General features: G+C 38.4%; 1 protein-coding gene and 1 long non-coding RNA gene across 2 annotated transcripts; one reads left to right on the top strand and one right to left on the bottom strand.

Moving 5' to 3' along the window:
• Positions 1–830: 830 nt before the first annotated feature.
• On the top strand, positions 831–46,940 carry LOC123640217 (ankyrin repeat domain-containing protein 26-like). Its single transcript, XM_045554698.1, has 14 exons — positions 831–999; positions 8,489–8,522; positions 8,798–8,870; positions 11,384–11,597; positions 12,941–13,124; positions 13,789–13,926; positions 15,334–16,293; positions 17,919–18,136; positions 21,154–21,376; positions 23,748–23,790; positions 41,002–41,077; positions 42,016–42,211; positions 43,132–43,360; positions 46,666–46,940. The coding sequence occupies exons 1-12, from the start codon at positions 869–871 to the stop codon at positions 42,053–42,055; spliced, it is 2,334 nt and encodes a 777-aa protein (XP_045410654.1). The 5' UTR covers positions 831–868; the 3' UTR covers positions 42,056–42,211; positions 43,132–43,360; positions 46,666–46,940.
• On the bottom strand, positions 37,059–40,256 carry LOC123640218. Its single transcript, XR_006735912.1, has 2 exons — positions 39,905–40,256; positions 37,059–38,145 (listed from the first exon to the last, which is right to left on the bottom strand). It is a non-coding gene; the product is annotated as an uncharacterized LOC123640218 (long non-coding RNA).
• Positions 46,941–60,948: the final 14,008 nt, after the last annotated feature.

Genomic DNA, 60,948 nt, shown 5'->3' with positions numbered 1-60,948 from the left:
CCACTATCTCTTTTTCTTTTTTTGTCAGAAATTGCTAGGTAATGCCACTTTAGGAGCTTTGAATGAATCATTTAATCTTTCTCGGTTTTACTCCAGTTATCAGTAGGTGAAGGAGCTAAAATAGATAATTACTTTATACTGTACATCCTCCAACTGTAAAATTGTATGGCTACTGAATGTGAAATTTGGGAAGCATCTCATTTTTCAGGACTCCACACCAGCAACTGAGCACTTGCACTCTGCTCCTTGTGTGGTGACAAACTTGGTTCATATACATTTGTGTGTATCTTCGTCTTTTGATATTTCTCTATCCAAATGAAAAAAGAATGATAAACGGCAGCGTCAAAAGATTAACTTGGTGCAGAAAAGGGAAAGCTTTCTCTCTGTTCCTGAAGCCTTACAATATTGCATCCTCTAAATCTGGCCATTTAACGTAAAATCCAGGTGATAAGACAGAAGAAGACGTGATTTATGTCTTTGTCTTTTTCTTTCTGTCTCTGCCAGTCAAATGGGGGTGGAAATTCCTATTATCCAGAGAAGAGTGGATGTGAATAACAGCAAAAAATTAAGAAGGGCCCTTTTAGAAATTTGGGAAAATTCTGTTTCATTCACTCAAACAGAAATGAAGTAGACTTTATAAAAATTTCAATAATACCATAATAATTATAATTATATGGTAATTATGTACAATAATATTCAAGTAAGCACACAATATTTAATGATTAAAAATATGACAGTTAAGGTGAGTCAAGGGATAAAATCAATGAAAAGAGAAAAAGTTATTTTTATTGATAAGGTAATAACAATTATTCGTACTATCAAGCTTTCATTAAAGGTTGAAGAAAAGGAGAAGCACAAAAGCAATAAAATGGCAGCATCAGAAAACCTATGTGATGGTGCTGGTGATGACAGTGACAATGACGCATTACTTCAAGAAAGAAAGAGTAGAAAAACTGACAGTTGGCAATTTCCTAGGATGGAGAATGAAGTGTGTGATAGGTAAGCCTGTAGCAATATTTAACAGTAGATAATTTTATTGTGCTATACAATTAATTCTAATTGGACTAATATTCATGATTAACAAATTTTATGCTTTCTGTAGGTATATTCAGCCTTGCTCGGTGATCAGAAAAATGTGCATTAATGATGTAACATATTTTCCAATGATACTGGCATTTTATTAAAAGATTAGCAGTGTTGGCAAATGTGAGGAAAATGCATTTTGATACACTGTTGGTAAATAAAATTGACAAATCCTTTTTGAAGTGTAATTTAGTAGCATGTATCAACACTTCAAATATGTCACTCCTTTGGCCTACCAGGAACTTAGGATCTGGGACTAGATGCTGCAGGAAAACATGACTTGTAGAAACACATGTAAACACATACGAGTTAAGGACATTTATTCTATATTGTATATAACATACAAGAAGCCAATATATTCATAAAATAGATAGCCTATGTATGTCAAAGATCTATAATATATGTGTGTTCAGAATATTTATACAAGTGTGTTACGTGCATACATGTATATGCATGTTAAAGATAGTTACTGTAACATCATCATCTCAAAAACTTCGAGGTAGTCTACATACCAATCAAGAAGGAAATAGTTACATTGTCATGTCCATATAATAATGTCATATGCAACCATTTAAACAACAAAGTTAGATCTGTAGTGTACTGATTACTTCACAATTGATGGATATTTAAAGCATATAGTTTGATGACACATCTTAAGCAAATTATGTTAGAATTCTTGTAATATCTGCTGAGGTTCAAAAGGATGCTGCATGCTACACTGCAGCTCTACCTTGTTCCCAACAGAATTGCTAATTATTGATTTGTTGGGGTTTTGTTCTCAATGCATGAGTGCTCACCTGCTGGATCCTCACATTAATCCAGATATTGCCAAGGGATTGCATATCCATATCCCATATAAACATTTTCATATTTTGGGTAAAACTTACTAAAATACATCAAAGGATCTTTAATCTACTAACCAGGTATTGGCCACCTCATTCTGTAGAAAGCCAGATAGTAAATGATTTAGGCTTTTTGAACCACAGGGCCTCTGTTCATTGTAGTCCACAAACTGTGATAGACAGTAAATAAATAGACATGGTGGTGTCCCAATTAAACTTTACTTATGAAAACAGGCAGCGGGCTTGACTTGGCCCCAAGACACTAATTTGCTGACCCCCGTGCCAACACCAAGGTGCTGCTAATGTGGTGAATCTTCTTTGTAAAGATAGCCTGAATTCATGGCATTAACCTTCCTTTTAAATATATGTCAATATGCATCATACCGTATTTTCTACAGTGACTTTATATGTTACAAACATTCAGTTTAAAAATGAGATTATTTTGTGCATTTACCCCTTTTATTCCTGTCCTTGAATCAGTATTTTAGTATGAGTGATTGCTTTCTATATTTGATGAGTATAAAATATCCTGCAATTGGATGATGTTTCTAAAGGCAAAAATACTACTTTTGAATGTTTTGGTGTTTCTATGGTCTTTTTTATAAGTATGGGCAAAAGTATAAGCAAAAATCAGCTTATATGATCTAGAAATGTTCATAGGATCTTGTAATTCTATAATTTTTGTGAATTTATTCTTTAATACCTTGGTCTGGCGTTTTTTAAAATGCCATATGTATACAATTTGGAAACATTTAAAGTGTGAAAATATACTATATAATTATTTTATAGTGATTGAAATATATAGCTAAACAAGAAGAACATTAGAGTGTCCATGATCATGCCACTTAGGTATGATGGCCTTGAAAAAACTGCCTAGTGTCTGCACATGGACTTGAATTTCTTTGCCATTCACTCTTGAACTCATTCCAGCAATTTTCACTCCCACCTCTAGTGCAAAATTGGTTTTCTCAAAGTTCCCACTGATTTTCACTTTAATAAATCTAGATATAATTTCTGAGACCTCATTTTACTCACTCTGTCAGCAATCTTTTCTCCAGTGAAAAACTCTCTCCTCCATAATCCCTTTTACCCTTGACTTTCAGTATATCACTCACTCACCTGGTTTTTCCTCCTTCTTTTCTAGTTCATCCATCTTAGTCTGTTTTGTGTGTTCATCCTCACACCCCACCTTTCGCACATTAAAGTGTCCCAGGGCTCAGTCCTCAGGCTTCTTTCTCATGACTTTTACTACCTTGTGTGTGCTAATGATTTTCTTAATTCCAGACCTATAGACAAAACTGCCTACTTGACCTCCCTCTTTGGTTAGCTATTAGGTATCACAGCTTACGAGGTCCAAAATTGAGCTATTGATGTTCTTTCTTATACCTCACCCTCATCATGGAGTCTTTCCTACTGGAGTTAATGGGAACTCTTTCAGTTACTCTGGCAAAAACCTTGGTGTAATCCTTGACATCTCTCTCTCTCTCATTCTCTCTTTTTTTCTCCCTCTCTGTCTCTGACATCTCATACCAAATCTGTCAGCAAATCTTGTCAGGTCTTCCTTCAAAATAGATGCAGAAACCATTCACAGATTGGTGAAGCCACCACCAATGTCTAAGCCACCACCATCTGCTGTCTAGATGAGTGTAACGCACTCCTAAATGGTCTTTTTTTTCTAGTCCTCTTTCCATCAATGCTTAACCCAGTGCTCATATTAAAACAAGTCAGAGGATGTCATTCCTCTGCTCAGAACATCCCAATTGCCTCCCATTTCAGTCAGAGTATATGTCACCATTCTTCTTAATACCTAAAAGGAAGCACATGATCTGATCTTTAGTCCCTCTGCCTTAATTTTCCATTTTTTTAAATCCCTTTAGCTCTGCTACTGCGTCATTGAACTTCTCACTATTCCTTAAACTCTACAGGCACACCTCTGTACTTGGCAGTTCTGTCTATTTTAAATGGTTTTCCTCAGAAATCTTTCTGGCCTCCTTTTGTCTATTTCTTCAGTTCTTTCCTTAACAACTGTTTTCTCAGCAAGGCTTTTTCTAGACATGCTAACATTTCCACCATGCCTCTTCTCCAACACATAAACATTTCATTATCCTGCTTTACCTTTTCTCCTCTAACATATGATGCAGTTTGCCCAGCTTTTCTGTTTACTGTCATTGTGTGTTTCCTTCACTCTCATGATAGGACTTTTGCATGTTCACTGCCATACCCCTGTGTCTGGAAAACAGCCTAGCATGTAATGTCATAAGGATCTACTCCATACACTTGTATTAACTGAGTGTATGGAGTTTACCCTGTGGGTATTGTTTTAATCATTAGACTAAATCTCATTTAAAAGTGTGACATGGGTTCATTGTGACAACTTTACCTAGCGGTTATGCATTTTTGAATTCTTACGTACACTTTAATAAGCTATATTCTGTATATTTATTTGGTTTCATTTAGGGAGAAAAGCCCAATAATGTGTTTACTCAGTATTTACTCTTTTACTGTAATGATGATTGTTTTACATATGGTAAGACAGATCAAAGGAATTGCAAACTTCATTTGTGTTTATTAAGAAAAGTAAAATATAAGTGAGGTAATTTTAATGGACTTAACAATTCTTTCCAAAGAATGGTGAGCCTTCAATATCTGAAATAAGAAGATGAAGTTGGAATTTATTGCTTTCTCTAGTAAGAGAGCTATGCTGGTGAGGCAGTTTCTTCTGACAGAGCAGTTGCTGATCTTACACAGGGTTTTGGGAAGAGTGGCATTGAAGGACTGGCAGCCTTTCAGAGGAATATGTGGGTTGACATCATCTGTACTAGCATGGTTATTTGAGTGACACAGTGGTTGAGTGCTGGGCACTCCCAGGCATGTTTATTGGAATGAGTTTGTGTCTGACTGGCTGTCTCTCAGAAGCAAGTGGCTGATACTGATTGGTGAATGAGGCCAGTGGTCACTGATGGATTGACTAGATTTAAAACTACTTGGGGGTGGCTATTTGTTACCATGGCTACAGATCAGTCATTTTCTAAGTGTGAGGACCAGACATTTTGTGTTGAAATCAGCCTTCTATCAACTATGTTCAAAATGAAAACTATTTGTTATTCTAGAATCGTAAACTTATTTTGCAGTTTGAGTCAAGAGCAGTTGTTTGATAATTGCTCTCAGGAAGATTTCTCCCCAACCCCCTTTTCTTTCTGGCCTGCTTAGTCTTAAACAGAACAGTTATCTACATGATTCATTTTATAGCTGTTACTTTTGTTTTTGTTTTTGATATATTTAAAGGCTCATGCTCAACTCCTAACATAATCTCCTGTGGGAAATTTTGGTTTCTTTGTAAATTCATATACGTATATGATAGTGATTTTCTTACACATGTGTTTATTCCACAAAAAAGTAAATACACTTTTCTGTTGGTATATCTTACTATTTACATTAGAATTAGCTAGGCTAAAAGTATATAAAAGTCAAAAAATTATTTTATTTTCAAACAAAATTATAATTCATCACAATATTACCATTTATAAATCCTATATAGAATGATATATAGGTATTCTAAAAGTAAGGATTTCCCCTAAGATATTTGCCGATTTCTTACATTCATGTTATGTGTGCTTCATGCTATTTTATAACTTTTGAAGTGAAACATTGTCATATTTAAACAGAAAACCAAAAATATAGCACAAATCTAATTATTGCTCCTATGCCTAAGAATCATTTCTTGTAGGCAGTGAGCTCCCAGCTTTCAGTGTAGGATTCAAGGTCAGCGTAGCGTTCACCTCTCAGCATTTGCTTCTATGTATTTTACACTTTTCCTTTCAAGTTCCTAAGAAACACCTAGACACCCTGTGCCTCATCTTGGTACTCACATTCTTTCCTTAAGTTGGTTGGCTTTCTCCTACTTTTTGCCTGGTGAGCTTCTTTTATGTATTTTGTCTGTTCTGTGAAGCCTTCCCTGGGCTCATGTAGAACTTTTCAAAAAGATTCAGTCTTGTGTATCACATTGTATCATAACTGCATTTGACCTTTTTTTTTGAAGCAAGGAATATGTATTTCTTTGCATATTGTTGGTGCTTCATAATATTTTTTTAAATTAATAAGTGAATTGAAATGGAGAAGATGTAGAAGTTTATAAAAAATTCCCTTTTATATATTGTCAATAGAATTATTAGAAAACATTATCTCTTTTATGTGTTTGTTTTAAAGTACTGGTCCTGCATTGCATATAAGGGAAGTAAAGAAAAATGAAAATGAAAAACAGACCTCAAACAAATCTGTGATGAGCAGTGTATGCGCAGGCCAGTTTAGTACCTGGAGGTGTGAATGATGACAGCGCCTGAAGTGAAATAGAATGAAGGAACATAAAATCTATAAGTCCTTTATGTCCTTGTAAAAGAATGTCAGCAGTGATTACTTTTACTGGAAATAGAATAGTGTTGTCTGCCAAAACTAGAGAATGCTCAACTGTATCCATGCTGTGAAATGATTGATTAAGATGAGGACAAGTGAACTTGGACAAGGAGTAGAGCAGTAGTTTCTTTTTTTTTTTTTTTTGTATTTTAAGCTAAGTATTATTATTTTTCATTTCAAAATATTAAGAGAGTACAAATGTTTTCGTTACATGGGTGGGTTTTGTAAAACTTGAGTCAGGGCTGTGAGTGTGCCCGTATCCTCTGAGCAGTGTTCAGTATACCCTTCAGGGCGGTCTGTGCCCCTTTCCCTATTTCCCCCTGCTTGATTTCCAATGACTTTTAGTTCCCTGTGTGTCTGTGTGTGCCCCTTAGTTAGTTGTAATTTATTATAGAGTGGATGGAACTAGAGACCATTGTCCTAAGTGAAGTAGCTCAAGAAAGGAGCAGTTTCAATAAATGGTTACCATGGAACCCTGACTGTAGTGGACAGCATGGACAGCTCTTGAGTGACATTTTCCTGGGAAAGGCAATGGAGAAATGGGTAATAACTGAAGAAGAATGTGGGATTCAAGGGAGTTTTATTTCTTTATTTTAAATTAGAAGCTTTTAGAGAATATATTTGTATGCTGTTGGGAATGACCAAGTAGAGAAGGAAATTTAATTTTGTTTACATGTCTGAGCACTAGAAACCTTCATACATTACGTTTTAAGCATTTGTAGTAAACTAATTGTCCTTAGAAGTTCTATTCATGTATGATTTTATAGTAGGATGTTATTTCTTCAGAACTGGTTCAGAAATGAAATTTTCTAATTGAATTAGAGATGCCAATGATGACTTAAAAATTAAACTGTAATAGATAGGATTTTTAAAAAGTGTAGTAAAAACACACAGACACTTAAGGCATATTTATTACAGTTTAAACATTCCTTTTTGACCATGTATATATTACAGTACCTTTGCCAGTAGCATAATAAATACCTACGATTTGGTAAGGTGCTCTAAAGTATCAGGTATATGTGTCAACTTTATAATTATTTAGATTGTGGGGAGGGCTTTCTTCATGTACAATAAAAAAGCAAACTATTATGATCTACCACAGATTATTACTTCTGGATTATAAAGTTCTAAAGTATAAAATAAAGTTTCATTGTACCAACAATGTCATTCACATGTATTACATGCTGAATAAGTATTTGTTGAATGCATGAATGAACAGTTGAATAGATAAATGAATGCTTGCTGATGACGTTCTGTAGAAAAAATAAATGTTTAGTTTATTAAAATAGGTTTCCAAAATTGGTTGAGTATAAAACCTTTTAAGAAAACATTTGTAAGGTTTAGAAATTATTATGTATGATTTTGGAAAGAAATGGAATGATAATATTGTTTCCTCTGCTATCATCTCACTTAAAACACTTAAAAATAAATGTTACTTTCACATCACATGGGGAAACCCATGCTTTGGAGTCAGAAACCTGGGTTTGAATGCTGGGTCTGCTACGGACAAGCTTTATGGGCTTGAGCAAGTTCTGTGGCCTTTCTGTGCTTAGCTTCTTCCTTTATAAAATACCTAATGTGTCACCTACCTCACAGGATTATGGTGAGGACAAAAATGAGTTTACCACATGCACAGTGCTTAAAAATAATGCATAGTATCTGCATAATAAGTTCGGAATGAGCTAGCTAATACCATCATGAGAAAAACGTTTCCCTCATATAAGGACATAAGTATGATTTCCCAAATAGGTTTCAGTGCCAGTAAAAGCTTGTTTTTAGTGAAAAGGAGAATAATCACAATAAAAATACCCTGATAGATTTCTTTCTATCAAATAATGTAGCTAAGATGTGTTTCCTTTTGTTTTGAATGTCAGAAAGCTTGATCTAAATTTAATTCTTTGTTATGATATTATTAATATATTTTCTGTATCTCTTCATATTACTTTCTATCATTTAAACTTCCTTGTAAAAATTATTATATTTTATATTGCCTGTAAATATAATTACCTGTAACATTTTGAAGAGGAGAAATAAATTTACATATGAATTTTATCATATAAAAATTAGACATTTATATATACAAAAGTTTTAGATATTCTTTGTATTTCATATATTTATTGTTTCTCTGAAAGAAATTGTTTGTGTTTTTCCAGGCCTGCAAAGAAAACACCTAATGAAAAGAACAAGGTATTTAAAAATAAATTATCAAAAATATTGTTAGAATATGTATTATACAACATAAAATAAGAAAATAGTGGACATTTTGTTGTAAAGTCATTTGCTTTGAAAAAGTGGTAAGAAGCAGTAATCATCGATAAAGGTATCCTTCGAACAAAAATCCCTTTCTTTTAGAAGAACCTATGATTTTATTCATATAAAAGTTGGATAACTAGCACTTCTGTACATTTTTTTATGCTATGAGTATTTGGAGACATATTGAAGCAGTGTTATTTATTTTGTAGGTGAAAGAACAAATACAGTCTATGAGTGACCATGATGACTTAACTTGGTCATCTGCAACAGCCCCAGAGGATTGTGAGTTGCCTTCCTCTTACTATCAGCATTTTATCTTGCTTGTTGAACAGCTTGGAATGTATTGTAAAGGTAGAACCATTGTATAAATGTAAGACCTTCTTACGTATCCTAAGTAACATATATGTACCCATTGCTTAGCACGGCACCATACAGCACTGATGTGCTATAGTCACGAGTTCATCCCAGAAATATACTTTATGTTAATGTACAATTAGAACTAATGTATATTGTGCACTGTCAGCTGAAGAGTTATGATAATTCCACTGTGTTTTTCTCTGTGTGAATGGCATGCCCGGTCTTTTTGTTGACTCTGCTTCTCCTCCTACCTATAGCCAAGGGCAGGTTGCCATTAACTCCCACCTAGAATATTGGAATACACTTAAAACTGTTTTCCCTTCTACCCTAGCTGCCCAAACTGTGGTCTACTCTTCAACCATAATTATATATTTTGAAAACTCCAGATCTCATCATGGTCCTCCCTTGCTTAAAACGCAGCTATCACCTTTCATTGCTATAAGGTTAAAGATCTCAATTCTCCAGCATTATACTGCATAATTTTCTACCCTTCTTTCTCTCTGTGTTCCAGCCACCATCTTAGATGCTTGTCGCTCTAATCAATGGCTTTCATGAAGCATAATTAATATATGATAAAGACATAGATAAAATATACATTTTGATAATTTTGGACACATATGGAGACATTAAACCATCACCACTGTCAAGATAGTTAACATCCATCACTCACAAAAGTCTCCTCATGCCCCTTTATATTCCTTTATTAAGAAACTACTCAATTGTTTTCCAAAGTATTTGTACAGTTTTTCATTGCCATCAGCAGTATCTGACAGTTCCGGTTGCGCTGTATTGCCACAAACACCATGTTGTGCCATTTTTTAGAATTTTTAAATTTTAGGCATTCTGGTGGGTGTGTATTGTGCATATCATAATGGTTTCAATATACATTATCCTAATAACTAATAACCTTGAGCATCTTCCCATATGCTTACTTGCCATCTGTATGACTTCTTTGTGAACTATCTTTTTGGAGGTTTTTTAAAATATATTTTGGATACTTTTACTTTGTTAACAATGTTTTTGTTTTTTTTTTCTGCAAGGACTTTGTCCCAGTTTGTGGTTTAACTTTTCTTTCTGTTGGTAGTATCTTATAAAGAGAAAAAGTTTATAGTTTTAATGAAGTCCAATTTATCTATTTGTTCAATTATGGATTTTGATTTTCATAGCATGTCTAAAATGTCTTTGCCCAGCATAAGATCACAAAGACTTTCTCCTGTGCTTTCTTCTGAAAGTTTTCTAGTTTTAGGGCTTATATTAATATCTGGATCTATGGTTCCATTTTGAGTTCATTTTTGGTTATTGATATTCAATTGTTCTGGCACCAGACGGTATCTTTCCAATTATATAATGGAATTTAATTATTTCAGTGATATTGTATAGTTTTCAGTGTATAGGTTTTCTTGATTTTACCAGTTTTATCTGTATTTCATTGTTTGATGAAGTTGTAAATATTTTTAAAATTTTAATTTGCTTGTTTTTTGCTAGTATGATTTTTTTCCCAGCCTGGCTCATGGGAATGGTCACTCTTCCTGGCTCTGTGTGAACACCAGGCATGGTTTCCTCTATTTCTTTTAGCTTTTCCCCACCCCCCACCCTTGGTTTAGGTAGTTTCCTAGCACACATGCACTGTTCGTTACTCTACTAAATACCCGACAGGGGATCTCTGCAGGTCTCCAGGTTTCTTTCCCTGTGCTATTCTCTCCTATCCAGTGTTCTGTCCTGTGATCTCTCTCTGCCTTGGTTTTACCAGACTCTCAGCTTCATCACCTCAACTCGAGGAGTCTGGGAGACTCTACCTGAGGTTTTTCCTCCCTCAGTCATGGCCTGGAACGTCTGTCAAGGCAGAGAGCTGAGGCATTCATAAGGCTTAGCTCACTTGTTTCCTTTCTTTCGGGGATCATGGTCTCCATTGCTTGAAGTCCACTGTCCTGAAAATCGTTGTTTAATGTGCCTTGTCTATTTTGTTCTGGTTGTTTCAGGTAAGAAGGTCAATCAGCACCTGTTCCTCCAACTTGGCTGGAAGCAGATTGCAGTGGAGCTTCAGCCCAGGCTGTAGAGTGGCTGGAATGTTTTCCTTCTCCCTTTGCTCAACTGCTTCCTTTCATCTTCTGTTTTTCACTGTTGCCATCCCTTCCTCAGAGACAGTTCGCTGGGCTCAGTGTAGATCAGTTTTTCTTAAGTGCTCATAGAACTCTCTTTACTTATAGCATCTATCTGAATTTATAATTGTCTTTGTTCCTGACCACACTTAAAGTATTTAAATAAGAACAGAGGTCTTACCTGTTTTATCTTCAGAGCTGGGTGTAAGGTCCTCCACATTGCAGGCCCTCACTATATATTTGTTCATTGTATGAATGAGTGACTGTTAAATGTGCAGTCCTTTATATCCCAAAAGTACTCATGTATTTTATATCTTTATTGTTTTCTCCCTAATACAGATTTTGTTATCCTATTGAAAATGCAAGATGCCATTCTTTCCCAGCAAAGATTAGTAGAACTTAAAAGCAATGAGTGTGAAAGACTCACAATAAAAATTGGAAAAATGGAAAACGAGGTTAGCGTTCTGCAAGATGAGCTCTATGAAGCCAAAAAAATAATGTCACAGTTAAATTATGAAAAAGCCGTATGGGAATGTGAACTCTCTACTTTGAGGTATGACATCCTAGTTTTAAAGAAATGTTTGCATGTACTGTTTACTTCACACTAAAGATCTACAGGAGAATTTGAGTAATTGCTACTTCCATTCTGGGGTTTAACAGGGGTAAAATCTGTGATGTTGTAGAGTGTGAAATTCTTCAAAGTAAGACAGTAAGTTATAAACTGTGAATATGTCTACTAATAAACAAATGCATATTCTTTTACTTCTTAATGCTAATGGCTACATAGAAGTCTAAAATTTGGAAATCTCATTATTCCAGAAATTATGTTTTGAATTTTAAAATTTTCTGTATTATAATCAATGCTACAAGGAACAGCTTTGATATAAATATTTTCCTACATTTCTAACTATTTACTTTGAATAATTTCTTCAATGTAGAATTTTTGGTGAAAGTATAGGAACTTTTAAAGAAAGATCTTTGATCAATATTGATATTTTTTTCTCAAGAAACTTCATATTAATTTACAATTGAACAGAATGTGAAATGGCCATTTTTCTCAACCCAGAATGAATTTTAAAAATTTTATATGCTTTTATTCTGAATATGCATGGAACAAAAAGTAACATGGAACATAATTACGGATTTGTTTCTTCAACATCACTCTCTCATACAGAGATAAAGTTAATTCAGAGTTCTATGTTAAAATACATATTATCCTATGTTATTTAATTAAATATTAGATCTTCTCTTGTTCCAAAGCAGATTTTAAAATTTTTTATGAAATATAAAATAATGAGCAAGATACACTGAACATGTTACCAAACAAAGAAATGCAAAAGGTGTGGGGTAATAGATACTGGACTCCTTAGGCTGTTCCTGGATCATGGTAATCTGTAGATACATGTTCTGTGAAAGACATGGGAAGGTGCTCTCCTACACGGTAAATTATTGTTAGGGATACCTGCAATATGTCATGAAGTTGACAATTTATTTCTACTGAATGTCTAAGCTTGTTTATAAACAGCGACTTTTTAAAACTTAGTTAACTTGAAATGATCTGCCCTAATTGAGGGGTAATTATGACTGTGTGAAAACAAGGAAACTTTCAACTTGTATCTTTAGTGGATCATTGCCAGTATTCTTTTCCATAATATTTACCAGAGGTACTAGTAACACAAACTTATCAGTTAGCAGATAGTTCTTTCATCAGTACTCTTTATATCCTTTGGAAGAGACTGAAATGAGAAATTAAAAACCTGAGAAGTAGGAAAAATATTCAAGAGCATGGAAATTTTATTAGGATAATAGACCAACATATGAAGAGACAGATCATAAAGTGGACTTTGTATTTTCTACAAAAAACTAATTTTAAAAGATAAGTGTATTTAATTGCAGATGTACCTTAAAAGAAGAAGGAGAGAAGAGAAGAAATGCTGATCTGTTATATGAAAACACTCGAGAAGAGATAAGAAAAAAGGAAGAGGAATGCAGGAAAGAAGTTGAAATGAAACAACAAGCTGAAGAGTCTGTCAAAACACTGAATGCAGAAATGAATATATTAAGAAACTATTTGTCTGAGGTAAATTGATCTTCGGTAAAACTTTCTATTTTTTTTATATTTCAGCTTATTATGTGAGTATAAAAGTCCAGGTTATATATATTGCCATGTCCCGCCCATCAACCCCCCCCCCGCCCTCGAGTCAGAACTTCAACCATGTCCTTTCCCCAGATTAACTTTATGTCAACAATATTGCTTACATCAATTTGGTAAAATATATGTTATGTAGGATTAAAACACAAGAAAAATGTTATCTTAAAAATGAATTATGGCATTTTTAGCTAAAATTCCTTATTATAAATATTGGCATCTGATAAGTGTTCAGTATATGCATTCTGCATGGAGCAATGAAGGGAAAGTTGAGTTTAATCACTAATAAAAATGTTAATTTCGGCATTTTTATATTACAGTAAGGTCTATAGCTTTGAAACTCTAATGAAACTAGTTTAATGTTCTGTAAATTTTTTTTCACAGTACTATATATGAGTGTATTTAAAATTGTTGTTCTTTGATGAATTTAGCTGTCATTTATTCAATTAAAATTGGAGTAATTCTTGAGACAAAAAAGTCCTTGTCTTCCATAAGCTCTTGCTTTTCACAGCTTTGTTAAAGGTTATACTCTTAATTAACTTTTTGGACTTTTTTCCCTGATGCTATTAGACCAAAAACTTTACTATATCTCTAGCTTGCAGAAAAGTACAACGAGAGTCAGAGGCAGCTATATGGAGAGCGGAATGCCAGACAATTACAAGGTTGGATTCTGGCCAATCAACTTTACACACAAACTGAAACAGAAATGACTCTGAGGGAAATGGAATCTCAGGTATTTTCTTTAGTCATTTTCACATACGTGTTTGTGTGTGCTTGTATGTGTATATATTAATATGTAAAACACAAACTATATGCATCTTGGAAAGTATAAAGTATTTTAAGCTGCGTGTCTGTGTATTTATACATGTATGGCAGTGATGGTGGTGGCATTTTTGGCCCATTGGATAAAATATTGTTCTCAATTCAGTTACATTTCTCTGCCATAGTCCAGTAGTTATAGTCACAATGGCCTCATCCAAATCAGAGGTTTTTAATGTTTTCTGTAGGAATTGATGGTATTTTCATAATCTCAAATCCCTTGCTACTAAGAATAGATGTTCTAGTTTTGGGAAGTGATTCCATTCCCTTGATATATTAATGGAGAGGTTAGTTTATTACTTGCACTGATGGTTAAGGAGGAAAAGGACAGCCAGTTCAGAGACCATATTTGGAATGCCATGCTCCTCACTGTGGAGAGGAGTTACAATTTGCTCCAAGTAGTGTCTTATTTCAGTACAAAGAGGTTTTGCAAACAATAGTATGCCATAACATAGACTTAGTGAGAATTTTTTGATAAGTGTTTTGTTCCTAGTAAAATGATTGAGTGCATTTTCCCCTGTTCACACTGATTACGGTTTCAAACATTGTAACCAGGAGAAAATAAGAGCCATTGTGATGGCAATTCATGATTTTCTTAAGAAGAGCTCAATCAATGTTATCTTAGTTATGGCTGGTGTTTTGAAATGAAAGGCTTCCTTTGTGTTTATATGCTTACACAAGAGAAGTAACTGTGATTTGGTAGAGGTAGAATCAGAAGACCTGGGGGAAATTCCACAGCTTGCCTACATTGTTAACCTCTCCTTTTCAGAACTGTGATAACTAAATGAGTTTGTTGATGTATGTAGAAATGGTGTAGGACAAAGCCTAGATACATCATTTGTCCACCAATGTACCATACACACTGACTACAAATAGCTAGGAAGGTAGAATATCTATAAGGAAATTTTATCTGTCCAAATATATGCAAAGCTAAGTCTCTTCCTATGGGTAACGCAGAGGTTAGCTGTTACAGTGTAAACCCAATTTTTTAATGTAGTCAAATCTATAAATCTTTCTTCTTATGCCTTTGATTTTGTTGTAATTCAGGGAAAGGCTTTTCCAATTCTGAGATTCTTAAAAATTCTCTAATGGTTTCCTTTTTGCTTTCATGGATTCATTTTCCAGAAATGAATGTTTGATGTTTTGAGAATTTATGCTCTATTATACAGTGTGAGGTTTTGATCCATCTTCTATTTCCAGTTGGATATCCTCTTATTGCATCATTTTCAATGTATAAATGGATAGGTTCTCCTTTATTTTAAGAAGAAATCATATGTCATTTCATTGAGTGCTAACTAAAAGTTCCCTTTGTTGTACTTAGATTTGTCAGAGTTATGAAAAAGAACGATTTCTTATGTGTACAAATGACATGTTGCATGAAGAAATAGCCATGCTACAAATGGAAATAGCCACAATAAAATATCAGAATGAGGAAAAAGAAAATAAGTATATCAACCACATTAAAATTGTGGACGAAGTGAATGAGAACCTTCAAATGACCATGAAAAAGAATGTGGAAAAGTTAACAGACACAGTATCTCAGTATAGTGACCAGCTTAATGCTCTGGCATGTGAGAATGCCTTGCTAAATGCTCAACTACAAAATGAAAAAGAGAGCAAGGAACAACTGCAAGCAGAACTTGAATCCTGCAGTTCTAGACTGACTGCTGCAATACATGATCAATACGTTGATCAAATTCTGATGTCAGGAAGAGACGTCGAAATGTCTTTCCAGAGAGCAGGACATGAGTGGTTTTGCTTACGGAATGAAATAAATGTACCTGTGTCTGATCTCAAAGAAAACCATGAGATTTTTGGTCAAAACTGTTCTAAGGCTCAAAGTCAAATTGGTAGCCTGGAAGATGAGCTCCATAGCACAAGAAATGTTCTGAGAAATAAGACTCTGTCTTTGGAATGTGTCCAAAGACACCTCTACCAAACAGAATGTCAAATGGAAAAGATCAATCAAATGTATGAAAATGAACAATATCACGTGAAGAAATACATTGGACAACAGGAATATCTAGAGAAGAGAATATCTGAACTAGAAAGAGGAAATATGTTGCTTCGAGAGCAACTGGTGTACGCTCACAGCAGAGCAGAGCATAAAGAGGAGACACTGATGAATATGCGAGAGCAATTTCAAGATACTGTGAAAAACCTTCTAGCTGAGAACGGAAAGCAAACCCGTCTGCTAGAAGATAGAAGTAAGCAGTTAATCGGTGAATGCAATCAGTTGAAAGAAAGGCTGTATCAAAATGAAAAAGGGAAACCAGAAGAAGTAAGTATCAAGAAACATAAATCTTTTTCAAAGTTCCTGAAAGAAAATTTAAAGTAATCTTTGTTTGTGACCATATGTTGAATCTAGTTGAATATAAACATATCTAGATGATAAATGTATTTGCAATATCAGGCTAGAAACATACCTTGTTTCCAGCTAATAAAAGTTATACATAAAAAATACTTTTTTAAATTTATATTTTATTTCAGGATATTATGAGGGTACACACGTTTTGGTTACATTTTATGTCTTTGCCTCACCCAGGCAGGGTTTAGAAGCACGCTCTTCCCCTCTACCATGCTCACCATGTCCATTAGTTGTGAGTTTATGCCCTCCCCAAACCCCTAATTCCTGGAGAATATTACTACCGTGTGAGCGCCATAGTGTTGATCAGTCAGTGCCAATTTGATGGTGAGTACATGTGGAGGCTATTCCTCTGATCCTGTGATACCTTATTGTGGATAATGGGCTCAAGCTCAATCCAGGAAAAGTATAAGTGGTGCTAGACCACTGTCATTTCTTATTGTCATACACAATTGTGTAATATTCTTTGTATACATATACCAAATTTTAGTAATCCAGTCATGAATTGACGGGCACTTAGGTTGGAACAGAACATGGTAGACCGTGGTCAGGTTCAACAGTAGAAGCAGGAAATTCAAGAAACAGCCACACAGTTTATTGCAGAAAAATTAAGAGAAGTCAACCTATTTTTACAGGTTAGTTAAGTGTGAACTGCACTTGCATTCATTTCCCTGCAGATTATATTGTCATATGTACATTGTGTGTGTTTTTTCTACTACACTTTTAGCAATTGGTTTTGTAGATTTCTAGAATGAGGGTGGCGTTTGTTTCTCCCTTTAACTTTTTCAGTTTCTATCATCATTACAACTAAATCGATCTTTGAGAGTAGTGATGCACCTTAGAGAATCATTCGTATATTTAGGCCAGTTAGCATGCAGTTAGCATAAAACAATAGTCCTAGGAAAAGAAAAAAAAAATGGGATTTAGAAATTCTACCATACTCTTGAATTGTACTTGTGTTACAATGTTCAGTTTTTAAAATTGTAAATTATTTCTATTCTTTAGATTATTAGATTCCTTGAGTACTAATTTATGAATGATTCAATTTTTTAAAACCCAAATTGAATGATCGATTTAGTTGATAATTGCTGATAAATATTTTAAACCTCATCTTCTTTTGTCATGTATTTAAAATTGCTCTCTGAGGATGGGTGTGGTGGCTTATGCCTGCCAGCACTTTGGGTGGTGGAGATGGGAGTATCACTTGAGAACAGGAGTTCGACACCAACCTTGGCATCATAATGAGACCCCGTCTCTCCAAAAATAATAAAATGTGCCAGGCATGGTGGTGCACACCTGCAGTCCCAGCTAGTCGGGATGTAGAGGCAGGAGGATCGCTTGGGCCCAAGAATTGGAGGCTGCCGTGAACTGCGACTGGGCCACTGCACTCCAGCCTGTGTGACAGGGAGATACTTTCTCTAAAAACTAAGATAAAGCAAAATCAAATAAAATCACCGTCTGATTCAAAAGTGAAGGAAACAAATATGCAAGAATTGTTTAGGTTGTCACTGCTAAAAATGTATCCTTTTAATTTGTTTCAGGCACAAGCAGCATCGGAAGAATACAGACGACAGTTGAGAGAGAATCATCTGGCTGCAGTAAGCAGTCAGAGGGAATTCAGAATGAATAATCTTGAATCCCAAATCTCCAATATGACAACTGCTCCAGAAGATTTTCATTGTATTGAACTGGAAAAATATAAACACTTCTATCAATTAGAGTTAGAAGACAGAAAATACTTGCCAAAGAAACTAAAAATGTAAGTCAAAATATGGAATGGAAAATAAGTTAAGATCATTAATTTGCCTTGAAAGCACGCCTTTTACTAAGACAGGTTCATGAGATTAGTGGGAAGTGAAAGCTAGCTAGATAATATAATTTTGGAAAATTATATTAACAAATAAACTTGCCTTTAAAATGGGAGTGCAGAACAGTTTACATCTCTCCCTCTTTTCTTGTTTTATCTGGCTTTGTTTCTCCTTAATAGTCTCACGTAGTTAACCTGACCTGATAGTCCTTGAGCTAAGTATTTTGGAAGCTTTATGATTTAGAGAGGGATACTGTCATAAAACTGCTTGTCACCATCCCCCTAAATGAAAATATTAATGAGTTTGACTCCTTTTTGGAAGACTACAGCCCGAACCAAATAGCCAAGTACTGCAACTACTTTTGGTGCATTCTGGCACTCAGCAAATTATCTTGTTTATATTGGTTTACCAAAAATAATAATTTCTACATTTTCTTTTTTTTTTATTTATTCAGGATGTTATGGGGGTACAAACATTTTGGTTACTGAAAGGGTGAATGAATGACCTAAAGGACACATTTCACACACAGGTTATGTGAGAGCAATGTGGCTGGTTTATTCACCCGGGTGTGGGTGGGCTGAGTCAGAAGTGTCAACACAGAAGGGAGTTCAATCAGGTTTTTTATAAACCGGGATAGCCGACCCCCTCCCACCAGCTGTGTTCAGTTCTTTGTTTCTGGGCCACACTGGCAGGTGGAGAATTGCTTCCTGCTATGGGCAGCAGAGGACAGTGGGCACAACAGTTGTTTGTAGTACATTTTTCTTAAAATGACCAAGTCCTATGGCCCCTTTCCCCAGTCGCATCCATCCTTCTGTTCTGGCATAGTCCTCATCAGGAGACCTAGGGAGGGATAGCCTTGGTCTCCATCAGGGAGGGAGCGGGAAGGAATGCTGGCTGCAGCTGTCTGATCTACAAAGTCCGGGGTCTCCCCAGACTGCTGTGGCTATTGTTTTATGAGCCTAAGCTTTGCATTAACCACATTCTGTCCTATACATCCTTTTTGGGTTTCTACCTGTAATAAACCTAACGGTTGCATACAATGCTGTTTGCCCTGCCCAAGCTTGGGCTACAAGCATGTCCCTTTCCCATACAGTGTGCTCTGCTTCCATTAGTTGTGGGTTTACCCTCTACCCTTCCCCCGACCAGCACCCACTCAGTATTACTACCATGTGAACACCATAGTGTTGGTCAGTTAGTACCAATTTGATGGCGAGTACATGTGGTGCATGTTTTCAACCCTTGTGATACCTCACATCAAAGGACGGGCTCAATCTCTGTCCAGGATAATATAAGAGGTGCAAGGCTCTTTCAGACATCAGCCTAGGCAAAAAATTTATGAAGAGGAACCCCAAAGCAATCACAGCATCAACAAAAATAAACAAATGGGACCTGATCAAATTAAAAAAACTTTTGCACAGCCAAGGAAACTATCATTAGCGTGAATAGACAACCTGCAGAATGGGAGAAAATATTTGCTTTCTACACATCTGATAAAGGGCTGATAATAAGAATCTATATAGAACTTAAGAAAACAACAAGAAACAATCAACCCCATCAATACATGGGCAAAGGACAGGAACAGAAACTTTTCAAAAGAAGACAGAATAATGGCCAGCAAATATAAAAAAGTGCTCAATATTTCTACTCATTAGGCAAATGCAACTCAAAACTACAACGAGATATCACCTAACTCCAGTGAGAATGGCCCTTATCAAAAAGTTCCAAAACAACAAATGCTGGCCTGGATACGGAGAGATAGGAACACTTTTTACACTGCTGGTGGGACTGCCAATTAGCACAACCCCTGTGGAAAGTAATTTGGAGATACCTCAAAGAGCTAAAAGTAGAAATACCATTTGAGCCAGTAATCCCACTACTGGGCATCTAAACAAAGGAAAAAAAGATGTTCTAGGGCCAGGCATGGTGGCTTCCACCTGTAATGCTAGGACTCTGGGAGACCAGGGCAGGTGGATCATTTGAGCTCAGAAGTTCGAGACTGAGCAATAGCCTGAGCGAGAGCAAGACCCTGTCTCTACTAAAAACACAAAGAAATTATCTGGACAACTAAACATAGACAGAAAAAATTAGCCAGACATGGTGGCACATGCCTGTTGTCCCAGCTATTCAGGAGGCTGAGGCAGAAGGATTGCTTCAGCCCAAGAGTTTGAGGTTGCTGCGAGCTAGGCTGATGCCATGGCACTCTAGCCTGGGCAACAGAGTGAGACTTTGTCTCAGAAAACAAACAAACAAACAAAAAGACATTCTTTCATAAAGACATCTGCACTCCAATGTTTATAGCAGCACAATTCACAATTGCAAAGATGTGGAAATAACCCAAATGCACATCAATACATGAGTGGATTAGTAAAATTTCAGATATGTAACTATGGAATACTACTAATCTACCTTTTTATAGGGATAATCATTTTGTTGTGTGTATTTAAGGAGTATAAAATGATGTTTTGATATGTTTGTACATAGTGAAATAGCCATTATATTGCACCAAACTGATAAATTCACATTGTTCATTTTCACTTACTATTCCTTTCAATACAAGTGTTTCTTATGGCATCCACAAGAATCTTATAAATAGAGCCATTGCAGAAGGCAGCAATTATTACTTGTTAAGCCATACATTGCTGCATCATTGATAGACATTCCTCTACCCTCCTTACTTTATTTAAATTACTTCTTTTTTAGCAATTCCCCTAGGAATATATACATATATATATATATATGTATATACACACACACACACACACACACACACACACACTCACTTCTTTGGAACAATTGTGAAAGCGTAACTGCACAGAGTAGGCATGCTTTGACACATCTTCAAAGTTAAAACACTATTTACTGGGAAGTTCCATTTACTCTTATGGTCACTTTTTGAAAATTTAATCATTTAGGAATCATTTAAGAAAAAATGAAATACTAAACATTTGTCTTTTTGCAATCTTCACAGAGCTACTGAGAGGCCAGCAGCGTTCAGTAGCAGTCTTGTTGCAGAGACACAGGAGACCAGAAGTTTCTCTGGCCCTTGTACAATGAGCACAGAGTCGGCTTCTGCTGGAACTGTTGTTGATGGGTTAGGTCTTCACAGAGAATTTCCTGGAAGAGAATACTCACTGTTTTCTTCTTCCTGCCCATGGACTTTAGATACCAGCTTGAAGAATAACTTGAGTGAGGTTAGTTATATGATCTTCTTTCCTTTGGGTTTCAGATTTCTGATATAATTACTGTTTTTAGTTTGGTGAAATACTGAGTTGTTTAAATGACCTATGCATGATTAGTAATGGTTATAATTATCTGAGTTAATAAAGAGAGGAAAGAGAAAGTTTTCTATTTTCTTAAATTCCCTGCAGCTCTCATTTTCAAGAAATACCCAGATAGTAATGTTATTCAATACATGTAAGTAAAATGACACATTTTAGATTTGTTTAAAGGCTGCATTTAAGTTAGATGTTAGAGATTGAATTTTCTGTAATAACAGGAAGTATATTGAGAGGTCCTTTGGCTTCCTTCCAATTGATTTTAGTTTGGCTGTGGTTGTGGTTCATAACACTTTTGAAGTTTTCCTCTACCATCTCAAAGTTTCCACCCTTAGTCACAAGGGAATGATTGGCATCCAAACACTTAACCACATCTGGATATTTATTATTTATAGCAGTCCAAGAGAGGTAAGTTTTATGAATTAAATAAACCTGTAGTACTACAAAGATTAACTTCTCTTTTTAAATTAAAAGATTTGTCATTTCCTTACATAAAAGTACATGTTTAATTGCTAAGGTAATTACAGCCTTTTAATCTCAAGTTTTGTAAAATTTGCCTATTGGTGGGCAATTGCACAGCACTTTTTAGTTAAATGAGGCATGTACTTGAACTTTTAAAATGGCATTCACTTTTGTCTCTCTATCTTGCCATCACTTGAATGATTGATGACTAAGATGGAAAATCTATCAAGACATTTTGCTGTCTTTTTTCCTTCTATAATCTGTGCCAGGCACTGAATTGCCCTTCAACTGGCGACAACAATTCTGAATTTCTAGTAAGGGAAATATGAGGAAAATGTGTGATTTAAGGGGAAAGTAAGAATAAAATGAAAGAGTCTTTTAAAACATCATTTAATATTTGACAGTCTCACTTGTCAATATAGATAAAATCACTCAAGCCTCCCACCAGCCAGGACAAAACTAGAAGCATCAATACTCCAGACCCTTTTCCTAAGCCTCTGGGTGCCCCTCCCAGAGCAGCTCCCTTCCTGGGATCTGGGTCCGTCCCTTTCCCTTCTGAGCTTTCATATGTAACCTGGGAAAAGATAATTACATTAATAGGCCCTTAGTTCAAGTCACGTTATGATGTACATTTTACATAGTGTTTATTAATGGTAACGTAAGATTCTGTTGACAAAGCCTTCTCCCTTTATCTGGTATTGAGTTGTACTTTTACAACACCTGGCTGGTAATACTGTTATCAGATTATTCATTTGTTCATGCCTTTCTATGGTGGTGTTCTCACAAAAGTGTTCTTGAAAACAGTCTCTCAAAATACTGGGAAAAGTGTTAGTCAGACATTTGTGAAGGCATCAGATGTCATATTATGATTATCACCACAATATATTTATTAGCTTGAATATACTCTTTCAGGCCCCGTTTTGGGCATTTAGAGGGAGAATACCTTTTATACAAAGGAGTTAAACAAGAATCCTCTATATGAGAACATTTACAATACATTAATAGTTAGAAATGTTTTCACACATTTTTAGAAATAACTAAAAATTGCAACTATAAGCAGCCAGATGTTTCCAAAACCTGGTACTAATTTCTGAAAAGAAATAAAAATTACAATTCATGAGCTATATATTTTTGACCTCTTTTCTAATTCTAGAACATCGTGAATCAAAGAAACTAAGTTTGAAAACTGGCTCTAACCTATATTTATCCTTATTTCAAGCAAATTTTGGGAGATCTTAGTGTTCATATGACAAAATGTCAGTCATAAGACAGGCAGCACAATATTTTTACCTAATCTTAGCCAGTAGAATATTCACATGACTTTATGACAGTGCCATTTTCTTCATATGTGTATTCATGATTCTGTGCTAAAATGTTAGTAGCATAGAACATACTTTAATATTTTAGTTTTATTAGAAGTGGAAAATAAAAATTTTATTTTAAGGAAAAATCAATTACAGTGAAAAAAACCTCATCATGTTTTATAAAGGGTAGAGTTTTCCTAAGAATTTCAAAGTAACACATTCATGTGAAAATGTGATTTGAATTGTCCAACCTTTGTACTGATAAGAGAAAATGTCACCCTTTTTGAAGTCATGTATATTCAGTAGACCAATATTAATTGTACTTTTTTATTAGATGATTGTAGACAGCATCACACATACACATTCTGTTATCTAAATGTGAAATAAATAGGAATTTTATTTTATTATGTGATTATTTCTCTATTTAAGCAATCCTCAAGTTAAGTCTAGTCTCTCTAGCAATGCCATGAAAATGTCTCTGGTTTACCTGAAGATTATAAATAATATTTGACTTATTTCAGATGCAGCAGGAGTTGGAAGAAATAACTTCAGGACTAGAAGTAGGTATGCTGCCAAATTTTATGAATTAAATTGAGAGTAATGATTTGATTTCTGAAATCAACTGTAAGTAAGAAGTGGCATCCCTCTCTATTATTTGGTTAATAGATACTACATTAAATATTTCCTCTTACATGAATCTAGTGAAAGATGTGAAAACACTAACATTCATACTGAACAGTATACTTATGCTTCATGATTTCATTATCATATTCCATAGCTTCAGAGAAATCTCATGAAATTTATGTTTTGTTTTGTTATTTTCTGGATCTGCACTTTATTCACTCTACCATCCCTATGAACCTATTCATGTGTCAGGCAGCACACTGGAACTATTCTCAGAAAACGAAGGCATCATCAGCTTTCTACGTTTATGATAATGATTTAAGGCCAAAACCCCCAAACTCATCTAGTGACACTAAGCCAAGCAATTATAGTTCATAAGCAGTCACTTGACCTGTGACCTTTTAAATCCATCATCTACTTTTTCACTGGCATACTTTTGCCCTCAGAAAAGGTTCCATATTTCTTAGCATGGAAACATCACCCACATCAATGTGGTTCTTGTCAATTTTTTCAACTTCATATCTTGCCACATACCCTACACTGCCCCTCTGTTCTAGCATCTCAAAAACTAGACTACTTAGAATTCCACAATGTCCCTCCTCACTGCCACCTGTTTTCCTTTACTTCTTCCCTCTATCTGATAATTGTCCCTCAGCTATCAAGTTATGTATCACCCCTACCAAAAAGTGTACTCTACTGATAGAAAACTTGGACAGATGGCCCTTGTCTGTGTTAAAAGAGTGCCCATTTTATACTTGTTATGGTCTCTCTGACTCTGCAGGGTGTTCCCTGCTTCTCTTCTTTGCATATTACAGTATACGATTGTTGAGGTCGGTCATGTGGACTGTGTCATCTTCACCTTGTCCTTCCAGTGCTTGTCATAGTTCCTTCGCATGTGGTTGTTGAATGAGTGAAGGGAGCTGAGAAAACCAGATGCTGAACCACAATGATAATTAATTTAATGTGCAACTATGGACAATAATATTTAATATAATAATAATAATATGATAATATAATATTAATATTACAATACGAGTTTTGTATTGCCTGTTTACATATATATTTATCATTCTTATTAACACCAATAAAGTTCTTGCCTCTTTCTTACTAGCTTACACTTATTTCCTACAAAATCTTTTAGGTAAAGAATATAATTCTTTACTTTTATTTCCAGGTGCTGCTGGATACAGTCCTCTAGAAGAGTTTCTCCTCTAGGATACATTAATGAGTCAAGTCTAAATGAATATATTCTTTGGAAGGCATCTCAACAATATATGCCAATTTTTTTTTAAATTATATGATGTGAAAGACTTTTAATTGGATCTTGCCAATGAAAGCCAATTTTATATCCTCAAACTGTCAAAGTGTGAGCTCTTTCAATAACCAAACACTCAAGTTTTCATGAATACTTTAGTGAAGTTACTTGATTTCTCATTCGTCTTTTACCATTTTCATCACTATACATAATGATAAATTTACATTTAGACAGACATCATTTTGGTTCAGGTACTGTGGTCATTGTCAATGTTTGGAGGTGTTACAATTCTTACAGTGCCATCAGACTTATGTAATTTTAATTTTCAGCACAGATTTATATGGCTCTTTCTTCCTGGAGACAAAAAGTTTGCCTAACTCTTTTGATTTTTTCTGTTCATTCAGATTTAGATCATGTGTGTTTTGACAAGTGTATCACAGAAGTGATCCTGTGGATCTTCTCTTTGCATCCTAACATGGGATCTACATCTGATTTGTCTTATTCCTGATGATGTTAGCATTGACCGCTAATGGTGGTATCTGCTGTGTTTGAGATTTGACTTGCTGAATGAGCCAAGCATAGTACCTGAAATAAATCTAACTCAGTCAGGTGTGTAATTCTTTTCACACTAACCTTACTTGCTTCAATTTCCTCATATTTTGGTGCAGATTTTATTTCTAAATTAGTGACATCCTTTGGTCTGTTGTTCTCTTTTTTTCTTTTGCTGTCTTTGTCTGGTTTTGATGTGAAGGTGATACTGGCTTTATAAAACTATTTGGTAAGTAATTGTCTTCTTCAATTTTTTAGGAGAGTTTGTATAACCCTGGTGTTAATTCCTTGAATGTTGGTTAAAATTCTCCAGTGAAACCCTCTAGGCCTAGAGACTTTGGGGAGAGGGAGCTGTTTTATTCCAAATGCCATTTGTTTCTTAAATAGTTACGGAGCTATTCAGGTTATCTATTTAATATTGGCTCAGTTTGGATAATTTGTGGTTCTTGAGAAATTGCTCCATTTGTTATACATAGTTAAGTTGATGAGCATGACATTTTTTGTAGCATTCATTAGTTATCATTTTAATGGCTGTAACATCTGCCTTTTTTGCTGCTCATGTCTGATATTAGTGATCTGTATCTTCTCTGTTTTTATCTTTCTCGGTCTTGTCAGATTTTTGTTGATTTTATTTATTTTTTTAAAGAACTAGCTACTTGTTTTCTTGATTTCTTATTATTTTCCTGTTTTTTCATATAATTATTTTTCTTCTTATATTCACTATTTCCTCCTCATTCTTATTTTCAGTTTCTCTTGCTCTTTTTTAGTTTCTTAAACTAGGACTATTGATTTGAACTTTTCCTTTTATAATAATGTAGGTACTTAGTGCAATAAATGTCATCTTCAGCACTGTTTAAGTGGCGTTCACATAATTTCATTAGTTATATTTTTATTTTCATCCAGTTTCATGTATTCTATATTCCTTTCAGCTTTCTTCTTAGACCCATGCCTTTCTTTGATGGGTACTATTTAATTCTCAACTGTTTGGATAATTTCTGTTATCTTTCTCATAATTTCCAGGTGTATTCAATTATTTTAATTGAACGTACTTGTATGATTTCAATGGTTTTAAATTTCTTGAAGTTTATTTTATGACTTAGAATATGGACTATTTTTGTGAATTCATCATGGATTATTGGAAAAAAAGTTTCATCTGCTATTATTGGGTGGACTGTTCTATGACTACCCACTTGTGGGGGCTGAGAGTGTTATGCACTTGTTCTACGCCTGTGCTGATCTTCTGTCTGTAGATTACTAGAGTGGGGTGGTGAAGTCCTCAGGTAAAATTGTGCATTTATCTGTTTCTCTTTTGAGTTCTGTCAGTTTGTACTTCATGTGTACAGAGGCCATATTGTGTACACATTTAAACAGCTCTTATGTCTTGCTTGTTTGTTGGCCTTTCCATTATTGTGTGATGTACCTCTTTATGTCTAGTAATTGTTTTTGCTCTGAAGTCTACTTTATCTCATATTAACATAGCCATATTAGTTTTTAAAGAGAACTGAGGTTGCGTAGTTTATCACTTCCATCCTTTTACATTCGCTGTAACTATGCTGTTAAATTTGAAGTGCGTTCATTAACAGGCAGCATAAATTTTGTTGAATCATGCTGTTTCCCACTCCACTTTGGTATTATCTTTTAATTGACACATGCCCACTATTTGCATTCAAGGGAATTGTTATATGCTTAAGGGTCAGGTGTGTGCTACTTTTTGATTTGTTTTCTGTTTGTTAATTATCTTGCTCTTTCCTCTGCATCTCTTTCCTTACCCTCCTGTTGGATACTTCAGGAGTTTTAGGATTAGATATTGATTTTTTTTACAGTGTTTTTGATAATATATCTTTTATAATTTTCTTAGTGGTGACTTTAATTATTATTATACATGCACAACTTATCAGAGTCCACTGGTGTGGATGTTTTACCATTTGAAGTGAAATGTAGAAACCTTATTTCCATTTAGCTTCCTTCAGCTTTTTACTTTTTAAAATGGAATGGTGCTAAGTGACGCCCCTGTTGCACTGGATGCCACATCAAATATCATTCAAAAACGTATGGGAAGAAGCATATTTTATCCTCTCCTATTTTCCCATTCTGATGTTCTTCTTTTTGAGGTTCCAAGCATTCTTCTGATACCAGCTCCTTTCTGTTTAGAGAACTCACTCTATACATTGGTAAGAGGAGGTTTGCTAAGCACAACTTGTCTTAGTTTCCTCCATCTGAGGATGCCTTTATTTGCCCTTCCTTTCTGAGTGTCAATTTTGCTGGATGCAGATTTAGTGGCTGATAGTTCTTTTCTTTCAGCAATTTAAAAATGTTAGGCCTCTTCCTCCCATCCTCCATGGTTTTGAATGAGAAATATGTCATTTGAATCCATATCTCTCCATCAGTCTACATCATTTCTCTTGGGCATGCTTTGAAGAGTTTTTATCTGTCTTCATTTTTCAGTTTTCAGAAGGTTTTAAAGGACATGTCTTGATCTGGACTTCTTTGGGTTTATCTTATGTAGAATTCACTTAGATACTTGAATCTGTAGGGTTTTGTCTGCCAAATTTGTGATATTTTCAGATATTACTTCATTGAATATTTTTTTCAGTCCTACTGTCTCTTTCGACTTTCTTTTTTTCCCTGGGTCTCTGATGATACAGATGCTGTCTGATGGGTCCCCGCGGCTGTCTTGTTTGTTCTGTTTTATATCTGTTTTTTTCTTTATTGTTCAAAATAGGGAGATTCTATTGATTTGCTTTGAAGTTCATTTATTCTATCTTCTCCCTTTTACTATTGAGTTTATCCCCCAAATTTTAACTTAGTTATTATAGTTTTAAAATCTACAATTTCCATTTGGTTCCTTGTTTTTATTTTGTATGTCGGAGTATTATAGGGTTACAAAGGCTTTGATTACATAATTGCTTTTGCACTGTCCCAAAACAGTGCCCATTCACTAGGGAGTATGCACCATAGCCGCTATTTGTGGATTTACCTAATCCCTCTTCCCCATTCCTACCTGCTCAACACCCTATCAATGTTTCTTCCCATATGTGCACATTAGTGTTGATCATTTGGTATGAATTTAATGGTGAGTGCCTGTGGTGTTTTTCCATTCTTATGATATTTCACTTAAAAAAATGGACTCTAGCTCCATCCAATATAATAGAATAGGTAGTTAATCATTTTTAATTTTTTTATACGGCTGACTAGTACTCCACGGTACACATCTGCCACATTTTTTAAATCTGCTCATGTATTGATGGGCACTTGTATTGTTTTCATATTTTTGCAGTTGTGAACCATGCTGCTATAAACATTCGAGTGCAGATGTCTTTTTCATAGAATATCTTTTCCTTTGGGTAGATGCCCAATAGTGGGACTGCTGGATCAAATGATAGTTCTACTTTTAGTTCTCTGAGTTATCACTATGGTACTTTCCATAGAGGGTAGTATCAGTTTCCAGTCCCAGCAGCAGTATATGAGTGTTCCTATCTCTTGGTATCCACACCAACATTTGTTGTTTTGGGACTTTTTGATAAAAGCCGTTCTCACTGGAGTTAAGTGATATCTCATAGTGGTTTTTATTTGCATGTCCCTGAGGATAAGAGATGTTCACCACTTTTTAAAGATGTGTGTTGGCCACTAGTCTGCCATTAGTCTTTTCTTTTGAAAAGTTTCTGTTCATGTCATTGACCACTTTGTATGGATTTGTTTGATGAGTTCCATATAGATTCTGGTTATCAGCCCTTTATTGGATGTGTAGCATGTGAATATTTTCTCCCATTCTCTAGATTGTCTGTTTGCTCTCATGGGAGTTTCCTTGGCTGTGCAGAACCTTGTTAATTTGATAAGGTCCCATTTGTTTGTTTTCACTGATGCCATGATTGCTTTTGGGGTCTTCTTTATTAATTCTTTGCCTAGGCTGATGTCTGTGAGAGTTTTTCCAACATTTTCTTCTAGAATTCTTAAGGTTTCATGCCTTAGGTGTAAGTCTGTAATCCATTGTGAATTGATTTTTGTGAGAGGCAAAAAGGGCAGTTCCTGTTTGAGTCTTCTGCATGTGGCTATCCAAATTTCCTAGTACCACTTATTGAATAGGTATTCTTTTTCCCACTGTGTGTATGTTTCTTGTTTATCAAAGAGCAGATAGCTCTATCTGGATGGTTTTGTATCTGGGTTTTTAGTCCTGTTCCACTGGTCTATGTCTCTGTTCTTGTGCAAGTACCATGCTGTTTTGGATACTCTAGCCTTGTAGGATAGCTTGAAGACTGCTAAATTGGTGCCTTCCATTTTTTTCTTTATGCTTAAGGTTGCTTTTTCTATACGGGGGTCTTCTCTTGTTTGATATAAAGTGTTCATTTATTTTTTTGAGATATGCAAAAAACGTTGTTGGTATTGTAATAGAGATTGCATTGAATCTGTAGATCAGTTTGAGCAGTATGACCATGAGCATGGTGTGGCTTTCCATCTGTTTATGTCCTCTGCTATTTCCTTGCTCAGTGTTTTGTAGTTCTCCCTGTAGAGGTCTTTCACCAGCTTGGGTGAATATATTCCTGGGTATTTTATTTACCTTGTTGCCATTGTGAAAAGTATGGAGTCTTTGATTTGGATCTCTGTTTGCCTGTTGTTTGCGTATATGAATGCTACCAATTTATGTACATTAATCTTGTAACCTGAGACTTTGCTGAACTTATCAATTGCAATAATCTCTTGGCTGAATCTTTGGGGTCTAGATAAAATATCATATTGCCAGCAAAGCACAGTAGTTTGACATCTTCTGCCCCCATTTGTATTGGCTTGCTTTCTTTCTCTTATCTAATTGCCCTGGCTAGGAACCCAAGCACTATGTTGAACAGAACTGGTGATAGAAGGCAATATTGTTTGGTTCCAGTTCTGAGCAGGAAATCTTTCAAATTTTCCTCATGCTGTATAATGTTGGCAGAGAGTTTGTCCTATACGGCTTTTATCATTTTGAGGTAAGTCCCATCTATGCTTATTTTGTTAAGCGTTCTTATCATAAAAGTGTTCCAAATTTTATCAAATGCTTTCTGTGCATCTACTGCGAGGATCATATGGTCTTAGCTTACACTTCTGTTTATGTGGTGAATTACATTTATAGCTTTGTGTATGTTGAAACATCCCTGCATTTTTGGGATGAAGCCCTCTTAATCATGATAGATTATTTATTTGATGAGTAGCTGAATTAGATTTGCTAGGATTTTCTTGACATTTTTTGAATGTATATTCATAATGGATATTGGTCTGCAATTTTCTATTTTTGGCGAGTCCTTTCATGGCTTTGGGATCAGAGTGATGTTGGCTTTGTAAACTGTGTTGGGGAGGAATCCTACCTTCTCAATATTGTGGAATAATTTCTGCTGTATAGGCACCAGTTCTTCTTCGTAGGTCTGATAAAATTAAGCTGTGAGGCCGTCTGGTCTGAGACTTTTATTTTTAGGAAAGTTTTTATTGCTGCTTCAATTTTAGTACTTGATATTGGTCTGTTCAGGAATTCTATTTCTTCCTGATTGAGCCTAGGGAAGCATTGTCATTCTAAGAATTTGTCCATTTCTTCCACACTTACAAGTTTACCTGCATAGACATTTTCATAGTATTCATACATGATATTATGTATTTCCATGGTATGAGTTGTAATTTCTCCTTTTTCATTCCTGACTGAGCTTATTAGCACCCTGACTTTTGTGCTTCTGGTTCTAGTGAGGATCTTGCCAATCTAGTCAGGATCATGCCAATTTTCTTTTCTTTTCAAAGAATGAACTTTCTGTTTCATAAATCTTTTGTATAGGTCTTTTATTATTGATTTCATTTAGTTCTGCTGTGATCCTTCTTATTTCTTTTCATCTGTCGGGTTTGGAATTGGTTTGCTCATCCTTTTCCAGTTCTTTGAGATGATTCATTAGATTGTTGATTTGTGATCTTTCTGTATTTTAGAAAAAAGAATGTATGACTATAATTTTCCTCTCAGGATTGCAGTAGCTGTGTCCCACAGATTTTTGATAACTTGTGTCCTTGTTATCATTTAGGTCAAAGAATCTTTTGATTTCCATCTTAATTTCCTCCTTGACCTGAGTATCATTCAGAAGTATGTTGTTTTGTTTCCATGAATTTGTGTAGAGATGATTGTTTCTGTTGGAGCTGATTTCTAATTTTATTCCATTGTGGTCTGAGTGGATACATGGTATAATTTGCATTTTTTAAAAAAAATTGTTGAGACATGTTTTATTGCTTAGGATATAGTGAAGCTTAGAGAATGTCCCAGTAGCTGATGAGAAGAATGTATACTCAGCAGTTTTTGGGTAAAATGTTCTGTAAATGTCTGTTAGGATCATTTCTCATAGAGTTCACTTTAAGTCCATTGTTTCTTTGTTTACATTTTATTTGGAGGATTTGTTCTGTTCTGTGAAAGGGGTTTTGAAGACCCCAGTTATTATGGTGCTGCCATTTATCATTTTGCTTAGATGAAGTAGTATTTGCTTCATGAATATGAGTGCAGCTCTGTTGACCATGTAAATATTTAGAATTGTTATGTCTTCTTGTTGAATTGTTCTTTTTACCATTATATTATGACCATCTTTGTCTTTCATTACTTTTGTTGATTTGAAGACTAAGTTATTCGATATGAGAGCTGCTACACCAGCTTTCTTTTGGTTTTCCTTTCCATGGAATATTGTTTTCCATGTCTTCAGTTTGAGTCTGAATGAGACTTTGTGAGTTAGATGTATTTCCTGAGGATAGATGTTACTTGGCATATGTATATGTATTCATTCACCTAATTTATGTCTCTTCAGTGGGCAGTTCAAGTCATTCATATTTATTGAAATATTTGATAAGTGGGTCGGATCTGTGCATCCTGTTGATTAGATTTCTGTTGCTTTGTTTTATCTCTGTGCCATTGTGGTATCTGGCCTTTAACCTTTAGCTTTTGGGTAATTTTACACTGATGAGTTCTATTGTGCTGATCCATGACTAATGCAGTTCTGAGTACTTCCTGCATGGCAGGTCTTGTCTTGAACAACTCCCTCAGAGATTGCTTATCTGAGAACAATTTTATTTCTCCGTCATATATGAAACTTAGTTCTCCAGGATACAAAATTCTAGTTGGGCCTTATTTCCTTTGAGAAGAGTGAGAGTAGAGCCCCAGTTGTAAGGTGTCACTTGAGCAGTCTGCAGTTAGTGTGATGTGTTTCCCTGGGTAAGCTACTTACTGCTTTCCCCTTACAGCTCATAAGAGCACCTCTGTCATGTTTAATTTCTCCACTCTGATGACTATGTGTTGTGTTTTCCTCTTCATCATGGCTCCGCCAGGGGTCCTAGGAGGTTCTTGTACCTGGATATCTAGAATTCTAGCAAGGTCAAGGAAATTTTCCTCAATCATTCACTCAATTAAATTATCTAACCATTGTGTATTTTCTTCTGCCCCCTCAGGAATGCCTATGATTCCTATGTTAGGCCTCTTATCATAGTTCCATATTTTTGTATGCTTTGTTTATTTCCCTTATTTCTCTGTTCTCTCTCTGTGACTGACTGATTTAATTGAAAGGTGGTATCATCAAGCTCTGGGATTCTTTCTTCTGCCTGACCTAATCTGTTCTTAAGGCTTCTTACTGTGTTTTGTAATTCCTTGAATGAATTTTTCATCTCCAGAAGTTCTGTTTGATTTTTCTTTAATACTTGAACTGCTTTAGTGAATTTTTCATTCATTTCCTGCACTTTGGCTTTCTTTTTGTGTTGTATTTCCATATTTTATTGAATTGCATTGAGGTTTCTTACAATCCATGTTCAAAATTATTCACCAGTCATTTCAGTGTTATGATTTTGGTTGGTATCCATTGCTAGAGTGCTGGTGAAGCCTTTCCTGGGTGTTCTTTAGCTTTTATTTTCCATACTTCTAGAGTTCTTTTGCTGATTCTTTCTCGTATGGAGCAATTTTTACCTCTTTGGAGGTAAAACCTTTCGATTTTCTTTTGTTTCGATAATGACATATACCGAGTTTAATATCTGAGCCCTGAGGTCATGCTTCTGTGTGAGAACTGACCACACGCTGTATGGTGAGTCAGTAAATGTAGTAAAAGGGCATGTAAACTGACCTCCCTATCCGTAGGTGTTGCTTGCTGGGAAGAACAAGCTTCAGTGTTGTTTTTGGTTCCTGGGACCTCCTCTAGTTACTCAGAAGAACTCTAGTGTCCCAGATGGTGGGTGGGGCTCTGGAACTGGCAGATGTGTCCTTATTTTACACTTCAGCAGGTCCAGGTAGGGGAGTGAGGCTGGGTGTGACTTGGTTTCGTGAACCTGCACTAAAATTCCACAGAAGTTTTAGCAGGGGTCAAATTTCTGCTACCTGCCTTTGGGCAAAGCTGCCAGGGATGGGCTGAAGTAGGGCCTACTCAGCCAGAAAGTCTGTGTGTGGAGGCAGGGCTGTCTGAGACCCTGAATCAGGTAGTCTGGAACAAACTTCACTTCTTTCCACCCTCCCCTATTCTGTGGTTTCTTCCAAGCCTCTGCTGGCAGGCAGGACCTCAAGCCAGCCTTGTTGTACTATGACTGTGATGGGGACTGGGAGTTTCCCTGTCCAGGATCCCAGCCAGAGCTGGGAATGGGGCCCTTCTGGGGGAGGAGGGGTGCCCCCACATGTACACCATAGGTGTGAACCCAAACTGCACTCTCTCCCAATCTGCCCCTGCAGGCATCCACAGCTCATGAGAATTATTCACAAATATCCCCTCTTGCCCCTGGGTTTTGTGATTGGGACCTGAGTGTACTGGATCTGACATGTGGGCCCATCCTCTGGGCCCTGGAGATCAATCCCTGAACATAGCAGGGAGAAGCATACTGTTCCCAAGTCCCTCCTGGGATGCTCAAGCTGGATCAATGTCCCTCCACTTCGGGCTGTGTCCCACTCTGCTGAAGTCACCAGCAACAGTACCAGGAATGGCCAGCAGGCAGTGCACTCACAGTCCAAGCACCTCTTTTTTCTGCTACAGGACCTCCAGAGAAAAGGTATGAGCTCCATTCCCTGTGGGAGCCTCTGTGTGGTGGCTCAATTTTTTCTCTCAGTAGCCATGGGAGGGGGAGGGGAAGGGAAGAAAAAGAGTCTAGGTGGAGGAAAGTCCACTCTCTCGTCTTCTTCAAACCTCTCTCTGGGAGGCAGTCCACCCAGAATGACGGGTGTGTGGAATCACTCTCATCATCCAGGACCCACTGCACTCATGTGGCTCCTGCAGTCTGGGCCAGAGTTGAGAAATGTCTGTGTTGGGATGAGGAAGATGGAACCAGAATGTTTGGGGCACCCTGGTGAAGACAAAGGCAGCAGGTGTGTCAAAAAGCAATGTGGAATCTCCCATCTTGCTTGGGTCTGTGCAGCATGAGATGCACTAAGCGGTGCTGGGAGTCTGGTGCCCTTTTTGAAAGCAGCTCTCCACTCACTGGGAGCAGCGTTGTCTGGGCTTGCGTCAACAGAATGTCTCTCCAGCACCTCAAGAGCCCAGGAAGAGTCTGAGATACAAGGGAGGGGTATGGTACTGGATCCAGGTACCCTTCTGCCTGGACTCCTAGCCTCACTGGGCTTAATTCCCATCGATGCCTTTCTCCTTCCAGTCTTGCTCTTCCTCCTCTTCCCCTGGAGTCTCCTGTGGGTTCAGGAACCCTTCCTTAAGCCCCCTTTCTTATCTACATTTGTCTGTCTGTTTTTTCTCTTTCATCTAAAACTTCTCCTTCTATAGAGATGCTCTGGCTGGTGGTGCCTTCGGTCCACCATCTTACCCCCCATAACCATTTGGTTGTTTCTCATAACTTCTTTTCCTTTCCTGAAATTTTTAAGGTTTTCATTTGTTTCCAGACAATTCCTAATTGCTTATTGGCATGACCTCACTCAGTCTCATTGTAGCTGGGGCAGCGTAGAGGTTCAGTTGCCTGCTGGGCCCTGCTGACAACAGAAGTATGTGAAATGGAAGTGCTGATTAGCCTGGACTCTACTATCTTGTCAGTGTGTTGATTCTGGCTTGCAGTGGTGGCTCAGCTTCCTACTTGTCTCCAGTGACTCCAGGGTAGGGAAGGTGACACTCACCTTGCCTCTCAGTGTGTGGGACTCTTTCTTATTGAGTTGAGGTGGAGGCTCAGCTTCCTACTGAACTCCAGTGCCATCAGGGCTGCAAAGATGACACTAGCTCTGCTTCACACTGTCTTGGTAAATCTTTTGCATGCTGGGTGGGTGTGGGGGCTCAGGTTCCCTCTGGACCCCATTGATACTACATTGCCAAGGGAACTGTAAAATTATTTCCTTTTGTCAGGCAGGGGATGGAGAACAGCTTCCTACTTTGTCTGTTGCTACCACTCCAAAGTGAAAATCATAATGCCTACTTTTGCCAGATGGGAAATAGAAGATGAGCTCCTTTGTTGGTGCCAGTAATACCAGCAGGCAAGAACATCAAAGCATGGCTGCTTCTGTTCAGTGGATATGAAGTAGATAATCTGCTCCCCGATGGACTCCACTGGAACCATCCTGGTATTTCATTGCAGTTGGGTGGGTATTGCCAGCAAGGTTTTCTGCTGTTAGACCATTCTTTTCCAATCCTTTGGTTGGGAGAGCAGGCTTCTTGTTTTGTTTTGTCTGTGCCACTTAGTGGTCCTGATTGGAGGCTTCCGCAGCACTCTCTCCAGAGCATATGGGAAGAAATTGAAGACCCAAGGAACTCATCATTGTGTTATTCCCCAGTAAGTGCACCTTCTTTTCACCTTTCAGATGCTGAGGCTTCTCCAACTTGGCTAGATCCAGATTTGTATTGTCTTAAAGTTAAAATTTGTGTGTGTGTGTGTGTGTGTGTTTGTGTATTTGATTCCTTTTTAAATCCTTGAATCTTCTGGTGATTAGGTTGGAGATAATTAACATGCCAGCTGGGGAAAAAAAACTGTAATTTCCACAATAAAAACAATAGTCCTTCTGTGTGACAACTTCATTTGATTATCCTAAGAAATAATGAACTGGAGGCACAGATATAATGAGTGTTAATAGGGTCTCATTTGTGATTATCAACATTGTAAAACTTTTTCACAGCCTATTAAGGTCCTACTATTCTTCTATAAGTAAATGGGAGTCTGTGGATAGAATTATGCTATATAATATAATGGCTTTGAAACTGAATCATGGTCAAAGGTTAACCCAACAAGTTTGGGGAAAAGATCTCAGGAACTAACTCCATCACTGTGGAGATGAGCACAATTTTCCAGGTACGTTGATGCCTCTGAGAGAACCTGATGCCCCACGGCCCCAGTTCACTGAGTTCCCTGAGTGCCACCGACCAGACATGAATGTCCTGGTTCTAAAGCTCATGAGGCCCTGCACTAGAGATGTATGAAGACTAGTGTACTAGTTTTCTGTTGTTGCATAACAAACTACCACAAATTTAGGGGCTTAAAACAACACTCATTTATTAACAAAGAGCTCCCAGTTTGGGTGGATTCTCTGCTCAGGGTATCAGAAGACTGAAATCAAACTGTTATCCAGGTGGGTTTTTTGTCTGCAGGCTCTATGGAGAAGTCTGCATCCAAGCTCATTCAGGTTGCTAGAATTCAGTTCCTCACAGTTTTAGGGATGGGGTCTATTTCTTTGCTGGGTGTTAGCCAAGGTCCAATCTTGGCATCTTATAACTATCTGCACTCCATCTCATGGGTTTTCTTCTGTCTTCAAGCAAGCAGTGATGTGTCAGGTCCACTTGTGCTTTAAATGTTTTTGACTTTCCCTTCTGTACCAGCCAGAGCAAGGTTTGTGTTTAGAATTCCTCCTCCCACAGCAAACCTTCATGAATCTTTTATCGACAGAGTCTACATTCAGGTCCTTCTGGGAACTCTCAGAGGGACCTTCGTGGTGAGACGTTCTAGTCAGTCACCACATGGTGTTCACATCTTGATCCTTTTCCTCTTCGTGGGTCCAGCAGTGTCCTCCTGCTTGTGCACACTCACAGGTTCCATAATCCTCCTCAGGTCACCACCACTTTCACCTGGTAAGGCTGAAAATTCCACCAGTGCCAAAGCAGGAGATTCTTTGAGGTGCTCCATGACGAGCAGTGGGATGGGGAGAGACGGTCATCTTCTCATCTTTTGTTTACATGCTTTAAAAGTAGTGTTAACATTTCAAAGCTTTTAGTGGTGCAGTGTTTTCTTTTGCTTTTTTACATATGATTCTTTGTCCCTTCCTCCATGGGTCTCAGGCCTCAACCAACAGCCCTGGGCTAGGTGATGAATCTAATGATCAACCGCCAGCATCTCATCCAGACAAGATTTCTGCTAGGGTATCTAAGCTTTGGTCTCACTTTGACTCATGACCAGTAACTTCATGAAGGTATTCAGTGTTGCCCCCAAATTCTAACATGTTCTCTAGTCTGGTGATGCTCCCACGGTATTTTTTTTTAATATTTCACAGCTTTTCTTCCTGCAAACCTCCAAAACCTCCAGTGCTCACTCTTTGGTCGAGGTCCTTCTTCCTACTGAGACTGAGAAAACAAAAACAATCAGAAGGGATCTTCCATATTTTCTCCACACCTGTCCACCTGCATGCTGTGTGTGTCTATGCCCTGGCCTTCTCTCCTGATGCCATAGGCATGCTCACTGCCCATGCCCCTTTCACACCAAACCCTCCCCCTTGCACTAGAATCTATCTACCATCTTCTACACACGGATATACCTCTAGACATTGACCAATGCCCCCTCATGCACTGAGAATTTCTCCTCACTATTATTTTGTAATTTTTGCTTCTCGAAAATAAATAATACCTTTTTTTTTTACCATATATTCTCCTCAAGCCACTCTATTTCTCTTTTCCAATTTATATCAATATTTATAGTTTTCAATTCTTCTCCTCCAATTCTATGTAGAACTCATACAAGCCATCTTCCCCTTCTCCCAACTTTGCCATGGTCAGTCACCATTGGCCTCTTCCTAGATCCAAAGTTTAATTCTTAGCCTTCATCTTAATTTAATATTGGAGTAATCATTGGCCTTGTTCATCCCCACTCTTGTCTAGTTCTAAAGCTCTCTTCATTTGGCTTCTAGAACACCACATTGTCTCATTTACCCTCCTACATCAGGAACCATTCCTTTGCAGACTCCTTTGATAGTTTGTTTTCATTCTTCTTTGTTTTTATTTTCTAAACTTATTTCAGAGGGAAGTTTATATAGTCTGATGACTTTAAATAGCATCACTGTGCTGATGGCTGATGATTGTATATATCCAGCCTGGTCCCACACTCCTGATCTACAGTCTGGGATGTCCAGTTGCCTGTGGGGTCACTTAGCCTTTGTACCTGGGAGTCATTTGGAATCACTATTCTCCCATTCTTTTGCTTTGCAATCTTCTCCCTCTCCAATCTTTCTGTTTTTCAGTTAATGGCAACCACATCATACCAGTAGCTTAGGAAAGTGTTCTTGCTGTCATCCTTGCTGTCTCTCTTTCACTTAAACCCATATGTCATATATCCACCAGTGCCGGGGCCCTAAATTATACTTTTATCTGGTATCTGTGAGGCCTCACTGCCTCTCCACCACTGCTCTCACCCAGATAGCATCATCTTTTGCTGTAGTTTTTATTGTCCTTTTCTATCTCAGATGGCCTCTGCTGCCTTAGTCCTTGCCCATCCACATTTTATTCTCAGAAACCAGAAGAGGGTCTTGCCTTCAAGACAGTGCAAGCCACCCCACAGTTCAAACACCTAAGATGGTTTCAGGTGACACAGCAAAGCCCAGATTCTTCCCCAGGGCTAACAGATCCCTCCTGCCACTCCCAGTGCTCCTCTCTGACCTCATCCCTGTCTTCTTTGCCTTGTTGGTTTTGCTGTTATGCTTTTCCCTGAACATGCCAGCGTCTTGCCTCAGTTCCCCTCTATCTGCTGTTCACTCTGTCATCAGGGTTTTGTAGACATGGCCCAGGCTTGGCTTCCTCTTTGCTGGAGATACAATATGACAATGGTGTCAGAACTTCTCTGACCTCCCTATGAAAACAAAGAACCCTACTGCTCTCCTCCATACTTTGCAGAGTTTATTCTCCTCCATGCTTTATTTAAAAATATATTTTGAAATAATTTTAGATTTAAGGAAGAATTCCAGAGACTTCACAGAATTTCCACATGTCCTTTTCTTAACTTCCCCTAAGGTTTACATGTTATTTAACTATAATACATTTAACAAAACTAAAAAAAATAAATAACATTGCTATGATACTATTAACTGTATTGTGTAATTCATTAGAATTTTACCATTTTTCCATTCCTATTTTTGTCTGTTCCAGGATCCAGTACTAGATACAGTGTTGTGTTTAGTCATTATGATTCTGTAGTCTTCCCAAATCTTGACAGTTTCTCACTTTTTCCTTGTTTTTCATGACCTTGGAACTTTTTATGAATACAGATTATATATTTATAGAATTCCCCTAGTTTATGCTTCTCTGTCTGGTTTGGGGCTATGGATTTGTGGAGAGACTAACACAAAGGCGAAGCGACCTTTTCCTCACATCATACGGGGGCAAGATATCACTGCTGACATTAACCATATCACCTGGTTAAGGTGGAGTCTGCCAGGTTTCTCCAATGTGAACTTACTATCTTTCCCTTTCCACCCTGTGTATGTTATAATGGCATCAGACTAACCACAGCACGTAGTAAATATGTGGTTAAATATATATTGAGCTTTTACAAATCTCGTTTTCAGGTTTCACCCAATAATATCGATCCGACTTTGGATCTTGCCTGCAGCGACTACTGCTGTGGTGTTCTAATAGTGATTTCCTATTTCCCCATGTTTTCTACATAAATTATTGGAAACTCTTCCATAGGAAAGGTGATTCCTCTCTCCCATTTATTTATCCATCATATTATTTTTATGAGTATGACTCATGTATATTTATATTTCACTTTGGATTATAACCCCCCAATATCACACTATTTCTTGTTGTTGCTCAGATAGTGCTAGCTTTGGCAATTGGTAGCTTGTTCAGGTAAGCTCTATGCCTCTTTGACCTGCCCTCTCCTTTTGTTCTTGGACACTTTTTAAATTTGTTTTTGGCACCACAGGATGCTCCAGGATCATCTGGTATTTTCATTGGCCTGGTCCTAGAATCAATCATTTCTCCAAAGACCTGATTCCTTATAGTTGAAAATGTTATTTAGAAACCAAGAAATAAAAAAAAACTAATAAAATGAAGGATAAAAAAATAGAAACCAAGATTTATTTTCATTGCTTCTTGGCAGTCAGAACTAGAAAATTTGTGTGTGTATGAACCCATAGTTATACTTATATCTCTATATAATCTGTATATTCATCTCTTTATATACTGATATCTCCAACCTTCATCCAGCACCACAGGATTTTTGCGCTTTCAATGTGGTGAAGTTGAACACTATAAGTGAGAGATTGAAGAAAGCACAAGAAAGGTATTGTAGAAAAATTCAAACAAGTCAATCTATTTTTACAGGTTAGTTAAGTGTGAAATGCACTTACTTTATTTCACTGCACATTATATTTTTGATGTGTACATTGTGTGTGTTTCCTCTGTTTCCATTACAGCAATTGGATTTGTAGATTTCTAGAAGGAAGGTTGCCTCTGTTGCTCCCTTTAGCTTTTTTAGTTTCTGTCATCATTGTAACTAAATGGATCTTTGAGAAGGCTGATACTCCTTAGAGAATCATTTGATTATTTGGGCCAGTTAGCATAAAAGAAGACTATTAGGAAAAGAAAAAAATTGTAATTTAGAAATTGTACCATATTCTTGAATTGTATTTCTGTTAAATTGTTCAAATTTTAAAATTTTAAATTACTCCTATTTTTCTTTGGATTATCAGATCACATAAGTAGTAATTGAGGAATGATTCAATTCTTTATAAGCCAGATGAAATTATCAATTTAGTTGACAATTGATGTTAAATGTTTTAAACCTCAGCTTCTTTTGTCACATATTTAAAATTGCTCTCTGAGGTTGGGTGTAGTGGCTCATGCCTCCCAGGGTGGTTGAGGTGGGAGGATCACTTGAGGCCAGGAGTTTGATACCAGCCTGGGCATCATAATGAGACCCGATCTCTACAAAAAGTAATAAAATGTGCCAGGCATGGTGGTGCACACCTGCAGTCCCAGCTACTCAGGAGGTAGAGGCAGGAGGATTGGCGGAGCTCAGGAATTTGAGGCTGCAGTGAACTATGATTGGGCCACTGCACTCCAACCTGGGTGACAGAAGGAGACATTGTCTTGAAAATTTAAGATAAAATAAAATAAAGTAAAATAAAATGGCTGTCTGATTTAAAAGTGAAGGAAACAAATATGCAAGAATTGTTCAGGTTGTCACTGCTAAAAATGTATGCTTTTAATTTGATTCAGGCACAAGCAGCATCTGAAGAATACAGAGAACTTCACTTAGAAGTCAGATGGAACTCAGAATGAAAGATCTTGAATCTGAAGTCTCCAACAGGAAAACTTCTTGAGAAGTCTTTCATTATATTGAATTGGGAAAATACAAGCACCTCTATCAATTAGACTTGGAAGCTAGAAAATACTTGTCAAACAAAATTAAAAAGTAAGTCAAAGTATGGAATAGAAAATAAATTTAGTTCATTAATTTGCCTTGAAAACATGCTTTTTAGTGAGACAGGTTTATGACATTAGTGGGACATGAAAGCTAAGTACATACTATAATTTTAATGGTAGTCCAGAACAGTTTATATCTCTCCATCTTTTTTGTTTTATTATGACTTTCTTTCCCCTTAATATTCTCATGTCATTAACCTGACCTAATAGGCTTTCAGCTAAGTATTTTTGAAGTCTTATAATTTAGACAATGATGCTGTCATAAAATTGCTTGTTACCAGTCCCTAAATAGTTTATCTACTTTTTGAAAGATTACAAAGTAAACCAAAAGAGTCAATTACTGCAGCTACTCTTGGTGGTTTCTGGCACTCAGTATATTAACTTCTTTATACTGCCTTACTAAATACAATAATTTCTACCTTTTCTTAGTGATAAGCATTTTACTGTATGTATCTAAGGAGTACAATGTTGTGTTTTGATCTACTTACACATAGTGAATGGCCATTATAGTCAAGCTAATAACATATTTCCAATAGGTTAGTAATGTTTCACTTACTAACCCTTTAAATACAAGTATTTCTAATGACACCCTCAAGAATGTTATAAATAGATCCATTCCAGAAGGCAGCAAGTGTTACCTGTTAAGCCTCACATTATTGTTAGACATTTCTCTCTGCTCCTTACTTCATTTGAATTACTATTTTCAGACATTCCCCTAGGAATGCTTATACTTCTTTAGAACAATTGCAAAACTATAACTGCACAGAGTCGGCATGCTGTGACACATTTTCCGAGTTAAAACACTATTTAGTGGGAAATTCCATTTTCTCTCAAGGTCACTTTTTAAAAATATAATCACTGAGGAATCATTTAGGAAAAAAATGAACTACTAAACTTTGTCTTTTGCAGTCTTCACAGAACTACTGAGAGACTAGCAGCATTCAGTAGCAATCTTTTTGTGGAGACAGGAGACCAGAACTTTCTTTACCACTCATGGACAGTCCTATAGTCACCTCCTGGTGGCAATCTTAATAATGGTTTAGGTCTTCACAGAGAATTTACTTCAAAAGAATACTCAACGTTCTCTTTTTCCTGCCCATGGACTTCACATACCGGCATGAAGAACAACTTGAGTGAGGTTAGTTATATTATCTTCTTTCCTTTGGGTTTCCGAATTCTGATATAATACTTGTTTTTATTTGGTGAAATACTGAGTTTTTTAAAGGACCTATGCATGCTAAGTAAAGGTTATAATTTTCTGTGTTAATAAAGAGAGGAAAGAGAAATTTTTCCATTTTCTTAAAGTCCCTGCAGCTCTCATTTTTAAGAGATACCCATGTAGTAATATTAATGCTATTCAATATATGTAATGAAAATGACGCTTTTTAAATTTCTTTAAAAGCTGCATTTAAGTTAAATTTTAGAGATTGAATCTTATTGGCTAATAACAGAAAGTATATTGAGAGGTGCTTTGGCTTCCTTCTAATTGATTTTAGTTTGACTGTGGTTGTGATTCATAACACTTTTAAGGTTTTCCTCTACCATATCAAATTTTCCACCCTTAATCATAAGGGAATGATTGGCATGCAAACACTTAACCACATCTGGATGTTTATTATTTATAACAATCCAAGATAAATAAGCTTTATGAATTAAATAAACCTGTAGAACTACAAAGATTAACTTCTCTTTTTAAATTAAAAGATTTGTCTTTTTCTTACACATAAGTAGTAATACATCTTTAATTCCCATGGTAATTATACAATTTTTATCTCAATTCTGTAAAATGTGCCTGTTGATGGGCAATTGCACAGCACTTTTTAAATAGTTAAATCAAGCAAACATTTGAATTTTTAAAATGGCATTCACTTTTGTCTCTCTGTGTTGGTATCATTTGAATGATTGTGACTATGATTGCAAAGACCATCAAGAGTCTTTAAACAGCAATGATGACCAAACAGAATCAATTATATTCTTCCTACCCAGAACTCCATGGAATGCCAAACATGGTGCCCATGTCCCCTGAAGATGTAAGAAGAGCATCCCAATCCAAAATTTGATTTCACCAAAGAATCTATTTCTGGAAAATCTCAAAATGTATTCAACAATGAAAAGCTACGGTAATTGTAGAGCTGTTTAGGAAAAAAAAATAGTTCAAGTATACTTGACCCAGTTTAAGATATTTGTTCAATGTTTCACCATTTTTGACTAGGGGGAGAATTTTAAAGGCTCAGCACGGTAGTGCATACGGCAGTGCATACGGCAGTGCCAGCTACTTGGGAGGCTTAGGCAGGAGGATAGAGGGACAATATCTTTTATATAAAAGATTTAAATAAGAAACTTCTAGATGAGAACATTTACAATATAGTTTGAAATGTTTTCACACATTTCATAAACAAGTAGATAATTGCATCTATAAGTAGTCAGATGTTTCAGAAACTTGGTACTAATTTCTGAAAATAAATCAAAGTAACAATTAAAGAACCATATATTTTTTGCCTTATTCTAATTTTAGAAGATCATGAATCTAAGAAACTAGGTTTGAAAACTGGCTGTAATGCATATTTTTCCTTTTTTCAAGCAAATTTTATGAACTCTTTGTGTTCATATGAAAAAACGTTAGTCATAATACAGACAGCAAAATATTTTTATTTAATCTCTGCCACAATATTCACATGACATTATGATAGTGCCACTTTCCTCATGTGTATATTTAAGATTTTGAGCTAAAAAGTTAGCAGCATAAAGCATATTTTAAAATTTTAATTTTCTAGAAGTGGACTATAGCAACTTAATTTTAAGGAAAAATCCATCAAAGTGAGAAGAACTCATCATACTTTTATATAAAAGGCAGGATTTTTCTAAGAATTACAAAGTAACACATTCATGTGAAAATCTTACTTGAATTCTGCACCCTTTGTACTAATAAGAGAAAATGCTACCCTTTTGAAATGATGTATATTCAATAGACCAATATTAATTGTGCTTTTTATTAGATGAATGTAAGTAGCATCACACATATATATTCTCTATTGTCTGCATGTAAATAAATAGGAATTTTATTTTATTTCTGTGATTATTTTTCTATTTAAGCACTTCTCAAGTGAAGTTTAGTCTTTGCAATCGTCTCATGAAAATATATCTGATTTACCTAAATATTATAAATAGTATTTGACTTATTTGAGATGCGGCAGGAATATTATGAAGAAATAACTATAGAACTGGAAGAAGGTATCCTGTCAAATTTTATGAATGAAATTGAGATTAACAAAATGATTTCTGAGATCAACTGTAAAAAACAAGTGGCTTTCCTCTCTATTGTTTGGTTAATAGATACTGCATTAAATATTTCCTCATCCACACATGTAATTAAAGACGTGAAAACACTAGCATTCATACTGAAGAGTATACTTGTGCCTCGTGATTGCATCATCATGTTTCATAGCTTTTTACAAATCTCATGAAGTGTATGTAACTTTTTTTTTTTCTGGCTCTACACTTTATTTACTCCTGCCATCCTCATGAATCTGTCAGTGTGTCACCCAGCACACTGGAACTATTCTTAGAAAACCAAGGCATCATCAACTTTCTACCTTTAGGTTAGCAACTTCAGGCCAAAAGACCCCAGATTCACTAGCAACATTTAGCCAAGCACTTGCAGTTCACATGCAGTCACCTGACAGGTGACATTGTAAATGAGTCATTCACTATATCATTGGTGTACTTTTGCCCTCAGAAAAAGTTCCATATTTCTTAGCATGGGAGAAAGCACCCATATTAATGTGGTTCTTGTTAGTTTATTCAGCCTTATCTCTTACCACGTACCTACTCTGCCCCTTTGCCGTAGCATCTCACTAAACTCCACTACTTAGAATTCTACAGCATTCCTCCTCACATCCAGCACTTTGCATTTGCTGCTGCCCTCTATCTGGCACACATTTTCCTTGTCTCTCAGCTATCAACTTCCATATCACTGCATCAAAAAGTTTATAGTGTTGGAGAGAAGACTTAGACATATGGCCCTTCTGTGTGTTCCAATTGTGCCTTCTTTTAAACTTGTTATAGTCTCTATGACTCTGCATGGAAATTGCCTATTTGTCTGTTTTGTTTTTCATAGTATACTATATGATTATCGAGGTCAATGATGTGGCTCTATCATCCTTACCTTGTATACCAGTGCTTGTCATAGTACCTTAGCACATGGTTGTTGAGTAAGTGAATGAAGACTCAGAAAAGCAGAAGCTCTGATACCTAACCACAATGACAATTAATTCAATGTGCAACTACAGGCAAATTATATTTAATAATAATTTTATATTACATTTGTACATACATATTTTTTATTATTAACATGCTGATAAACTTCTTGACTCTTTTTTACTCACTTTCACTTAGTTCCAATGAAATCTGTTAGGTAAAGAATACTCTGTCTTTCCTTTCCAGATGCTGCTGGATATTCTCCTGTGGAAGAGCTTCTTCTCTAGATTCACTGATGAGTCAAATCTAAATGAAGACATTCTTTAGAAAGCATCATGGAAATATGTGCCAATTTTTTTTTAAAAAAAATATACAATGTGAAAGACTTTTAAGTAGGTCTTGCAAATGAAAGCCAGTTTTACATCCTCAGACTGCCAAAATGTTAGCTGTTTATAATTTTAATTTTAAGCACTGATTTATATGACTCTTTCTTCTTGGAGAAATAAAATTTGCCTAAGGCTTTTCATTTTTCTGATCATTCATTCCTTCATTTGTTTATTTCTGATTAACTTTTGGAAACAGTCTTAAAGTTAGAGAAAAGTTTCAAGTTCCAAATGCTTACACAGAACATACCTAGGCTCAATCAGAAAAAAATAGAATTGCTGACCAGACCAATATCAAGCACAGAAATTGAAGCAGCAATTAAAAGTCTTCCAACAAGAAAAAAATGTTCCAGACCAGATGGATTCACATCTGAATTTTACCAAACTTACAAAGAAGAACTCACACCTATACTGCAGAAATTATTCAACAACATTGAGAAGGATGATATCCTCCCCACCTCATTCTGTGAAGCCAATATCACCTTGATGCCAAAGCCAGGAAAAGATGTAGCAAAAGAAAGAAAACTACAGATGAAAATCACTGGTGAATATAGATGCAAAAATCCTCCACAAAATTTTAGCAAACCAAATCCAAGAGCATTTATAAAAGTAATTCACCATGACCAGGGGGTGGGGTCCACTTTATCCCAGGGATGCAGGGATGGTTCAACATATGCAAATCTATAAATGTAATTTACCACATAAATAAAGAAAGAATAAAGACCATATGATTCTCTCAATAGATGCAGAAAAATCATTTGATAAAATACAGTGCACTTTTATGTTAAAAACTCTTAACAAAATAGGCATAGATGGAACATTCCTTAAAATTATTAAGGCCATATATGATAAACCCACAGCCAATATCATACTGAAAGGGGAAAAATTGAAAGTATTCCCACTTAGCACTGGAACCAGACAAGTTTGCCCACTACCTCCATTTCTATTCAACATAGTGCTGGAAGTGCTTGTCATAGCAATCAGACAAGAGAAGGGAATTAAGGGTGTCTGATCAGGGGCAGAAGAAGTCAAACTCTCACTCTTTGCTGATGATATGCTATTATACCTAGAAAATCTCAAGGATTCAAACAAGAGACCCCTGGAATTGATATATAAATTTAGTGAAGTCTCAGGATACAAACTTAATGCACAAAAATCAATGGTATTCATATATGCCAATAACAGTCAAGCCAAAAATGAAATAAAAAATGTAACACCTTTCACAATAGCATCAAAGAAAATTAAATATTTAACAATATATATAACGAGGTGAGAGATATGTATAGGGTGAACCTATGAAACACTGAGAAAGTGTAGAGGATGTGCACAGATGGAAATCCCTACCGTGTTCATGGATTGGTAGAATCAATATTGTTAAAATGTCCATTCTACTTAAAGTGATCTGTACAATTAATGCAATCCATATCAAAATTCCACCATCATCCTTTACAGATTTAGGAAAAATAATTCTACACTGCTTCTGGAACCAGAGAAGACCTTGTATAGCCAAAGCAATCTTAAGCAAAAAGAACAAATTGGGAGGCATCAGTCTGCCAGACTTCAATCTTTACTACAAGGCTATAGCAGCCAAAACAGTATAGTACTGGCGCAAGAACAGAGATACAGACTTTTGGAATAGGACGGAGATCCCAGATATAATACCATCCTCATATTGTCATCTAATCTTCGACAAAGCACACAAAAGCATACATTGCAGAAAAGAATTTCTATTCAATAAGTGGTGCTGGGAAAACTGGATATCCACACATAGAAGATTAAAATTAGATCCCCACCTCTCACAAAAATCAACTCACATTGGATAAAAGACTTAAACCTAAGGCATGAAATCTTAAGAATTCTGGAAGAAATGTTGGGAAGTCTCTTAGACATTGGCCTAGGTAAAGGATTTATGAAGAAGATCCCCAAAGCAATCACAACAGCAACCAAAATAAATAAATAGGATCTGATCAAATTAAAAAGCTTTTGCACAGCCAAGGAAACTGTCATTAGAGTGAATAGACAGCCTACAAAATGGGAGAAAATATTTGCTTTCTATACATCCAATAAAGGGCTGGTAACAAGAATCTATATAGAACTTAAGAAAATCAACATGGAAAAATCAAACAACCCCATCAATAAATGGGCAAAGGACATGAACAGAAACTTTTCAAAAGACAGAATAATGACCAGCAAACATATAAAAAGTGCTCAACATCTCTAACCATCAGGGAAATGCAAATCAAAACCACAATCAGATATCACTTAACTCCAGTGAGAATGGCCTTTATCAAAAAGTCCCAAAACAATACATGTTGGTGTGGATGCAGAGAGATAGGAACACTCATACAGTGCTGGTGGGACTGCAAATTAGTGCAATCGCTGTTGTAAGCAATATGGAGATATCTCAAAGAGATCCATAGACCTACCATTTGATCCAGCAATCCCATTACTGGGCATGTACCCAAAAGAACAAAAGATATTCTATAAAAAAGACATCTGCATTCAAATGTTTATTGCAGCAAAATTCACAATTGCGAAGAGGTGTTAACAACCCAAGTGCACGTGAATACATGAGTGGGTTAATAAAATGTGGTATATGTATACCATGGAGTAGTACTCAGGCCTAAGAAACAATGGTGAATGGGTTAGGGTTAGAACTAGGGTTAGGGTTAGGGATTAGGGTGTGGGTAAGCATTAGGGTGCTCAATACATTTGCTGCTTGGTGGATGTTAGGTAAATGTTGGTTAACCGAGTTACCTTCCCTCCACTAGCTAGGGATTGTGGAGGTCCTGGAGGTCCCTGCTACTGTGTTTATGCTTTAACCAAAACTTTAGAAGAAATGCAGCGGCCCCAAGGGCATTGAGGAAAGCACCGTTCTGCTGGTCGTTCAGGGGCAAATTCAGAAGCTGAATTTCTAAAAGTTGCCCCAAAGCTGTTCAACCCTATGTGCGGAATTTTAAACCTTCGCGGGGCTGGGAAGGAGGCAAGACTACGAAGTGACGCACAGATCACACGGGATTTGTGATGCCCCCGCACAAGACAGGCTACGTAGGACGAGGATTACTGAACTTGAAGCCTGGCTCTCTGTCACTACCTGACCTGGAACGAGTCCCTTAAGTTTTGACTAAGTCCCCTGTCCCCTCCATCTGTGAAATACGGAGGATGTGGGCTCCATAATAATACCCAGGCGTTTAGGTTCTACCCTTTGCCAGGTGAGGCGTTTCCCACATTCTCTCTTTCGATCCTTGGAAGAACAGCGGTCGATTTTACTCACCAACCGCATTTTACCCGGGACGTGCAGTTCAGTGTTTGAGGAGCACGCCCCAGGTCACACAGCCAGATGCGGCGGAGCTACATTCCAATCCACAGGGTCCGAATCTGACAGCAGAGTACCTGCCCTAACATTTCTCCCACCTACCCCGATGCCGCCACCTCCTCTTCTTCCGTAAACTGGCCTCCAGCGCGCCCTTTTGCTACTGGACATGCTCTGTCACTCTGGAACAGTTTTCACTCGGCATCGGGAAATTTTTCACACCTCTCTGGGAACCGAGCCCGCCCCGCCCACACCTCCTCCTCACCGGATTGGTCGAACTTCGAGAGGCGGAGATAGAGGGACCGGGAGCGAGGAGGCCCAGATGACCTCCCAACGCCCCAGTGCTCTGAGAGTGCGTGCGTTCCTGTGAGAGAGCACAAGAGGCACAGGGACGCACACGGTGGGCGGGGACAGGAATTGGAAAACTGGGGGGGGGGGTATGGGCTGCCGTTGCCATGGCAATGACGCCGGCATCGGGGAGCGACCCTGGCCCCTTGCCCGGTAGCGCGCACGCACACAGAGACATGCACGAGCCCGCTCGGCCCCTCCCCACAGCCAGGCTGGGGGGAAAGGTCAAACTCAAGGGCGGGCCTGACCGGCGGGAGGGAGCCCCCGCCCCGCGCCGTGACGACTGCGGACCCACCGAGCCCCGCTCCCGCCGCGGCCCGGGGTGCGGGCGGGCGGCCCCTCGGCGGGAGCCGGCCAGGTGAGCGCGGCTGGAGGAGAAGGTGTCTGGAGAGGAGAGGACGCTGCGAGCTCAGTCCCCCGCGGGACCCCCTTCCGGGAGCGCCGACGGGCTCCGGGCGCGGCCTCTGGGGGAGTTGCGGGGGCCTCGGATGGGGGACTGGGGTGCGGCCGCCAGGCCAGGCGTGGGTGCGACCCGGGTGGGGACGGCGGGCGGGCGCGGGCCGGGACGGCTTCGGGACACGCGCGGCGGGCGGTCGGGGGAGCCACGCGCTCGCGACGAGGCGCCCTGCTGCGCCGGGGCCAGCGAGGGGGGCGCGGGTCAGGGCCCCGGGCGGAGCGGGCCGGGGCTGGGCCGGGCGGGACCAGGGTGGACAGATCCGCCCGGGAGGCGCCAGGGCCCGGTCTGTGCGTGTGGCCAGGCCGGTGCTTGACGTTTGCTGCCTGTGGAAATTTCAGGACTAACCGATAAAAAAGTTACTCGGGAGACGGAGCCGCTTGACTGTCAGGCGTTCTTCCCCGTGCATGCGGGAGATGGGTTGGTCTTGCATACACAGCACACACGAAACTGAATCTATGCCCAGTGGGCTTTAAAAGTAATAAAAACTCCAAAGCCCCCGAACAAGGTTAGACGAGTTTCAGGTGTCAGGCTTCGTGTTCCGTGGGAGAGAAATATAAAAGGACGCCCAAGTACTTGATGTGCCCAAGCAGTCAGGCTTTTGTAATCAGCTTCGGAGCGCATCACAGTGGTGTGTAGTTGTAAGGGCCAGGGTTAAGGAATCACGTTGACCCAGCGCCGCCGGGTTGGAGCCTCCCTGAGAGTCACCTAGAAAACTGTCACCAGCCCACTGCTGCGCTGACTGTGAATGAGCAGAGCTGTCGCCGGCTTTTCCCTTTCATGTTTTCCACCGTCATAATGTACGCGGGTATGCTACCTGCTTACGGAATGTTAGAATGAATTATCCATAAACTCTCCACTTTGGAAGTTACTAGGCAGGAGCTCTGGCATGTGTCTTTTTTCAATATTTGAAAGTTGTTTGGAGATTTCAAATATAATGGATTCAAAGTGATAGGGATGTTTTGAGTATAAATCATACCAAGTGAGTAATGTGGGTTTTTTTTTTGTTTTGTTTGAGACAGGGTTTCTCTCTGTCACCTGGGCTAGAGTGCAATGGCCTCGTCATAGCTCACCACAGCCTCAAACTCCTGAGCTCAAACGATCCTCCTGCTGCAGCCTCCAGAGTGGCTGGGACTACAGACGCTATGCCCAGTTAATTTTTCTATTTTTAGTACAGAGGGGGTCTGGCTCTCGCTCAAGCTGGTCTCGAACTCCTGAGCTCCAGCAATCCTCTCACCTTGGCCTCCCCAGAGTGCTAGGATTACAGGCGTGAGCCACCGTGCCTGGCCTTGGTGATTATTTTCTATCAGGTATTTATCCATATTCATTTTAGCCTAATAATAATTTTGTTCAAATACATTCTCTACACTCTTAAGGCTGATTTCATTGATCCCAAGTGAATTTCTTTTCCTACAGGAAGGTAATTCCATGTTTTGCCAAAAGACTCAATGGAAAAATTCTACTTTATTCCACACAATTCTACCAGTCAGAAGTAATTTGGATATTATGTATATTACAATTCTGCTTGTCAGAATTCTGAAATGGAAATATTTCATATGTGCTAAATATTTGCCATTTCCCAGGGGTAGTGAGCTGTTTACGTACGTTCTGCTCTGTGCCCAGCAGTGCTGGGCTTCCTCCCCTGCTGGTGTCCAGGGCACAAGCCAGAGAAGCTCAGCTCCATCTCTCTGTGGGCTCAGGCAGCCACTCCTCCTGCTTAATAAATAACTGAATTCAGTAGAGTAGAATTAGGAAACTACCTTTTTCTTCGCATTAAAAAGGTAATGTAAAATTTTAAGGAATGTTTCCGCAACTAACTTAAAATGGTATTCTTTTGGACTTTTCTTTCTCAATTCTTGAAAAAAGCTTCGGCGGGGCCTTTTGGGGATATTATTGAAGAGTGGTGTTTTCAGGTATTAGAAAGCCCAGTTCAGTCCAACTTTCCATCCTGCATACAACTTAAAGGTTTCCTGTAAGCTCTCCACCCTCAGCCCAGCTCAACCCTGCCCCTAAAGCTTGAGGTTCAGCGGTGGGAAGGATGGGCAATATTTGTTCTTTTACTCTCTTCTTTCTTCTCCTGTTTCACCCTCCAAACTCCTAGACTGTGGCTCTTGGTATATATCCATTTGGAGAATAAGATACTAGCTCCCCCTTCTGCCAAGCACCGGCACTCTCTGAGTGAGTCACTTGAAAGTCTTCCTCAGTTGGCTCTGGGGGGTGATGAGACCATCCCTGTCTCATCTCTACCTATAAATTCACCTCTGTAGAACTGTGTTTCTAATGAATCTCTATTTTTCTCTTTCACAGGATGCCGGGGACATGAGCAATGGATGATTTTGGCTTCCTCTGAATAACTCCTGAGAGGGCATGTGTAGTTCCTCTGTGGGAGGACATTGTCACCTGTGTCAACAGCTTTGAGGCTTTAGCTAAACTTGTGGGAGGTAGGCAAATGTCTAACTATACATCCAGTTATGTTTGCATATGTTAAAAGTCATATTGAGAGGAGAAAAACAGGATTATAAGTGGAAGGAAAGGGAAAACAAAAGATCATTGAGAAAATGGAGGGAGAGAAAAATCAGGGGAATTGGAGAGAGAAGACAAGACCGCCAACCTGGATATTCTGAAATTGTTGCTAATGTCTTGGCTTCCATTAATTCACTCTAAGCTATGCCTGCCTGTGGATGCTAAAGCATGATATTTTATTTGGAAAGTGTCTAATGTAGTAAAATAAGTGATAACTTTAAAATGAAAAAAAGGCAACGAGGAACACTGCACTAAATAGCTAAAAATTATTTTTTTAATTGTAGCAAACATTGAAGTTGTTCTACCATCCATTTTCAGTTCCCTCGAGTGACAGCCATGGTGTTTAGAAGTGGAAACCTCATCTTCAGATCCAGAGGAGGGCTCTGGTTGCTCTAAACCACTTGGAATAATCCCATTTCCCTGTCATAGTGATTGACGCAGATGTAAGTCAATCAGGGAATGGCACTTTCCTAGTTACATAAATTGGATCGGGGTGGCCCAGTCAGAGTGAAACTTGAGACCATATGGTTTTAGAACCACCGGTTCTAACAACTGTCCTTGGCCTTTGCTCTGCCATTGGATGTGAAGGAGTAGCCAGCATGCGTGCTGCTGGCAGTCATTTTATGAGGCCAGCCTGACAACAAAGCCATCATTTAGAGGCCGGCAACACTGCCTTTTACATCTTTTTGGCCAAAACTGGCCACATGATCATCTCTATCTTATGGAGAGTCTGAGATAAATCATATTTCAGCTGGGCAAATTGACCCTCCCTAGAAAATGAAGGTTCTATTCATAAGAAAGGTTCTACCAAATTGGCCTTTAGATGACCCCACAATGTAAGAAAAGCATGCCACCCTCATTTCTCTAGCATCATCTCTTGACACTTTTCCTGACAAATTCTATGCTGCCAAATGAACTTTAATTAATCCCCACTGCAACCCAAACATCCACTCACATAACCCCCTTCACATGTAATTTCTTGCCATATGTCTGCCTTTCTTCACAGCTTATAAACTCCATGGAAGTTCCCTAATAGTGTCCCATAACTGACCATTGTCTTGATACACACTGGGTTCATAGTAAGTCTTTCTATACTTATGGATGGAAGCATAGATAGATAGCTGGGTAGAGAATGGGTGGGTGGGTGGATAGATGGGTGGATATATGGATGGACAAATAACCGAGTGGGTTGGTGGCTAGATGGATATATGGGTAGATGGATGGTTCAGTTCATTTATGAAAGGTTAGATGAATGGATGGATGAACGAATGGGTGGACAAATGAATAGATGGACAAATAGATCAATGTTACCTATACTCTCTCATGCCTGTGTTTACTCAAATGCCTAAAATGCTCTTCTCCCTCTCTCCACCCTGCTAACTCCTGTCCAACTTTTAATATTCAGCTGAGACATTCCCTCCTCCAGAAAGCTCTCCCTGACCATCCTTCCTGGACTAGGTGTCTTGCTTTTTGCTCCTGCAGTGCCTGGTGTATCTCTCTACAATTAGCTTTACTGCTTTGCTGTGCTGGGCTGCAGGTCTGGCTCCCCTTGCCTTCAGATGCTCAGCTGTCCGAGAGCAGCACCTGACTCTGAGTCTGTGTGCCCTGCACTGACCCCGCTGTCAATCATGGAGTAGGAGCACAAGAAATTTTCAATGATCTTAGAATACAAATGAAAGTAATAAAGACCACATGTTCCTTGTTTCTAGAGAAAGATATGGCATGTGGAAGACACTGTGCATGAGGTGAATGAGGAGTTCTTCCAGCTCTCTTCTCCAGCCCTGGAGCTCCAGAAAGAGGAGGATGAGCCAGACCCACTGCCCCCAGGTGAATGCTGCACATTTGTGGTAAGCCCAGCAGACGAGCATCTCAGCTCCTAAGGTGTCCAGGGGGGTCGGACCCATGGAGTCACGGCCCCTTCCACAGAGAGGTGTTGGGACTGCAATAGCCAGCTCTGACCAGAATGTCCGCCAGTCAAAGTCAGGTTCTGTTTTGTTGGTTTCATGAATGGAAAGCTTAGAGCTGGGGCTGGAGACAGGGAAGCCCACACCGTCAGATTAGGTTGGAACTCTCTAAGTTAATTCACAGCCTGAAAATACTGAGGACGGGCATGGAAAAGGAGCACTAACAATGGCTGTTGTAGATGTAGCCTAATTAATAGTGCACACCTCTGGGACCAGGAGCTTTCTGCAAGATGCATCTTCCATCCAGGCTGTTCCCTGTCCTAGCTGCAGACACATGAAAGGATGGAGAAGAAAGGAGGATGAAAGATAGAAGTGATCATGCCATTGTGTCTGCACTGAGCTCAAGATAACTTTATTTCCTTAAAAATATAGAAAAAGTAAAGCAAGGCCTGGCGCGGTGGCTCACGTCTGTAGTCCTAGCACTCTGGGAGGCTGAGGCGGGTGGATTGCTCGAGGTCAGGTGTTCGAGACCAGCCTCAGCAAGAGCGAGACCCCATGACTACTAAAAAAATAGAAAGAAATTATATGGCCAACTAAAAATCTCTATAGAAAAAATTAGCCGGGCATGGTGGCGCATGCCTGTAGTCCCAGCTACTCGGGAGGCTGAGGCAGGAGGATCGCTTAAGCCCAGAAGTCTGAGGTTGCTGTGAGCTAGGCTGATGCCACAGCACTCACTCTAGCCCGGGCAACAAAGCGAGACTCTGTCTCAAAAAAAAAAAAAAAAAAGAAAAAGTAAAGCAAAAAAGCCAACTTTATTTGCTAAAGCTGACAGCCAGTCTTTGGGTGTTAGTTCACCAGTTTGATTGTTTTCATACTGTATAAGATACTATTCAACCAGACTTGAAGTTTCTGGCACCTTTTATGTCATTTATCTCTAACTGTGTGTCCTGTCCCCACTTTGCTATCGGGTCATGTTTAATCCTCTGTTCTGGGCCCCTGGACTTTCACACTGAAGCCCAGGGCCTCACTTGTCCCAGCCTCGTCTGTGCGTTGCTAAAATTAGCGAAGCACCCTGGGTGGCGGAGGGGCATGGGTAGGCACCTTTTCACATCCGCCTTCCCAGTGTGGGTGTCTGGGCTGGGATACCTTGAAATACCACAGAATCCCCTCTTCCCCTGCCAGGGAACACCCTCTGCCACGGTGACCCCAGGAGTCCGGGCCAAGGGGCAGGTTTTCTTCTCATTCTTACTCAGCAGGGAAAGTCAGGTTGGTCCCTCAATATGGAGAGTTTCAGGAGAACATCGTGGGTATCTGGGTCTTGATGTCTGAAGATCTGGAATATCAACTCTTCTTGGTCAAACTGACCTCTCAGTACAGAAACGATAAGGAAGGGCACCTGTGTTCACAAACAGCTGAGGGGACATTTCTCTTGTGAGCACACAAGGCAGGGTGTGGCCCAAGGACTGGCCACGAGAGGCACAGATGCCCTTCCCAGTGAGGCTGCGGGAACTGTGTCCCTCATGGCCTTCCAGGGTCCCTGAGCCCCAGAGGTGAGTCCCCTCGGGAAACCCAAATGCAGATGCTGGCTTCCTGTCATCTCATCGCACCAATCATTCTTGCCCTGAGCTTTATCTGGACTTCCTCCACAGCGTTTGCTCTAAGCTGAGGGGTCAGTTCCTCTGTGAACCCGCCCTCCGTCCACCTCAGACGGGCAGCCGTGAAGGTAGCTCGACAGCAGAGGGACTAGGTAGCTGCAGCAGCCTGTCCTCAGCTGCACTGAGGGGCCAGAAGAGCATGACTCGTTGAGGATAAAGTAACAGGTGATCATCCTTAAAAATACATTCTATACAAATATCCCTGGTTTTAAGGAAGGGAAAATTAGGATTAGATGAGGGATTATAAAATATGCTGAGATTTAATTATTCAATAATCATTCTAAATTATTAAACATGACAATTGTATAATGATATAGTTGGCCACTGTTGCGCATTACTGTGGTGACAGAAACTTGTGAACACTGTGTCTTCATTTGTTAATCATGAGGTCAGTCCCTGGAGGGAGCTCACTGGCATATTCCCATGTTTGGGGTGGATGTTGGTGCCTAGAGAGTGTCTAAATGACAAAAGTCAGGGCCAAGACCACAGAGAGGGCTCAGGGTAGAGTGAGCTGAGAGCGTTCAGGGGTCACCTGTCCATGTTGTGCATCTGTCATTCCCAGGTGGCTCCCAGCATCTCCCCTTGTGAGTGGCAGGAAGATAAACTTCACCCACTGGAGACAAGTGGCCCATATGGAGAGAAGCTGGGACCCTGGGCCCTGAAGAGCCACCAGGCCCTGGAGCTGGAGGTGAGGAGAGTCCACCTCGCTCAGAGGATTGAAGACCTGGAGTGGGAGCTGTCCCTGCTCCATGAGGCGGCCAACAGCAGTTCGAGCATGGGAGGGAGCTGGCCCAGCTGACACAGCGGCCTAAGGGGCACTGAGTCACATCAGATGCTGCATGGTGGCCACCTCCGGGAGGTGCCTTCTCACCGAGAACATGAACGGGCTCCCCTGGTAGGAAGGAGTGGGCATCTGGGGCCCGGAGTGTGTGCTGGTTTTACGACGTGCTCCTACAGGGAAACACCTGGATTTCTTTCAGAGCCTGGACCTCAGCTTGTGCTCAATTTTGCCTTGAACTTTCTGGGGTGAGGGAAAATAAACTGACATGGGTTGACAAAATCAGGGTGTGCTCCTATCAGAGTCTGTGCCCAGTTTTTTCACTCAGCTGTGGGCTGTGGCTTCCCCCCAAAACTTCAGTTGGGGCCCCTGGCTTGAGGGGTGAGAAGTGCTTGGCGGGGGGCCCTGAGAACATAGGTGCAGCCAGAGCACATCCATGCCCCATCTTCCGTCACACCTCACAGCTGAGTCTTCTGGGCCCCCAGTGTGGCTTGTGGGGAGTCCAAGCAGCCATGTCCCCTCCTGGCTCCTGCCGACCTCCTGGAGCCAGAGGAGGGTTCGGTCTGTGGCCTGGGCCTCGTGACCACATCAGATGTCCCAGTACCAAAGGAGACTCTGAGAACACCCAGTCAAACTGGAGTTCTCTGACCCTGGACACACCTGGCCCTGCCGTCTGAGCCTGGCTCCAGCAGTTCCATCCTCAGAAGACCTGTCCCCTGCACTGTGCCCAGGTGAGATGTGCTTCACCTCTAAGCCCCAGCCCAGAGGCCCGTCACTCCACGGAGCTTTTTCCCACCCCTTCCCAGATTTCTACCCCGTCTCCACCACATGTCTGATTCCCACCACAGTCACCTGTGCCCTGGATGGCCCTATCTTCCAGTCGGAGCTCCTCAAAGCAGGGTGTGTCTCATTCACCTTGGCGTCCCTCTCTCACACACACAGACACGCTCACACACGTGCACATATAGACGCAAACCAACATTCAGACACACACACAGACACAGTCACAAACACAGACATGCATACTCTAACAGACACACGCACATATACCCTGAAAACACTGCTTTGCACCCACAGGGTAATAAGGGACCCATGAAGGCTTTAAGAATGTAATTGACTGTAAAGACATAGCTTCTAACCCAGAGATCACACAGTCATGTCGGGGTGCCACAAAGGCACGTGGGAAATTGTGCAGAAAATGGTACAAAACTGAGTGCCAAACCCTGTCCCTTGGCACCTGACAGGTGCGAAAATGAACCTGTCCTGGTGTTCTCTGTCCCAAGTCAGGGGAAAGTATGAGGCCCTGTCAGGGACCCAGGACACATTACAGTAACCAAGAGGCCAGAAGGAAACATGTTCTCTGAGCACAGCTGTTTGGATTCCAGCATCAAGTTCCATCTTATCAGTTCCACAGGCATCAGAAATTATCTTGAAGCATTTAGGCAAATTATGTTGTGAAGAGAGCTGGATTTACAGAGATTAGGCAGACAAAAAGAACAAAGTTAAAATCAGAATGGAATAATAAGCCCAGTTTGAATAATAGCTTTAAACCATGAAACTAATTTTAAAGGTAATCAGCTGAACATATTAAAAAGTCCAGACATACGTGGTGAGAATTATTATATGGAGTCTTGCTTCAACCACTTAGGAAAAGCCGTTTATAGCATGGGAAGTTCAACTTGTCCTGGTTTACATTTCCATGTCTCTGGCTATAGCATCAGATAGTTTGGTGAATTTCTGTGTGGCCCATACATTACCCACAGACTTGTTTCTTGAAATTTATCTAGTTTCAATGTATAGGGGTTAAGGCACAAAGAAGTTTGCCTTTTTGTAATTCTTTGTAAGAAATTTGGATGAGAAGAACCCGAAAAAATTAAGAAAATAGTATACAGAGCTACAGTCATATAATGAATGTATTATACCTGTTTTTTTTTTAGAAGTATAACTTTTTTTTCTCTATATTGATCACATAGAAACCTCAGGTTTAATAACTTCTTAAGGCTAGGAAGCCAAACCAAGGCAGACTTCAGGTTTTATTTACTGTTGTAAGGATGCTGGCTCTGACAGAAAGTGAGTTTTTATTTACTTTTTTTAAGTCTAGGGACCTTTGAAGTCAGGCATTGTATGCATATTTTCAAATATGATATTTTAGTCAAAGATTTGGTAATCTGGAAAACAAACATTTCAAGTAGACAAAAATGTTTTAAATAAAAGTCATACGGACATGATTTTATCAGGTATTCAATGTCATATAGTCAACATTTGTTCTGCTTAATCTCCATTAGTAGTATCATGAATCCATCCATTTCTTTAGCAGAGTTCTGGAAATTTTTGTTTAGTCAATTGTCCTTAAAGTTATCAGAAACCTGTATGTAAGAGTGTTTGTTGGAGTCTGTTTCATGAATCTGAGTATAAATGATTTTTAGAGATTTTAAAAATCTGATGAAAGTTTACAGTCAACAAGGAAACGTCACTATATCTATGACAGATAGTAACCAGAATTATGACTGATAATATATTAAACTTCTATAAACTTACATGCTTGTAGAAATGATGTTTTTGAAACATTCATATCAACAGCATACCAATAAATGAAACTAAGTAAGATCTAGTGTCACTTATCATTGGACCATGTTTCTTATACAATTTATCCAATGAGGCTAATCATTTAATATCCTTTTAAGATGAGAGATATATATTTGAAATCTTTCCAGGGACCCAACTGGAAATTTTCATAATTAATTCTAGGTTAAAGATGCTTAAGTTAGAATTCAATTTGGGGGAGGTTTGTCAAAGATGTTAAAGGGCTCAAAACATTTGACCAAAACAAAATCAGAGAACACTGTAAAATAGCAGTCATTCATTTAACCAAAGTGATAATCAAAAGGCTTTGAAAGCAGTACAGAAAGTTACATGGATGCAAAAACCTTCACCAGTAAGCAGGTAAACCAGGCAAGAAAGTATGTTGACAGCTTTAAAGACATTTCTAATTTTGTGTTATCATTAATTTTTAAACCAATTAATTTGCCAAACTTTTCTTGTCATATGAACTAAAAATAATTTAATTTAATTACTAAATATTTTATGAGTGTTCATTTATTTAAACCAATCAAAATACAACTTTTGAAGAGATTTCTTGCTGACTACACAAGATTTTATTATGTAGATATT

The sequence above is a fragment of the Lemur catta genome, chromosome 6 (genome assembly GCF_020740605.2).
Source record: "Lemur catta isolate mLemCat1 chromosome 6, mLemCat1.pri, whole genome shotgun sequence".
In the NCBI taxonomy this organism is placed as follows: Eukaryota; Metazoa; Chordata; class Mammalia; order Primates; family Lemuridae; genus Lemur; species Lemur catta.
Note: the sequence above shows the minus strand (reverse complement) of the source record. Positions and strands in the feature narration are given on the sequence as shown.

Coding starts and splice junctions, on each gene's coding strand:
- LOC123640217 (XM_045554698.1), top strand. CDS start 869: ATGGCAGCATCAGAAAACCTATGTGATGGTGCTGGTGATGACAGTGAC. Junction 18,137..21,153: donor TTGCCAAAGAAACTAAAAAT/GTAAGTCAAAAT, acceptor CAATCTTCACAG/AGCTACTGAGAGGCCAGCAG. Junction 41,078..42,015: donor TTGAAGAAAGCACAAGAAAG/GTATTGTAGAAA, acceptor AATTTGATTCAG/GCACAAGCAGCATCTGAAGA.